The 71,244-nt window shown below is 36.8% G+C and overlaps 2 protein-coding genes and 12 non-coding genes across 14 annotated transcripts; 6 read left to right on the top strand and 8 right to left on the bottom strand.

Moving 5' to 3' along the window:
- Positions 1-2,204: 2,204 nt before the first annotated feature.
- Positions 2,205-12,136, top strand: LOC116421397 (protein zerknuellt 1-like). Its single transcript, XM_031950672.1, has 4 exons — positions 2,205-2,331; positions 6,436-6,674; positions 7,568-7,648; positions 11,244-12,136. Exons 1-4 carry the CDS (start codon positions 2,301-2,303, stop codon positions 11,655-11,657), a joined length of 765 nt encoding a protein of 254 aa, XP_031806532.1. The 5' UTR covers positions 2,205-2,300; the 3' UTR covers positions 11,658-12,136.
- Positions 12,137-22,556: 10,420 nt separating this feature from the next.
- On the top strand, positions 22,557-33,431 carry LOC111719184. Its single transcript, XM_031947865.1, has 5 exons — positions 22,557-22,681; positions 23,372-23,530; positions 27,857-29,626; positions 32,452-32,559; positions 33,195-33,431. The coding sequence occupies exons 2-5, from the start codon at positions 23,380-23,382 to the stop codon at positions 33,251-33,253; spliced, it is 2,088 nt and encodes a 695-aa protein (XP_031803725.1). The 5' UTR covers positions 22,557-22,681; positions 23,372-23,379; the 3' UTR covers positions 33,254-33,431.
- Positions 33,432-35,514: 2,083 nt separating this feature from the next.
- On the top strand, positions 35,515-35,586 carry TRNAM-CAU. The gene has a single exon. It is a non-coding gene; the product is annotated as a tRNA-Met (tRNA).
- A 2,110-nt stretch (positions 35,587-37,696) lies between these two features.
- Positions 37,697-37,769, bottom strand: TRNAF-GAA. Its single transcript has one exon. It is a non-coding gene; the product is annotated as a tRNA-Phe (tRNA).
- Positions 37,770-39,752: 1,983 nt separating this feature from the next.
- On the bottom strand, positions 39,753-39,825 carry TRNAF-GAA. The gene has a single exon. It is a non-coding gene; the product is annotated as a tRNA-Phe (tRNA).
- Positions 39,826-40,414: 589 nt separating this feature from the next.
- On the bottom strand, positions 40,415-40,488 carry TRNAN-GUU. Its single transcript has one exon. It is a non-coding gene; the product is annotated as a tRNA-Asn (tRNA).
- Positions 40,489-41,324: 836 nt separating this feature from the next.
- Positions 41,325-41,397, bottom strand: TRNAM-CAU. The gene has a single exon. It is a non-coding gene; the product is annotated as a tRNA-Met (tRNA).
- A 1,941-nt stretch (positions 41,398-43,338) lies between these two features.
- On the top strand, positions 43,339-43,411 carry TRNAM-CAU. The gene has a single exon. It is a non-coding gene; the product is annotated as a tRNA-Met (tRNA).
- Positions 43,412-44,490: 1,079 nt separating this feature from the next.
- On the top strand, positions 44,491-44,564 carry TRNAN-GUU. Its single transcript has one exon. It is a non-coding gene; the product is annotated as a tRNA-Asn (tRNA).
- A 2,688-nt stretch (positions 44,565-47,252) lies between these two features.
- Positions 47,253-47,325, top strand: TRNAF-GAA. The gene has a single exon. It is a non-coding gene; the product is annotated as a tRNA-Phe (tRNA).
- Positions 47,326-49,859: 2,534 nt separating this feature from the next.
- TRNAM-CAU lies at positions 49,860-49,932 on the bottom strand. Its single transcript has one exon. It is a non-coding gene; the product is annotated as a tRNA-Met (tRNA).
- A 6,763-nt stretch (positions 49,933-56,695) lies between these two features.
- Positions 56,696-56,767, bottom strand: TRNAM-CAU. The gene has a single exon. It is a non-coding gene; the product is annotated as a tRNA-Met (tRNA).
- Positions 56,768-58,282: 1,515 nt separating this feature from the next.
- Positions 58,283-58,354, bottom strand: TRNAM-CAU. The gene has a single exon. It is a non-coding gene; the product is annotated as a tRNA-Met (tRNA).
- A 626-nt stretch (positions 58,355-58,980) lies between these two features.
- On the bottom strand, positions 58,981-59,118 carry LOC111719185. Its single transcript, XR_002769436.1, has one exon. It is a non-coding gene; the product is annotated as a U8 small nucleolar RNA (small nucleolar RNA).
- Positions 59,119-71,244: the final 12,126 nt, after the last annotated feature.

Below are 71,244 nucleotides of genomic sequence, written 5' to 3'. Positions count from 1 at the left end.
TCTAACATTTCAACTGTGAAGCCCCTAAGGGAGTGTGGATCATGGATATGTCCTCTCTTATTAGAGACTAAAGACAATGATTGTCCTCATTGGCCCAGGATTGAAACAGTCCTTACTTCTGAAATTCCTCTCTGATCCCTTCTTTACACAACTGTTTTCCCTTTGTTTAGAAATAAAAAGGCCTGAGTTCACACATTTCATTGGGGATTGAATGTCCCCATGTCCAAATTAGGGTGGATGTAATATTATCTATAACTCAATCCCCAAGGATATATCAAAGCCTAGGATGATTGAATCTTACTCCATCTCTGCAAGAGCCCATTACACTATTAGAGGGTGATTTATTAGACTATCCTCAAAATAGCTAGAATCTTCCAATGGGTCAGAAGCTGAAAACAGACCCAACTCTGAGGAAAGGTCATTTTGAGTCAGGTGATGACAAAAGGTAAGGAGCTACAATTGGGGGATTTGAAAGCAAAACATCCTGTAAAGATTTGTATTTCAAAAAGTCTTTCTTAACATTGGGCAACTCTGAACAACATAGTGATGGGAGATTGTCATGAAAACTACTAATGACACCTGAGGGAAACTTGGATCTTCTCCATAATTCTAGAAATAAAATTTTTAGGTCCATAGTAGAAAATTTTGTTGTTACATAGCCAGAAGTCTATAGTCCCACTGTACTAGGCTTGGCTCTTATTACATAGTACTGTTACAATTAAGGTATAATTAACCTCAATTATTTCTAATTAGAATTAATTGCTGAAACTCCCCTTTGAGTTGTAGTACTGTTATAACTCCATCTTTCTCATCATGAAAAGGTTTTTTCTGTTAATTAATCTTTAAAGAACTCACTTTTGTTACTGGTTCATATTCTTTGGTTCCCACATTCTGTAGAAGTTCCACCTTCTGTAGAAGTCCCACCTTCTGTAGAAACCCATTCCTAACCCCTCTTAATTTTAGTGCCTTCCCGCCTTTATTTCACATTTCTCCTTCACAGAACTTGATTAAACATATTTGCTTGCTTGTTATCTCCCTGTTAGATTGTGAATTCTTTGAGGGCAGGCACTATATTCTGCCTCATTTTATAATTGCCAACTCTCAAAACAAATGACCAATGTGTCACAGAGGTAAATCAATCACTATTAACCCTCAAAATACCAAAGAACTCAGGTAATCACAAGCACAGTTAATTCTGGCAAATAAAACGAAATAAAACTTAAAAGCTAACAGTTATCATAATTTAAAATTTTTATTTTGTTGGAAAAGGGAAACTAGATTATGGGGCAGGACTCCCTCTGATATTAGGGAGATCACTTCAGTGTGGACAAATCTCAATTCATATACTAATGGGGACACAGTGATCTGTAATAGCAATTATGAGATAAATTTGATTCATAGCGAGGTTTCATGCCCTGAATATGGCCTCTGCAAGTACTTGTCTGAGCTCAGGAACCATGGAACATGGACTAATTCTGAGATTTTGCTATGGCTGAATTTATCCAGAGGGTGACTACAAAGGATAATGTTTATACCAAGCTCAGGGCACAGCCGGCTTTCTGGGTCTTGCTCTGGAAAAAAAGAAAAATAATTTTTAAAAAAAGAAGAAGAAGAAGAAAAGAAAGAAAAGAAAAGAGGATTTGGTCTTGTTATGGGGATTCTGACATACTTTTAGGATTTACTATAGTGCCTGGCACATAGTAGATATGTATGTTTGAAATTTCTATTTTGTATGTAATTTCAATTTATAAGCTGTCCTTCAATAAGAATAAGAACTTGCTGTAGCTAACTCCTGGTTCAGTTTGACATCTTCTCTACAAATTTCAGTTTTAGAGAGGGTTTCCCTAAGGGATTAAGTAGCTGGTCCAGGTTCACATAGCTTGATTATTTAGGGCAGGATTTTATACACGTTCCTCCCCATTCCAGAATTTTTTATTGTTTTTCCAATTTCTATCCACTACTTCAGAAGATCTCATTTAAAAAAAAAAAAAAAAAAAAAAGGTTAAAAATAAACAGTCTGCTATTACCTGCGGACATTTAAGAGGGAAAGAAGATACAAGTTCACACTTAATTTGTGGTCAGGAGTTCACACTTAATGTCTGTGCTTTGTTTTGGTTTTTTGCCCCACCTATTCTGACTTAATCACCTCCTTTCTCCTACCTTGATTAAAAAAGTGAGAATGGGTATTTAAGAAGGGATTCCAGCTGATTTCTCTTCATTTGGCGTGGCTCTTCTGAGTCCGTTCCATCTCCTGGATCAACCTCAGAGCAAGTTAAAAATTCTAATTCTTTGTGGAAATCATGGACTGCCCCGAGATCTTTTCAGACTCAGGTAAGTGTCTCTTGATTTTTCAGTTAGTAAAGACCCAAGCCTGGGATCTTAGATCAACATGCCAAGACCACCTTTCTATTTTTACTTCTCTTTTTACTGTGAGGCACCTTGTTTTCCAGAACTGAGGTTCAGCAAGCAAGCTGTGAGCTTGGTATAACAACAATCCTTTGCACTCACCCTCTAGATAAACTCTGCTGGAGCTAAAACACAGAATTGGCTCATGTGCAAGTCATGAAATCCTGTTAAGGAATAGATTTTTTTTTTCCCCTCACCTGTTGGGCAAACTTGCCTGGTTTTTGTTAACGTTCTTCTTCTTTCCCCCACTCAAAACCCCCCATTGCTGCACTTTGTTGCCTCACTCTTTGGCTAACCACTATTATATATATTAAGGTTTAGAGAGATGGTCAGTTGGTTGTTCAAGGAAACAAGGCCTTTTGGGGAAGGAATTATATTTCCTACACATACAGAACCTACCTCTTCTTCCCACATCCTTATTTTCCAACCTAAACTGTAGTGTGGAATGTAAGCAGTAGGGGCTGAAGGAAGTAACTGCTCTGATTGCTTGTCCAAGTGGTCCAAAGATTTCTTAAGGAACTTTGCAGTTTATAAAATACTCCTGAATTAGAGGATGAAAGTGATCATGATGTTGAGTGGGAGACCTGAGTATATTATGTGGAAAAAATCACAACAATGGTCTTGTAGCCAGAATATACCTTTTATTCATGTGAATAATTATGGACAAAATACCAAAATAATTTTGGCAAGGTGATTTTGGGTTCTTGGACAGCATATAAGCTTTATTCAGAAATTTTTTTGTAAATGAAAGCCACAACATTTGGATCCCTGAGTTTCCTTTCAGATGATTATGCACAATCCTATTAAATTACAGAAAGAATTACATATTACTTAAGGGACATTTCCTAAATTGTATAAGGCATTCACCTTTGGGCCTAGGAAAGGAATGAAGGAGATAAGTGGAATCCTCTGGCAAATTTAATTTGTTTAGTCTTTAAAACTGCCTGCCATTTAGGGGAGGGGGTGGAAAAGAGGGAAGGGAAAAAATCAGAACAGAAGTGAGTTCAAGGGAGAATGTTATAAAAAATTACCCATGCATATGTTCTGTCAATAAAAAAGTTATAATAAAAAATATGATCTTGGGAAATGCCTCACCTGAGATAAGTTAATGGCTAGATTTTAAGTTATAGTTGTAAAATATTCACTCAACACTTATCCTCCTAAATGTCTCCTAAAAATGTCTCCTAAAAACATATCTCTCTGCCAGAATTTAAGGGATAGTCAGTCAATAAACATTTAAGTCCCTATTATGTGCCAGACACTGTGCTAAGTATTTATGATACAAAGAAAAGCCAAACAAAGTTATGTCTCAACAAAATATATACGAGATTATTTGGAAATGATAATCAAGAGAAAAGCATTAGAATTAAAGAAGTTCAGGAAAGGTTTCCTGGAGGATTTTAGATGAGACTTGAAGAAAGCCAGGAAAATCAATATGTAGAGATTCAGAGGGAGAGACTCCTAGATTTGAGAGTCAGACAGTGAAAATACTATCAGAAAAGTGAGAACTATTTTCACTTAGTTTGTTTCTGGCCTACGCTTCCGTTACTTTCCCTGCCTCCTTTTGTTTATTGTCTCCCTGGATTAGATTGTAAACTCCTTGAATGTAGGGATTGTCTTTCTTTTGATTGATAGTATTTAGCAATTACTTAACACTTCCAATGTGCTTAATGTTTATTGGATTGAATTTCCAAGTATTGCAAGACCTTCCAAGACCAGGAAGTTCCCAAGAAATTCCCCCCATTAGAATGTGGAGGTTTAAATCATCAAATTTAAACCCACATATTTTACCACAATTAGCTTTAAGAAACAGTCCTTAGTTTCTATTGCATTAATCTCTTCTTTGAGTTTAAAAATGTCTAATTTGGTATTTAATTGGAAGTTTTTAATTTGTTCTTTTTCCAGCTTTTTTAGTTGTATGCCTAATTCATTAAGCGCCTCTTTCTCTATATTATTTATGTAGCTATTTAAAGATACAAAATTTCCCCTAAAAGAATTGCTTTGGCTGCATTCCATAGGTTTTGGTGTGTTGTCTCGTTATTGTCATTTTCTTGGATGGAATTATGGATTGTTTCTGTGATTTGTTGTTTGATAAACACTCATTCTTTAGAATTTTAGAATCATATTATTTAATTTCCAATTGGTTTTTAGGAGCCATCAGGAAAGCAGGCAAATTGAGTTTCCAAGAGATTCCCGGTAGAATTTGGAGGCTTGAATCATCAAATTTGAGCCCAACAAAGATGAAGGAAAGGCTTAAAGCATAGTTTGTCACAATTAGCTTTAAGAAACAGTCAGTCTCATTTTCTCTTACTCAATGACCACAGGCAGTTTAGTCTCTTTTTCTCTCATGCTTTAGAGTAAGGAGCCATTATTTTTAGAGGCATCTCCAAAAGCATTTTGAAAGCATAAAGACCAAAATCAGCTCATTTTCCTTTTCACTGCCCATTCCCCATTTCAACAAGGAGGCTCTTTAATTCCATATTGGAATAAATTGGGGCACTCCTAAATCATTTGACAATTAACAAAAAGAGATTTACTTAGCCATAGCAGAAGAAGGATATTCAAGACAGACAGTGAATTTAGGTTAATTCAGGTAAGTGAGATTAACTCAGGTTAATTCAGATAAGTGAGATTTTTTTGCTTTTGTTACCCATCATGACTTGCCACCTAAAGTTATAAAACTCTCTTTCCTCCTCCCCCTTCACCAAATTCTTATTTCAGCTCAGTACTCTCTGTAATGAGGAAATGTCAATAGTCCAAATCCTTTGTCCCCAGAGCCAACTAAACCTCAAGTATCTCTTTTCTTTTAAAGGAAAAACGACTCTAGCTTTTTATGGGGGAGAGGATTACTTTATTGTTCCCATCACACAAGGAATAAGGTTCAAATCTAGAAATATGTAAAAAATATTTTATATAGTGCTGTCACTCCCAATTCCCTCTCCTCCAAAAAAAGCAGGGGGAAAAAGGCAATATAGCATAATATGTAGCTTAGGGCAACCTTGAATTGGGTTCAGGTCTTGCTGCTGACATATATTATGTGTGACCAAAATTGGGCAAGTCATTTAATCTCTCAATGCCCCAAACACTTTCTAAAGTTCTGAAGTTATAGATAAGGTGATCATCTTCATCTATGAAGGGGATTTATAAAGCAGGAGTCCTCCCCCACCTCACTACTGATGAAATCACAAATCTAGATCTCCTTTTCTAAGCCTAAACTTCCAAAAAAAAAGCTATCTGAAGCCAAAATTACTGTGTTCTATAACTGGTTAATTTCCCTAATCTGAGAAAAAACAACAATAACATTTAAATAATACTTTAAAGTATTTATAAAGTACTTTATGGATTATCTCATTTACTATCTCAAATACTACAGTTTTTACCATCTTCTTTTTATAGTCAAGAAAAATTATGGGAGTTGACTGGATCATATAGCTAGTAAACCATTTGGGGCATAGGTTGGAAGCCAGAACTCCTTGATTTCAAATTTACTTTGCCTCCTCTCAATACGATCTAGGCAAGCATGATTCCCATGAAATATTTGGACCTAGATACAATAAAGATAGATTCCCATCCCTAATCAGGAGAAAAGTCACATAAGTTTCTTGGAGTATTCTTTCCTTATCTATTCATAGGCTGGGAAATTCAGAGGGTGACTTAACACAGGTTCAGGATATCCTATGTAACTGCTGTAACATTATGCATGTTAGATATGCAAACTAGTACAAGAAAAACAGTAATTGGGTTTACACTTCTTAATCTAGCAATCAAACTTTATTAATCAAATACATGTAAATATTAGTCTGTATTATCTATTAAACTATAGAAACATTACCCCTACCTCATTTCCTAAGTCTTTCCAGTAAATGTGTATCTTGTACCAGCATTCATTGAAAAGGTCTCCTTTCTGTTCAACCAGAGACAGTTTTGATGGTGGATAAGTTTTTCCAGTACAGATATTCAACTAGTTTTTTGAAAGCAGCTGGAAGGCTGACCAGAAAACTTTATATTGTTGCTCTTTTCCTGTTTCAGGCCCATCAACATCAACGGGTAATGATACGGACAGGCTTGCGGAAAACTCAACAGAGGAACCCAAACCAGAATCCATATCCTTGAATGACACTTCCAACAAGGAAAATAGAGTCAGAAAGAGAACGGCCTATAGCAAAACACAACTTGAGGAACTGCATTTTCATTTCAAACAGAATGCATATCTTAATTCCCTACAAATGGACCAGATATCTAAGAAACTGGGTATCTCTCACAGGCAGGTGAGTAGGGAACATTTAAAAGCTCAAGAGTGCAAAGTTTTGCAGGGAATGACAAGAAGATATTTCAGATTTGGTTTGGCTTTGTTTTAAATTGAGAGATGTTAAAGGGTACCTTCTTGGAGGGCTTCAGAGGACAAGATCTGCCAGTATCCCTTTGTAACCCATTCTGGGAGCAGTAATAAGAACACTGGCCTGGATATCCAGAAATACAAGAGTCTAGTCCTATTTCTGTGATTTAGATTTTTCACTTGGTTTTTGCTTTGCTCAATGAAAATAAGAGGACTGCATCTTGTTTCCAAAGAGTATTTCCAATACGAAAATTTGTATACCAGGAAAGAAGCTAAGACTTGGACACAGTCATGGATTCACTAGAATCCATGTGCCTTGTGCCTTTTAAAATTTGTCTTGTTTGCATTTTATCCCTTGGCCCCTGTTTACTTCCTTGCCTCTTGGATTCCTAACCTGAATTATCATCACAAACCCTAAGCTCCCATTTCAGAAGGGATTTCTGCATCTCTGATCTTCATTTGTCTTCTCATCTGTTACCATAGCAAAGGCCATCTCATCTTTTCCATCAACGCAGTTCCCTTTTCTTATTAAAGAATTCTTTTCCTCTTCAAATTTATCTCCTGCTTCTCTCTTTATTAATCAATGCTTTATACAAAAAAGTTTTGCCTCTCAAATATGTAGGTTTTAGTTGTTAGAAATTGTTTGAGGCTCATGACTCCGTATTTTTTCTCTCAGGGATGTCTCAGAAATCCCATTAGAAAATTGTATATTTTGTTTGATTATCATATCTCCATTCTAACCATCCTTTTTGATACCATGACTGTTCACCCTTTTCTGTCACCTTTTATTTTAAAATAAGCAATTCTGCTTTTGCATTTTTGAAGGTAAGAAAATGGTTCCAGAATATGAGAATGAAAAGGAAAAAACAGATGAATGTTCCAGACCAGGAATCTCACTTGGAAAAGGTCAGTATATTCCCCAGACATTACTCAAGAAAAATATAACCTGACGAATTCTTGGAGTCATCCTTGACTCCTTTCTTATTCTTATTTCCCATATCTAATTAGGTACCAAATATCACTTCTATACCTAGTCATAATGTCTCTAGTATCTATCCCCTTTCCCCCTTTCAGGACCTCCTTTTCCTGGACCATTGCAACATCTTCCTCTACCCTTTCCTACCTGTACTCGCTGCTTCAGACTTGTCTATACCATTTTCAACCTTATTAGGAAAACATGTAATGAAACTCAAAAGTTGCAGTTTCTGGAGTGAGGAAGCCAGGCTGGGAAAGAAGCTGGTTCCTAGGAGAAAAGCACATATGAGACCCTGATAGTATCTTCAGTGTCCCCTTCAATTTATGATACATAATCATAGTCGCATGTCATGTCAACAAGTATTCATTAAGCACCTACTATGTTTGGGGCACTGTGTTAAGCCCTTAGGATACAAGGTGATAAAAAATTGGCTAAGCCCTCAAGGAATTTATAATTTTATGTGTATGTAAACAAAAAAGATAGATCAATGAAATTGTAGATCATCTCAGAGAGAAGGCACTAACATTAATCTTGTATTGGGAACACTGGATCTTATAGAAGGTAGGATTTTAGCTGAGACTTGACGAAATCCAGGGAAGCTGAGGCTTGAAGAAATCCAGGGAAGTTGAGGCAAGGATGAAGAGGGAGAGAATTCCAGGCAAGTAGAACAGTATACAAAAATATTTAGTCAGGAGATGTAGTTTCTTGTGCAAGGAATAGAAAAGGAGCTAGTGTCACTGGAGTGCAGAATATAAAGTAGTAGAAATGGAGGTGGTGGGGGTTGGAGGTGGTAAAGTCTAAGAAGACAAAGTTGGAAGGGGTTGAGTTATTAAGGGCTTAAGAAGCCAAACATTGGATTTTGAACTACTTGAACTACTTGAATTTACTGAGTTAGAAGTGAAATGATGAAACCTGCATTTTAGGAAGATAACTTTGACAGCTTAATGAAGAATGGATTCAGGGAGATTGAAGCAGGAAGACCAATAGCCACTAGCTTAATGCATTATTCTAGGTGTGAGCTAGGGATGTTTGTGAGAAATGTTATGAAGGTAGAAGGAGAGGAGGAAATAAGCATTTATAGAATACTTAGTATGTGCTTAGTTTTGTGCAAAGCACAGGAAACAAAAATGAAATTTGTCCTCAAGGAACTTGCCTTCTACTGGGGATAGGAAACGCACAAAAGAAAGCTGAAATATTGAAATCATAGAAAATAGATGAAAATATTCACTCGGGACATGATTTTGAAGTCCAAAATTCAGAACAAGAGCTGGTAGAAGAATGATGGATTTTAAAAAATGGTACTTGATATCAAATTGAATATGGGGGTTGGATATGGGGAAAAAATGAAGAATTGAGGTTGAAGCACCTGACTGAGTTTGCATGACTGGGAGGATAATGGTGCCTTCATATTCAAAGATAGTTAGGAAGAAGGGAAAGCTTGGAAGAGAAGAGGAATTTAGTTTTGGACTTGTGATCTACTAGGAAATTGAGTTTGAGATGCCCAATAAGCAGTAGAATTCAAGAGGCAAACACTTTACAAATATCACATTTAATTATCAAAACTGAAGTAAGTGCTATTTTATAATTGAAGAAACTCAGAAAATCAGAGGTTATGTGTTTTACCAAAGATCACTAGCTAGTATCTCCATGACAAGATTTGACAGCAAATCATTCTAACTCGGATCAAGTGCTCTATCCACAGAGTTCACTCTTTTGGACCCCATAATATCACTTACAGTGTCATATCTTGTTTACAAGATGGATTGTTGTACAAGAGCATCATTTAAGATCATCAAATATTACATATTTTTCTTGAAGTCACTGGGTCAACAATCTTGTTTTACTTAATTCTAGGCATAGCTCATAATCTATCAAACAGACATTCTATTGAACCAATAATGAGTGATATACTCAGTTGCATGTCAGTCTCAGCTATAGGCATTCTGCATTTGTTTTTCTCCTCCTCTATGAATTATAAGGCCCATCTCTTGAGGAATACTAGATCTTTGTGGGAAGGCCCTATAGTCTTATTAACTGTCATCAGTATATCTACATCAAGAACTTTTGGGCAAATACTGTATCTCTAGGAAATCTCTGTTCCACTTGTATTCTGTATGCCAGAATTCTTAAACTTGGCTCTATATGGAGTCATGGAACTGAATATGAGGGTAATGAAATTATAGTTTGTCAGTAAATTTTGATTTGTATACCTACATACTTGGGGATAGGTAAAATTTTCTCAGACAAAAAGGGTCATAAATAGGAAAATTTTAAGAAGCCCTGGTATATAAAGCCTCTTTTATAATACTAGTAAACCCCTGTTGATGTACTTAGTGTGACCTAGATACTTGGCTTATTGGAGTTTGACTAGATTTTTCTTCCATAGCTTCTCATTCCCTACAATGATTTTTTCAGAGGTTTTCCCCCCTAATCTTCCCACATTTAACAGCTTTCATACTTTAGCAGATTCTATAGCTTCTGACCAATGAAGAGTAAAGGCAGCAGATGGATGTTCTCTTCTCTCAATTTATTGACACATCTCTCCTTTCTCTTTGACTTATATTTCTTATACACATATATACTTATATATTTAATATATTAAATTGCTGTCCTTCTCAACCTGCATCCCAAGACCTTGCTCCCCAAATCATGTTATGTCATACAGCTGACTAGATTGAACTTAAACGGTTTATAAAAATCCAGAGTTAGTCCCAGTGAACTGCTATTTAGCTGTATAAACCCCATATTACATTTATCTTTTGATTCAAAATGAGATGCTACATTTATGTCTATTAAATTCTACCTTAATGGAAAGTGCCACATCCAGAGAGAACTATGGAGACTGAATGTGGATCAAAGCATACTATTTTCACCTTTTTTTCTTGTTTTTTTCCTTACTTGTGGTTTTTCCATCTGTTCTGATTTTTTTCTCTTAACATGACTCACAAGAAAATATGTAAAAAATGAATGTATTTGTATAACTTAAAAAATTAAACGAGTGACTTAAACAAAAAAAGACTTCTATGACAATGCCCACTCTTGCTTTTCCTATCTATCTGAACTTATCAACTCTTCCTTTTTGATGTTCTTTACAAATATATAGCCCTTCTTTTCTCCTGTATCATGTGTTTCTCCTCCTATATTCTTTCAATCAGTTGTCAGTCTGGTAAATTTTATCTCCCTAACCTCATGGCTCAGTTCAACTTCTACCTCTTATAAGAGGTCTTTCCTGATTCCTCCTTGTTATTGGTATTTTTTGAGATTGTTTTATTTCTAAATATGTTGTTACCCACTTGTTGGAAGTACCGTTTCCTGGTTCCTTTGCTTCTAAGCACATAGTGTTGAACAAATGCTTATAGAATTAAAACAATGTTTCTGACCTGAGCTTTTTATCTGGAAAATGGGAATGACTGTTCAGTTTTGCTATTTGTAGTCCGTTACCACATCAGTTTTTTCTATTGATTTGGGAGAGCTAGAAACTCTTGTCAAAGTACCAAATAATGATACCTCCTTTTTATTTTTCAGATAGGTGATTCAGCCATAATGCATCCTACTAGGACTCAAGGGGATCTGCAGTCCACTGTTGCCCAGTCCACTGTTACCTCGCAGCAAGACTCTAGGACAAATACCTCTTGCGGAATTAAAATGGAAGGTCAATCCTGTAATTACTTTTCTCACTTTCATAAAGAACAGAAGCCAGTTAACTTGCCAAATTATAATTATCACCAAGCAATGACTACTCCCACTTATTCCAATTCTTATTTGGAGCCTACTACTTTTCAGCCAAGCTATGGAATGAACCAATCCTGGAACATGTTCTCAAAAGACGATTTCCCACAGCAACAATATAATAGAGGAAATCATCATGGTGGGCTACTTTATCACTACTCTGATGTCAACTCAGTATCTGGGAAACCTTCAGTCTTCATGCAACTTTAATGCCATAATAAACTCCCACCACAGAACCTTACTCTCCATGATGTGAATCATGGAGATTGTTCTCAGATTGTTCAAAGAAAAATCATAATTGGATCAATTCTCCAATACTGTCCAGTTCTATAATAATGAGAGGTCAAAACTTTTTTCTTTCAGTCTCTATTGTCTCAGTGATATGCAGCAAAAACTCTTAAATCACCCAACTTCTGAGACTACCTAATTAGCATCTTTAAAAGACAGTCACAACAACTTTTGAAACCTTGATTAGCATATCTTTCTACAATTCTGGGACCTAGTGATTCTGGTGGATTCCACCACTCTCCTTGATTCCTCCCCCTTACTCCATAAATCCTGCCCCGATCCCTTCACTCCCCTGAGACTAAAAGTCCTGAAATGCATTAAGTATAACTGCCTTTTGTGTTTTCTACTCAATCCTGTGAAGCTATTTATGTAAAATAAATAACAAATCTCTGTAACCATGATGGCTATTTTGTCTTGGTTGCTTCCTATCATGAACCAGATCTTTATTATATATTATATTCTTTTATAATTATACCCTCCTGAATCTTATTTCCTATTGATGAGATTAGTGATAGTTGTGATGAGATGTGAGAACTGGGGTGGGAGATCCCCTCTGCTCCAAGGCACAGGTCACGGGTCCTATGCGGAAAAATTTTGCAAACCTGAAATCTTATGGCAAAAAGGGATTTATTGGCACTGAGAAGCCAGCTTGCTAGGAAGACAGACTTCTTAGTGGGCAAGGTCCTGTTACGAAGATGGCAAAGGTTAACACTTAGAAGAATATTTTCACCAGTGGGCAAAAAGTCCTGGCAGGACAGCTTGCTAAGACAGCTTCCTTGGCAAGCATAATCCTGTTTAGGACTTCTGCAAAGATTCAGGGTTCAGTTATCTTTTATTAGCTGTTTGAGGCTTGGACTTCCATTCAAAATTGAATGAGATTCACTCAATTGTGGGCAATACCCTAGGCCTAGATCTCCAATTGAAAAGAGATTACTTATCTTGGGAGTTGGAGCTATTGGGAATGATTTCTGAACTAATTTTCAACTCAATAGAGGGTTTGAACTTGTCCCTGGCCACAATTTCCTCTTTCAGAGGAGAGTTTGGACAGTTTCAAAGTTCATCCCCATCACTATTATCATTCCTAGTGCCTATTTTGCCACTTTATCCCGTCTGCTCTACCACCACATTAATTGCCTTTTCCCTTCAGCATTCCCCTATTTGTATCCTGATTTAAACCAGTTTGATTCTTTTTTTTTTCTTTTGCACACTTGAAATATTTGTTTCTAAGGATTTTTTTTCAAATTATGTCAAATATTTTTGATGCTCATTTTTTTTTAAATTTTGAGTTCTGAATTTTCTCCCTCCCTCTCTCTCCTCTACCCTCTTTGATAAGGAAGAAATTTGATATGGATTATACATATACATTCATGTAAAACATTTCCATATTACTCATAAGTGATGATAGGCTGAACACTTTCATAGTGTTCAACAGACTATCTCTCCAGGACTTATTAATCAGTGTGGCACTATTGGCACTGAGTAGTTAAGATGCACCATAGATCTTTGGCCCATAAATAGCTTTTAGTGCATCATAAAAACTCTTTGGATTGTTGCTATCAGCATAAAACTGAATTTCATCTGCCTTTTTACTGAACCAAGAATCTGGCATCTAAGTTTCAATTGTACTTTACTTTTTTTTATTATTATAGCTTTTTATTGACAGAACATGTGCATGAGTAATTTTTCAACATTGTCCCTTGCGATCACTTCTGTACCAACTTTTCCCTTCCTTCCCTCTACCCCCTCCCCTAGATGGCAGGCAGTCTCAAACATGTTAAACATGTTAAAAGTATATCTTAAATACAATATATGTGTACACATTCTTACCGTTCTTATGTTGCACAAGAAAAAATCGGATTCAGAAAGGTAAAAATAAACTGGGAAGAAAAATAAAAATGCAAGCAGTCCACATTCATTTCCCAGTGTTCTTTCTCTGGGTGTAGCTGGTTCTGTTCATCACTGAACAATTGGAATGGACTTGGATCCTTTCATTGTTGAAAAGAGCCACTTCCATCAGAATTGATCTTCATACAGTATTGTTGTTGAAGTGTATAATCATCTCCTATCATTTCACTTAGCATCAGTTCATGTAAGTCTCTCCAAGCCTCTCTGTATTCATCCTGTTGGTCATTTCTTACAGAACAATAATATTCCATAACATTCATATACCACAATTTATTCAGCCATTCTCCAATTGATGGGCATCCATTCAGTTTCCAGTTTCTAGCCACTACAAAAAGGGCTGCCACAAACATTTTTGCACATACAGCTCCCTTTCCCTCCTTTACTATCTCTTTGGGATATAAGCCCAGTAATTTGTACTTTACTTTTGATGGAATTGAATGATATCTTTTTAGAGATGGATGAATAATCTTGCTGATACACTCTGTGGAGTTCTTGTTTTTTCATTTACCAGCTTCTGAATTTCCACATCATTTTCTTTTCTTTTTTGCTGAGGCAATTGGGGTTAAGTGACTTGCCCAGGGTCACACAGCTAGGAAGTGTTAATGTCTGAAGGCAGATTTGAACTCAAGTCCTCCTGACTTCAGGGCTGGTGCTCTATCCACTGCTCCACCTTGCTGCCCCATTCCCATAATTTTCATCAAACTAATTTTGATATTGAATGTTCTGACCCAGATGAGTAAATGCAGTGTGGTACACCAGATCTTTGAAAAGTGCCTACACCTTTTCTGATCAATTGTTGCCAACTGTGTGTTGGATTAACTTACCCTCCTAGTTGGCAACAAACTGTTCAGCACCACATCATCTATATGTGGAATTTTCAGTTACAGTAAATGGTGAAGTTTTGAATGCTGTGGATAAGTTCACTTACCTTAGCAGTATACTTTCCAGGGATGTCCACATTAATAATGAGATTGACACACATTGCCAGGGCTAGCTCAGTGTTTGGGAGGCTCTGAAGGAAAGTGTAGCAGTGGCAAGGTTATGTGGTTCCAGCATTGTTTTATAGAGCCATTGTGCTGATCTTATTGTTGTATACCTGTGAAACCTGGATGGTATACCAGCAACATGCTAGGACACTTGAATCATTTCTATCTGAATTATCTTAGGAAGATTCTGAAGATCACCTGGCAGGATAAGATATCAATTGCTAAGGTCCTTTCTTGAATTAAACCGACAAGCATTCCAACTCTACTACAGAGAGCACAACTTTGTTGGGCTGGTCACATTGTTGAAACGCCAAATATATGCTTGCCAAAAAAAAATATTTTATGGAGAACTCACACAGGGCAAATATTCGTAAGATGGTGTTATCTCCCATGGGTTTAACTATTACCCTTATGCTTTCGCAGATAACTCCAAAATACATATTAGAATTATCTAGTACACATGCACACACACACACACACACACACACACACACAGGTATCCATCAAGTGCCTATAGGATATTTCCATGTTGTTGAGGTATTCCAAACTAAACATATCCAGAACAGAACCCATTATATTCCCCATAAAGTCATTCCTATTCTTGGCTTGATAATTATTACAAATGACACCATAACCCTTTAAATCACTGAAATTTGCAATCTAGTAGTCATATTTGACTCCTAACTCTTCCTAACTCCACATACTAGATTAGTTGCCAAATGCTGTTGATTTTACCTCCACTATATTTTTAAACAACCATATCCTTTAGTCTATTGATATGGCTATCACACTAGTTCAGATTTTCTCAGTCTGTCATCTGGACTTTTTCAGTAGCTTCCTAATTGATCAGTCTGCTTCAGGTCTCTCCTTTCCCATCCAATTTCCATTTTAAAATGATAGCAATAAAGCACAATAGTGACCATGTCACTCCTTTGTTCAAAAAGGCGTCTTCGATGTCTCCCCTTTGCTTTAGGATAAAATAGAAATTATCTGGCATTTAGCACCTATCATAACCTAGTGCCATTATTTCCCAGTGAGAATAATGATTACAGTAGATATGAGATTCAAATGATATAAAATCTACAAAAGGATTACACATTTAAAGTGATAAATAGCAGGTATCACCATTATCATTATCATCACTATTACTATTGTTGTTTTTGTTGTTATTCTTGAAAGTGATGTGAGGGGAAAGCAAAAAAGAAAAATAATTGTAAGAAAGAAGGGAATATCAGATTGCTTGCTGTCTTGTGGGGAGAGGCAAAAGAGGGAAAGAGAAAAATTAGAAACACAAAGTCTTACAAAAATTAATGTTGAAAACTATCTTTAGAAAAAATGAATACTATTGAGAAAAACAAGAAAAAAGAAAGGAATCCTACTGCTTCGTAGTTTAGAAAATAGAATAATATAACACAAAGGAGATGATCAGTAGTGAATGACTTTGCCATTCTCAATAATACAATGATCCAAGGCTACTCTGAGGGACTTAAGATGAAAAATTCTATCCATACCCAGAGAAAGAACTGAGTGTGTCTGAATACAGATTGAAGCATGCTTTTTTAAAAACTTGATTTTTCCTGAGGGTTTTTTGGGGGGTACAGAGAAGAATCTAAGTTTTCTTTTGCAACATGACTTTTATAGAAATGTTTTACATAACTTCATGTGTCTTCTCAATGAAAGGGGGAAGGGGAAGGAAGAGAGAGAATCTGGAACTCAAAAATGTTAAAAAACAAATGTAAAAAAATGTTTTACATGCAACTGAAAAAATAAAATATTAAAAAGAAAAAAAAAAAAAAGGGTGTGCACAGTTTTTATAACTCTTTCGGCATAGTTCCAAACTGTTCTCCAGAATGGTTGGATCAGATCACAGCTCCACTTATCCAATGATAAGGTCCACAACAATGTAGTAGTTTTCCAGTTTTCCTACATCCCCTCCAACATTCATCATCTTTTCCTGTCATCTTAGCCAATCTGATAGATGTGAGTGGTATCTTAGAGTTGTTTTCATTTGCATTTCTCCAATTAATAATGATTTAGAGAATTTTTTCTTTTTTAAATAGCTTTTTATTTTCCCTAATACAAATTTTCCCTAATTTTCCCTAATGCAAAGATAGCTTTCAACACTCACCTTTGTTTATAAAACCTTCTATTCCAAATTTTTCTCCCTCTCTTCTTTTTTCCCTCTCCCTAGACCACAAGTAATTCAGTATAGGTTAAACGATTGCAATTCTAAATGTATTTTGATATTTGTTATGCTTCACAGGAAAAATTAAATCAAAATGGAAAAAACACAAGAAAGGAAAGAAAGACAAATAACAACAAAAGATAAAAATACTAAGTTTTTAATTAATATTCAGTTTCCATCTTTCTCTCTCTGAATGTGCATGGTTCTTTCTATCACAAGTCTATTGGAATTGCCTTGAATCACCTTATTGTTTTTTTTAATGAAATTTTTCCATTAGTCTTTTTATTTAGAATATAAAATATTTATGTGGTGGTTTAATCATATAAAAGGTACAGACATATGTATATATACATAAATATATATGCACATGCATATCAAAACCAATCAATACACACAATACTATATATATATAAATGCATATATCACATATGCTTCCTGGTTTCATCACTGAGTTCTTCCAGCAGAATAAGTACAACTATACAATAGGTGATAGTCTTTTTGAACTACTATAACCTGGGGGGAAAAAAAAGAAGCATCATTCAGTAACCAGGTTCTGAAGGATTTTGCTTCACTTTTCTTTGTTTTGTTTTTCTTTGTTTCACTGTACTAGCTAGTATAGTCATACAAGTCCCCCAAGGCTTGTGATAGAAACAATAACCCATTTAAGTTCGACTTGTCATTTAGCCGTTTCATTTGAATCCAACTCTTTGAAATCACCTTATTGCCAAGTCCATCACAGTTGATCGTCACATAATCTTGTTGTTGTGTACAATGTTCTTTCTCTTGATTCTACAGGGCATTTTTTCATGTTACTCTAAATGGCTTTAATTTCTTCATCTGGAAATTGTTTGTTTATATCCTTTGACCGTATACCAGTTGGGGAATGGCTTGTATTCTTATAAATTTGACTCAATTCTCTATGTATTTTAGAGATGAGGCCATTATCAGAAACACTGCTTGTAAAAAATATTTCTCAGCTTTCCATTCTAATCTTAGCTATATTGCTTTTGTTTGTGAAAATCCTTTTTAATTTAATGTATTAAAATTATTCATCTTGGGGGAAAAGTGAAAAAAAGAAAAAGGAGAAATGCTTAGTGGGAAGGGAAAAGAAAGGAAGAGCAGAACTAGAAACAATCAGTAGAAATTTAAGGGAGTCCAATAGGTCCAATTTCATAGAAAAGGTCCTAACCAGTAAAACTGTCTGAATGTATGGCAGACTGTTTCCAAAAATCAAGTGCACTCAATTCCATTAGAAGTCTATGAGCAAAGGCTTTGAGACCACTGCTAAGAATATTATAGACTAGATTTCTGCTATAAAATGGGTTTGGTTAATGACTTCTGAGGTCACTTCCAACCCTGACATTCTATAATTCCATAGATATGACTAATAATAAAAGTGTGATAGCTTTCCATAATTGAAGAAAATCAGTAAGAAGGTAGAAGATAGCAAATGAGAAAAAAGAAAACAGAAGAATGAAGGTGTAAAGAGCATCCTGAAATGAAGACATATGGAGAGAAACATAAGGACAAATTTCTTCTTGGCAATGATCAAATTTAACACTGGAAAAGGTACTATATTTCCCTGTGCCATACATGTTACCCAAAGTCACCTGTATAGTCTCACCATTAAAACAATCAAATATTTCTCAGGAGATGTATATATGTTCTTCTTAAACCAAATGTCCCTTTCTGAATTGAACATGGATTGTTTGATATCTACAATTCATATTTTCATAAGTATAGTCCCAGATGTGCCATCCTATACTTTCTCATCAGGGATACCGCTGAACTTAATGATTTTATTCTATATGTATCTTTAACAGAGCACTCAGACTATCAATATGAAGACTGAAAAGGTCTTGAGATAAAAGAAAAAGGTCTTCTGATGCCTTTATGCAGGAAGACACAGCTTCTAGAGAAAAAAAAGTGAAAATTCTCATATTCAGTAAGAACACACAAAGTTCTTAGGATCTCTGAGAAATTACAGATAGTTTAGAAATCCTGTTGGCAAACTCTACTAGCATTCTATTTGGAATTTAGCCTGGATTTAACCTCATCCTCCTACCCTGAGATCCTGACTGTATCAGAGGACAATTTGCCCACAAATTGCAGCTGAATCCAAGAATATGCCAGTCACCATGTACCAGTAGCTGTTTCCCATAATCTGACAGAGAATTCTGAAGGAAACATCCCAAGAAAAGCATAGAAAGTATAAGGGATGTTATTTGTTGAATAAATACCAACGCCCTGAATTTGTGGGGCAGTAAAATTCAGGCAGACTAGTAACACATTCTTTAGTCATATCCCAAAGGGTGTGGTTCCTGCCAATGAAAATATCCACTTGTAGCAATACCCTGGCACCTGAGGAAACAATGAAATATGAGTCAGACTCTCATCCAGGATTATTGCAAGGTTAGAGGAATTAATGGGGCATTATAAAATGTTTAGAAATTCTAATTAGTGCCTTCTCTATTTGGAATGAATATGGGCCTGTTTTCACTCTCCATTTGTGCTTAAGGAACCATTCTGGTTTGAGGTCTGTGTACCTGCTTCTTTATGCCCAAGTGAAAAAAAAAAAAGAGAGAAACATACATTCCAGGATCATCAGTGACCAATCCTGAATTAGAGTAAATTAAAAATGTCATTAACAACAAAGTACTTGTGATGTCCCTAAAGCATCAGGAGGGAGACTTAAGGAAATGATTTAGGAGGAGGAAAGTGTTGTATTAAATCAAATAAAGTAATACCATCTGAAGTGTTAGCCTCCTGAGAGGTTTGTGACTGCTTCTTCTTTAGTATTGACTGTGCCATGGCCTGAGGGGCACAGCTCTCCCAAACTCAGAGTCCAAAATATTCACTCAGTTTTTATCTTTGAATGTGGAAATTACCCAACCCCCCTTTTCCTCCAGACACACATGTTCAAATGTTCTCTTTTTGAAGGATCATGTTAAAAAAACAATATCCTAAATCCCCAAAAAGGGTGCAGTGAATTAACAGACTAAGGATGAGTGAAACAGTTTAAACTTTTAATATGTTCCTTCAGGGAGGAGGTATGAAGCTCCAAATGAGCATACGCACACTTCACAGATACCAGAACCAGCAAGTTCATCTTCTAATTCTTCCCTAACTCATCTTTCTCAGAGTTTCTATTGGAGTAGACTCTTCAGAAGTTTATACTTCATTACACTCCCACTATATATATCCCTTGATGTGTCTCCATGTTCTCCCTCTCCCCTTGCCCCATAATCAGAAATGGTGCAAGGTTCCTCTTCAAGAGAGGAAAAGTTCATGTAGATGAGACTTATTATTAAGTATGCTCAATTGAAAATTTAGTTTGTCTGGGACATGAACCCAGGTCATTTATAGTCAACTAATGCTTGCAGTTATATCAGTTGACTTAAGACATTCTTTTTTTAAATTAAAGCTTCAAGAGAGGTTTTTAATTAAAATACTTTATTTTAAAAATATATACATAGATAATTTTCAGCATTCATCCTTGCAAAACCTTGTGTTCTAAATTTTTTTCCTTCTTTTACCCCCATACCTTCCCCTAGACAGCAAGTAATCCAATATATGCCAAACCATACAATTCTTCTATACATATTTATACAATTATCATATTGCACAAGAAAAATCAGATCAAAATGGAAAAACATGATAAAGAAAACAAAATGCAAGCAAACAACAACAAAAAGTGAAAATACTATGTTGTGATTTTCACACTCAGCCCCGAAGTCTTCTCTCTGGGTATAGATGACTCTCTTCATCACAAGACCATTGGAAGTGGCCTGTATCACCTTGCTGTTGAAGAGAGCCATGTCAGAATTGATCATCATATGGTCTTGCTATTGCTGGTGTGCAATATTCTCCTGATTCTACTCACTTCACTCAGCATCAGTTCATGTAAGTCTCTCGAGGCCTCTCTGAAATTATCCTGCTGATCATTTCTTGTAGAACAATAATATTTCATAACATTTATATAGCATAACTTATTCAGCCATTTTCCAACTGATAGTCACCCACTTAGTTTCCAGTTTCTTGCCACTACAACATGGCTGCTAAAACATTTTTACACATGTGGTTTCTTTTCCCTTTTTTATGATCTCTTTGGGACATAGAGACACTGCTGGATCAAAGGGTATGCAGTTTGATAGCCCTTTGGGCATAGTTCCAAATTGCCTTTCATAATCCAATGATCAGTTCACAATTCCACCAACAATGTATCAGTGTTCCAGTTTTCCCACATCCCCTCAAATGTTCACCATTATCTTTTCCCGTCATTTTAGCCAATCTGAGAGGTATATACTTTAGAGTTGGACTTAAGACATTCTTTAGTTTTCCTTATCCAGGATTCCTGTTGATTTAAGACATTCTTTTCTTATCATGGAACCTAACTAAATTTAGCTCAATGTTGTAACTAGTCCAAATTAATTTAGAGTTTTTCCATTGTGGAAACAAAATTTTACAAATATATTTTATTTTCTACAATCACCAGAGGTGTGACTTATCCTTGCTTGGCTAATCATTGGCCAGCTGCTCTTTAATTCCATTGGTTTTGATGAAACATCTTCAAACCCTGTAAAGGGCTAAATGATCCCTCTTTTCAAAGTGTTTAGAATACTTTTTTTTTGGTAGGTCCACAGATTAGAAAAGGGAGACAAAGAAACATACATCAGAGTCAACTAGATGATCTTTGAGTTCCTGTGATCCCCATTATCACATAAGATACTGGGAATGAAGCTAGAAAAGGAAAAAGGGAGGAGAGAAGAGAGAATAGAAAACTAATAAGGAGAACTAGCCCTCAAGTCAGGAATTCGGCCTCAGATTTTTAATGGCTGTGTTGTGGGAAATCACTTAATCCTGATTTGAAGGAAGGAAGGAGGGAGAAAGTGAGGAAGAGAAAAAAGGAAGGAAGGGAAGGAAAGAAAGAAAAAACAGACAACGATTAAGAATCTTCAAGTTGAATATGAATGGCTTTCATTTTTAGAATGTATCATTGGAAGGATTTGAAACGAGGTCTTTCTGGTTCTGAAATTAACTATCTTTCAGCTAGACCTAGATACTATGGTATAGAAGAAAGATTATTTTTGTAGAAAACTTCAGACAGAAAGCTTTTTTTGAGGGGGATCCTCAAAGGATCATCTAAAAATTGCAGTTGTTTGGAAATAAAATGTTAACATAACATCTCTCTTTGTGTTCATATATATTCATATATGTGTGTTTCTGTCTGTGTACATACGTATGTGTATGGAACGCCAAGAAAGGTTATCAGGGATAATGTAGAGAAAATGCCAGAGCAGGATAGGAAGTTTAACTCAAGAAGCCTAAGATTTCTTCCACTCCACAGACGTTTTGATGCTAGAAGGATTCCCAGAGAATGCCTTCCTCTCCATTCAACCCAGACATAGTCATCGCTTCACTCAGGAAGTCAGGAGAACCTGCCTAAATGTTCCACAGCTGAAACCAGTCAACCTCAAGGTACTCATCTTCCTTTGCACATTACCCCACAACATATCACGAACGCACCCAAAACACTCTAGTTAGATTTCACAACCATTTATTATCCCCCTACTACGTGCGCAGCGCTGTGCCAGACAACGTGAAGACCAGAACCGAAAAAGAAGCCTTCTCTCCCCCAGACCTCAGGGAGCTTGCAAGCCAGGAACTTTCCTCCAGTGATTGCTTCTCTGGGCAGCTGCACCTGAGGCGCGTTGGTCCCGCCCCCAGAGGCACTCAAGAAGAAGGGGCTGAGGACACTTGGATGGCAAGAGGGAGGAGTTAGGGGAGGAGTGGGGCAGCTAGAACAGCTGGCTGAGTGCTGAGCTCAGCTCTACGCTGACCTGCCTTCTCGTTCTCCTCTCCATCCTAAGGTAAGTCGGAAGAAAACTGCCCTCCCTTCAGCCCCCTTTTGGAGGTCTCGGTAACAAGAATTGTGTTTGGAGTGGGGGGTGGAGGGAGTGTCTCGGGACAGTGCCTCTTGAGGGCTTCCCAGATGCAATCTGGACTCAGAGGAGTGGGATAGTATTGGTCAAAGCCTGGGTTGCCTGGATTTTTCCCTTGCTCTCTCCCTTCGGCCAGTTTGAGTGAGGTATATTCTTGGCTTTGACCAGTTTGTTGGAAGGTGAAGGGGTTGGTGCCCTTCCACTCTCCTCACATGTGCTCCTTGAGGCAATCATTGGTAGGGCCAAGAGCAGCAGGCTCTTCCTCAGCCTCTTTAGTGCCCACCTTCAGAGGTCAGTGGGTTGGACACTGTTTCCTTTGACATTGGGAATTATAAAACTCCCTGAAGTGAGTGTAGGGGAAGAAAAAGATGGGGCTGGGGAATGAATGGTAAAGTTAGTATGCTATGACCCCAGGGACTGAAGTCTTAATTATCTTCTGGTTGAAATAAAGCCTAGAGGTTGGAGGGAAACATGTATAGTCCCAATTGGAGATGGTACTGGGGACAGATCAGCAAGTAAAGACAGAAGGAAATTGAGTTCATTCTTGGGGAGGAGATAGCTCCTCAAAGTAATAAACACCAAAATATTGGTCCCAATAATGACATAAATGTGTTTTAGTCCAGAAAATGAATGCTTCACCAGCTTCAGGAACTGGTTCACGTTCTGAAGGCAACAATGCAAGACCTTTTTTCTATGCTCAACCCACAGCACAACCCCCATTGCCAAATCCGTGGTACCTAAATCCTGCCTATAGTCCTTATTGTGTGTCAGCAACAGGTAAGACAAATGATGACTGCAAACCTACAAATCAGCTTTGTGAAGTGCATATTTTTAAAACGTTTCAATGAACAAACAGTTATCTATCATTGCCCCTCCTTTTCCTCCTGCCTCTTCTAAATCAGAAAGACTGTGATGGCTAACTTTGATAACAACCCATCTTAAGAATATTCTGATTTATTCCATCTAGAGTTTCCATCCAATAGAAAGCTAAAGTTCCTGATCTGTGTACCTCTTTTGCTGTTTTGTTTTGCTTACTGATGATGTTAAGAGGAAAATTTCAATAGAGATAGGTCTTCATACAAAGAAAGTAGTTTAGAAGCATTTTTAAAAGAGAAAATTGCATTTAAGGTTTCTTTGGACTTGGAACACCAGATGGCAATGATTCCAGAGAGATAGTGGAGTGAAAGCTAAGGAGTTAAGTAGGATAGTATTGGCCTTTAGACTCTTAGCTAGCCCTTAGGGCACCGCTACAAGAAGGGAGTATCTTTAGCCTTGCCATGGTACTATTTAGGGAAAAAAACTTCATAAAATAAAACCTAGATGTCTGTTTATTTTCCCTGATAGCATTACAGAGAGAGGGCTTTCATACCCAGCTGATCCCATGCTTTTTGAGAGTTCATTAACATTTCTGGCAGCTGTACTTGGTTGTTCCTCCCTTTAAAGTAGAAAAGTTCTTTTTTTTTTTTTTTTTTTTTTTTTTTAATGAGCAAAATGCCTCATTTTAAAGGGAAAAAAAAGCTACACAGAAATCTAAGAAGTTTAAATTTGATACATCCATGGGACGGGTTTCAAACTGATAGATACATCCATGGGACGGGTTTAAATTTTATAAGTACTGAGGTTACATTTTACTATACAAATATACAGAGAGATATCTTATTTAACAATTATATAGAGAGTGTGGCTTGGTTAAGAAGCAGGAAAATTAGAGTGGTCCACTGCCCATAATGTGACATAATGGCCATAACAACTATTATAAACTTTGGTTAAAGAAATAGAAGTATAATACTCAGAGCAATGAGGATGATGGTTCCATTATATTCTATGCTGGCCAAAGCATAGGCAAAATATATTCAGTCATTATTACTATATTATTGGAGAGATCCTGGTAAACTAGAAAGTGACCAGAATGCATGAAGAAATATCTAAGGCTAAGTTGAAGTTGCTGAGAAAATCTTTACTCTGGAAAAGAAAAGATTAAGGACAGAGTAACAAAATTACTAATTAGTAATAATCTTCAAATATTTAAAGTATTATCATGATTGGGGGAAAACCTAATTTTTCTGCATCTTTTTAAAAGGCAGAACCTGAGCCAATGAGCAACAGTCTTAGGGAAGAAACATGTGACCCAATAAGGGTAACTATCAAAAGTATTTTTTTTTTTTTAAGTTCAAAATACCTCAGAGGTGTTAACTTCCTGGTCCCTGCAAACATTCAAGAACATAAATAGGTACCTGTTGGAAAGAGGATTCCTGGATGAGAAATTAAGATAGATGACTTTAAGGTCCCTTCTAGTTCTAATCATCTAATTTGACCCACTCATAGAATTTTAGAACCATCAGGAAGTACCTCTTATAATTTATAATTTTTAAATTTAAGTGCTTATTCATTTCCCACACATTCCTGAATAGCTTTTGCTTAAGAGAGTTTGTTTTAAAAAAAAAAAAAAAGATGTTAGTGTTTCATATGACAATTACAATATAGTATTAATCACTAGAGTGGCAATTGTAATTCTCTTCGACAAAATTGAGTTCGATTTTATGAATAATGATCATATACCTAGTCTACACACTTTGGACCAGAATTTCCTTTCCAGAAAATTATCTACATAATTTGCCTTGTAACTTAATATCATTTCAGTCCTAGTAAGGTCTCCTTTTCTGAAGAGTATTAGAAAATAATTCTTTTAATTTATGAGGAGGAGGAAATGGGGGAGAGATCCATCATAGATCCATCAACCAAATTTTCCTCCAAGTCTAAGAATTCTTAGTTAGGGACCTTTCTCTTGGCTGTTGTATAAGGGACAATCATCTGTTAACATGGTCAACTTTTTTTTTTTTTTTTTTTTTTACCAGAGTCTTTATTCCTTCCACATTATAAATTACAATCCCTCCATATTTTATTTTTTCTAGCAAATAAATAAATAAAATAGAAGAAATTTAAAATAAGAAAAACAACCCTGGAATCTACCTTCTCTGCCAACAATTAGGCAGCAGAGAGCCACATAATGTTTCTTTTTTTTTTTCTTTTTTTTTTTTAAATAACTTTTTATTAACAGAACCCATGCCAGGGTAATTTTTTTTTTTTTAACAACATTATCCCTTGCATTCACTTCTGTTCTGATTTTTTTTTTTCCCCCTTTCTCCCTTCACCCTCTCGCCTAGATGGCAAGCAGTCCTAGGCATGTTAAATATGTCACAGTATATCCTAGATACAATATATGTGTGCAGAACCGAACTGTTCTCTTGTTGCACAGAGAGTATTGGATTCAGAAAGTAGGAATAACCCGGGAAGAAAAATAAGAATGCAAACAGTTTACATTCATTTCCCAGTGTTCTTTCTTTGGGTGTAGCTGCTTCTGTCCACCATTGATCAATTGAAACTGAGTTAGATCTCTTTGTCAAAGAAATCCACTTCCATCAGAATACATTGTCATACAGTATCGTTGTTGAGGTATATAATGATCTCCTGGTTCGGCTCATTTCACTCGGCATCAGTTCATGTAATTCTCTCCATGCCTCTCTGTTTTCATCCTGCTGGTCATTTCTTATAGAACAATAATATTCCATAACATTCATATACCACAATTTACCCAACCATCCTCCAATTGATGGGCATCCATTCACTTTCCAGTTTCTAGTCACTACAAACAGGGCTGCCACAAACATTTTGGCACATACAGGTCCCTTTCCCTTCTTTAGTATCTCTTTGGGGTATAAACCCACTAGTAGCACTGCTGGATCAAAGGGTATGCATAGTTTGATAACTTTTTGGGCATAATTCCAGACTGCTCTCCAGAATGGTTGGATTCATTCACAACTCCACCAACAATGGATCAGTGCCGCAGTTTTCCCCCATCCCCTCCAACATTCATCATTATTTTTTCCTGTCATCTTAGCCAATCTGACAGGTGTGTAGTGGTATCTCAGTTGTCTTAATTTGCATTTCTCTGATCAACAGTGATTTGGAACACTCTTTCATATGATTGGAAATAGTTTCAATTTCGTCATCTGAAAATTGTCTGTTTATATCCTTTGACCATTTATCAATTGGATAATGGCTTGATTTCTTGTGAATTAGAGTCAATTCGCTATATATTTTGGAAATGAGGCCATTGTCAGAACCTTTAACTGTGAAGATGTTTTCCCAGTTTGTTGCTTCCCTTCTAATCTTGTTTGCATTAGTTTTGTTTGTACAAAGGCTTTTTAATTTGATATAATCAAAATTTTCTATTTTGTGATCAATAATGGTCTCTAGTTCATCTTTGGTGACAAATTTCTTCCTCTTCCACAAGTCTGAGAAACTATCCTATGTTCCTCTAATTTATTTATAATCTCGTTCTTTATGCCTAAATCATGGATCCATTTTGATCTTATCTTGGTATACGGTTTTATGTGTGGGTCCATGTATGGTCAACTTTTCATTACAACTTCTTTTGATTCTCTGTTGAGCCTGGATGTGGAAAAGGGAGGTGTTCAGAACTTGAATCATTTAGATCTAAACCAGTCCCTAACTCTAAAGGACATTCACCCTCCTTTTCTCTTACTAAATTATTGCTAATTATAATCTTACAGTCATTTTTAAACAGATAATAATAATTCTAAGTTAAGTATTCTTATAAGTATTATTACTTATAATAATAATAAGTATTAGGTATAGTCCAAATATGGATAGAGTGCCAGGCTTGACCTCGGGAAGACACATTTACCTGAATTCAAATCTAGCCTCAGACACTTATTGGCTATGTGATCTTAGGCAAGTACTTAACCTGGTTTGTCTCAGTTTCCTCCTCCGTAAAATGAATTAGAGAAGGAAGTGGCAAACAACTTCAGTATTTTTGCTAGGAAAACCTCAAATGAGGTCGCAGACTTGAATGTGATGAGAACAACTTGACAACAATGACATAGGCCATGTGTTCCTAGTCAATGAGTAGATTTACTGTGATAAAATTAAAAAACCCAGAGAAAATATATCCCTTTCCTTTAATCTACCAAGTCTATAAATCTGATCAGATGTAAGAGAACCATGGTTATCATCAGATTTAATTTAGGTTAAGACTAAGAACTCACTGTAGAAATTCACATTCTTTTGTTTCTTCCCTAGGATTCAGAAATGGAAATCCATACATTCCATATTATTCAGTTGCTCTACATGAGTACCCTGGCTTTTTCTTGCCACAAGCTCCTGTACCTACCAGAGTGAACAGAAGACCCTATTTTCATCCTCAGTCTTCATTTCCTATGTTCCAGCATGCTGCACATTTCTATCATTACAGCAACCCTTCAAAAAAAACAGAAACCAAAGAGACCCAGACTGATCTCCCCCAGCTTGAAAACAAATCCAAAAAGCAGCAAGATTCAAAGTCTGATGCTAATGGTTGCAATGTAGGTAGCTTTACAGGTAGAGTGACTAATGTCGCCTCTGGAAAAAAAGCTGCAGTTTTGTCCTCCTTTGTGCAAGAGAGAGAGGTTCATAGTAAAAGCCCTCCTAAAAATACAGCATACAGAAGCATCTCTCCAGGAAGCTATGCCCTTGAAAAGGAAGAGGTAAGAATAGAATATGGAGATGGTTCTCCTGCAATACAGCTCTGGAAATCCTTTAAAGAAACCATCCCTCTTTATGATTTGACACATGGCCAAGCAGTACCACAGAACATAGTACAATGTGATTTATTTTCAGTGAGCTCCTGTGAAAGAGTGGGGGTTCTATATGCCCCTCATAAAGAAGAAAAAATGCCAACTGTAGACTATTCAGAAGATAAACAGTATCTTGAAGCTGTACAGGATAAAGAAGTCAAGATGTCAGGGCCCAAGCTGGAAGGAAATTTAGATAAAAATAAGGAGAGTGTAGCCACTCAAAAATGTTCAGTAGCCCTAGATACAGCAACTCCCTGGCAATCTGATGAGCTTAACAGATCAGGTAAAAAAGTCCCTTCAATGGCAAGTCCAAGTCTGTCAGTGTTGAGGACACCAAATGGGTCTACTCAAGAACTGAACCAGCAAGCAAGATCAGTTTGTTCTAACAGAGAGACCATTAATGGCCTGAGTCAAGAGGCCCCCACCCCAAATAGACACAATGGACAGACCAAGTTAGGAGATGGTTTTTGGAGCAATGAATCAGGCAGGTTTGTGTCCTCTCCCACCTGGCTGGCTCGCTTTGAGAAGATTGATGCCAGTCTCCATTCCTTGCCTCAGAGGAAGAGTTTAAGTGTTAGCTCCACATACCCATCTTCTAGAAATGAAGTGTCTTCCCTGAATAATGTGCCTATAACTGACTTTGTACTTGAGAAGAACACATATCTCAAAAGCAGAGAGGGCACTGAACAGGAGGCTAAGATCCAGGCTGATCATTATAATGAGAAAGAGGGAGCAGTCATGATGGTAGGTGAAACTGATGATGTAGTTGTCCATGATACTGAAGAGAACCCAAGTGGAAAGATTAAAGGACCTATTAAAAGAGGGAGGGAGCAGGAAGTTCTACCTAACTATCCCACCCAGAAAACCTGTTTGCTCAAGAAAAAAGAGTGTCTCTCTGATCCTGATTCTGAAGAATTGTGGGGAATAGAAGATGAAGATGTTGGTTATGACAAAAATTTAAATGAGGTTGAATATATTTTTGAAGCAGTTGACCCACAGGAAGATTTGACCCCTTCTAATAGGGGCTTTTACCAAGAGATTGGTCAAGAGGTAATCTGGAAGCCACCTTGTACTACCACATTGTCCCAGCTAATTGTTTGGCCTGTAAAAAACAAAGTCAGAACAAAAACTGGTGCCTATGAAAATACTGCCTTCCTTCGTAAGCTTAAGGACAAAGACTACTATGAAACTGCTTGTGGCAAGCTTCTGAAAAAACGAATGGTGGTCAAGAGAAAAGGTAAGCCCCATAGAAACTTGGAACTATTTTCAAAATGTTTGATTGGGAATACCTAGAATTACTTTTGAATGATGGTGATGTTAAAGAGTGAGGAATTGAAAGTGAAAATACATAACATCTTAAACTTAAAAAAATTAAAAGTTTTTTTTTTTTTTTTTTTTGAGCCTTTCAACTAGCTTATGGACAGAACTATAACTAGTAGTTTTAAAACTCAGATTAATCTCTGCTTGTAGTAAGTGGTCCTAAGTAGGATTCTCAAAACAATTTTTAATTTATCCTAGGAAGTTTGTGAAGTAATCACAAATACATTTGAGAGAAAAATTGAGAAGTATAGGGAATAGAATGTCAGTTGAAGATACTTAATCAAACCCATGAGATTTGGATTTTAGTTAGTGCAGTAGAAAGAACCTGAACCTGGTGTTCAAATCTCACCTCTTGCTTTTTTTTAATGTGTATTTCTATTATAATTTGTACATATCATTTGCCATTTCTGGACTTCCAGTTTCTCATCTCTAAAAGGAGGGAGCTAGACTAGATGACCTCTCCAAGGTCCTTTTTAGTTTTAATTCTATGATGTTAGGTTTCATTAGAGAAACTTTGGGTTCTTTCCCTTACAACCTCTGGGAAGAAAAGAAGCATCTGGAATTATCATTCTCCTTCCAGGTCTACTCTTATATCTGAACCTTGTTACAGAGAAATTGTTTATGGAAGGAGGGTAGAAAAGAAGTTGGTCTATTTGGAAAGGAAGGGAGGAAAGAAGTCTGGGAACAGGACAAGAGAGGTGAATAATTTGAGGAACTGTGTATAAGCAGAAACTCCTAAACAAGCAAAAAGAAAGATGTGAAAAGTCTGTAGTCTGTTGCCTCTCCCCTTACCTAGTATCTGAATTCCTGTTCCCCTTATCTGTTATTCTGGAATACATATGTTTAATTGTGGTACCCTCTAAATTGTCTCATCCTGAGATGAAATCTTAATGGCCCTGTCCTAGGTATGGCTCTACCTGTCATTTAGGAATGCAACCAACAAGCTTCCTAAGACTTTCTGTCACCATCTAAGAAAGTATATGGCAAGAAGAGAAGATAAGTATCTCTGTCCTCTAGAAGTGTCCAATTCAGTTGGGTAGTAGAATCAGGTTATAAATTCGCCATATACGGGAGAGATTAACATGTTTTGGAGTGGTAAGAGAAGGAGAATTGAGGTAGGTGAGAATTGAAAGATGAGTTAAATTTTGAAAGAATAAGGTAAATTAGAAAACATGCTAGACTAAGAAGAAAATATGATTAGTAGACATATTTAAGACTGTGCATAGAATTTAGGAGTGTGTGTGTATGTATATATATATATATATATATATATACAAATATACACAATCACCCACACACATGTGTGTATGTATATGTTTGTATATGTTTGTGTGTATGTGTTAATATAGACATTATTCTTAGTTCACAACCTATGACAGTTTTTGCCCTCTCCTGGCCTAGTGGAAAGAACCCTGGATTTAAGTTGGGAGAGCTGAATTAAAATTCAGTTTTGCCACTTTCTAGCTTTGTGATTTAGTACAAGCATCTTCCTTTTTAAAATTTTTTTTTATTTTTTATTAAGCCTGGATTTGTTCATCTTAAAAATTGAGGTTGCAATTAAATGATACTTAGGGGTCTTACCAGTTACAAGTTTATGACCCCTTTAGTTCATGTGACAACTGTGTTATTGTGGTGTGGGAATATTTTTGTAGTCTTGTAGTACTGACAGAGTTTTGAGAGTGTTTGAATGTCTGAGGATATTTGAATGATCTTGTTTCTGAATAATCTTGTTAAACACCAGACTCACATAGTACAAATCATCAGAATACTATTTAACTATTTCTTCTGCTTCTCATCTGCAGTTTTTTTTTAAATTAAAGTATGCCTCGTTATCTATTATTATAGCTTTTTATTTTTGTCTTAGAAATTCAAACTGGTTAAAGATGTTAATTTTCAAGAGAAAATATCCATACCAGATATGTAATGACATTGATATAGCATTTGATACTTACAGTGCAATTTAGGTATAATCTCATTCTTTTCTCTGGGATCCATCAGAATTTATTAGAAAAAGTTAACTCCACCTAAAATGTAAAGAAAGTAAAGCTCAGACTTTAAATATTTGTCCAGTGTCACACTTAAGTAGAACTGGGGCTAGCCCTAAGGGCTCACAGTGATTATTTTGGATTTGTTTGGGGTTAAATTGGATTGTTTTCATCATATTCCCTTTGAACAGATAAATCAAAATTCTAGTTGACCTGATTCCATCCATTCCCCCCCACCCTCCATCCTTATAAACCATATAATAAGAGTATTGTGGGGAAAGAATCTAGTACCAAAGGAAAACTTTTCCACTCAACCTAATTTTTATTTTAATGAGAACTGAAAAATAATTTTCTTTTCTTTTTTTTTTTGTACCACTACACCATAAGCTCCTTAGCAGTTTTTGTCTTTCTTTGAATTCTCAGAGTTTAGCATAACGCTTGGCATATAGTCAGGACTGAATAAATGCTGGGTTTGATACAATTATTGTTACCACTTTTTAAAAGTTAGCAAAATGAAAGCTTTGCATTTATCCCCATTTTAGACAACCGAGGCAAATCAAGGATAATTGGATTGTTCAGGGTCACAGAGCTTTTTAAATGTCTTAGGCTAAATGTGAAGTCAGGTTTTCCTAACTTCAGTCCCAATGTTCTATCCACTGGTCCACCTAACTACCTAATAGCTTAGAAATGTATTGATGTTCTATTTTCATAGTTAGCCAAATGACACAGAGGTTTAATATGTGACTCCTTCCTTCAGTTAAATTGGACAGGCTAAAAAGAAAGATACTTCGTAAATGCAAGGATATAAGACCGGAAGCAGAAACTGTAGAAGTATGGACAGTACCAAGATATAGCATACACAGAGGTGGGTATGTAATTTGTGTAGATAACAAATCTGGTGGGATGTAAGAGGTTGGTCTTTGAATTAGTTCTGAGCCCCCATCTAAATACAATTTCTATAAAAAGCTGAGGATTAAAACTGTGTGAGGAATTGTCAGTGGGAAGGTGTTTAATGGAATGAGCAAGTGTAAAAATAGAACTCGTCTTATGTTTCTTAAGATAAAATTGGCACTTACATGTTTTTTGCCTGTATATAATTTTAAAAATGTAGGCTACTGTATGTTATAAGCAGACCTAGGAACCTGATGCATCTTTCTCCATATGGAAGACATGTTCAAAGATCCAACTTAAAAGTGGATTGTTGGGAATATCTTATCTTCTACTATGATCCCCAATTACCTGAGGAAGCTTCCTGTTAACAAATGTTCATACTAATATAGGGAATAAAATCCCTGATTGGGAATGGGAGTAGGAGGAAAGAAAATAAGTATGCAAGAAAAAAAATCTGGGCATGTAGAGCCATAAAACCAATTTTTAAAAGTTTTAAAATTATATGATAGGTGATAGCTAAGTAACAATTTAACATTGGTCTGACATTAATAAATTTTTTTCTTTTCTACCACATAAATAAAGACTTTTAATTTGTTTGATTCTTTATAGGATATGGATCAAAGAAATCTAGCTACAGAAAATATGTTCCTGCTAGGGACAACTGGTGACAAGTGCATGGAACCTGCCTACTTTTACTTTGATTTAAGTTAGAGATAGCTGTTTATGTACAATCATAATAGGGAAAAGATACTCTTATATAATGCTGTACAATTTACTGAACAAAATCTGGCTCTCTGAGAAACCTTCAGAATGTGAATTTACAAATAAACAGAAATTGCATAAATGTGTGGCTCTCACTTTTTCTTTGGGTGGGTGGGGAAATGGGGAAGGATGCTACTGAATAAATATTTGAAAATAAGAATGAAGTTGGTTATTTATCAGCTCCTGTATTTCTCTTTTAATTTTTTGTGTCTTCCATCTGAGGATCCTATTCATCTCTTTTGGATGGGGAGGAGTAAATGGAATTCTTTTTTTTTTTTTTTTTTTTTTTTCAGTAGGAGGGGTAAAGGAAGCTGATAATATATTTTAAATGCTTTTTCTCACTATTTATTTGTGTTTTTTCCTTTGTTCTTATTCTATAACCAGTAAATGGTCATTTTAACTAGACACTACTTGCATATTATATCAGAACACTGGCTATCAAGCTGTTGCTATTTTTTTTTTTTTTTAAGACACTGGAGGCATCTGATTCCTGGGTTGGGATGCTATGGCATTCATTATTGGTCAATTTGTGTTTTAGGTGAGCTGTAATGGAACATGACTTTAATACTATTATAATTTTCTATTTTTTTTTTTAAGGTCCACTACCCATCTCCTGAGAGATGGGTAATTATCATTACATAAGCAGGCAGGCATTGAAAGGCTACCCTTAGGTAAAGACCAGCAAAATTCATATAAAATATAACATTTTGACCTTATGACAAAGTTCTTTTATTTTTGTTGGATTGCCTGGCAACATTGTCCTAGGTTTCTAAGACTAGTAATAAAAGAAACCTGACATCTAGCCCATCCTCCTTATTTTACAAACAAGGGAATAAGGCCCAGAAAAGTAAAATGACTTGCTTAAGATCATGGGAAGTAAATGGCAAAACCAGGATGTAAAATTGTGTTCTGACTCCAAATTCAAATTCAATTCTTGTTCTGCTATTATGTCTGTCAAGCATGGACCAAGTGTTGCTGTGGTTTGAAGACAGAAAACAGAAACCATTTGTATAGTTGGTGGGTTTTTTTTTTTTTTTTTTTTTTTTTTTTTTTAGAAATTGCCTTATACCTGTCTAAACTGGCTGAGAATGTTGGTGCAGACATATACTCCATGTTACTAGAAATTGAGACTGGTGGATTTCATGATGAACTCATGAAATATTGAATGGTGGGTTTGGATGTCCAAAGAATCCTCTCATATGGAAACAGAATTAGGGAGTTATTTATACCAGCTGTTTTTGTTAGTCCTCAATTCCTTGAGAGCAGGGGTGTTTTCCTCTTCTTTTCTGTTTATCTACAATGTATGAATCATTCATGATAGTTTACCTAACAAAACTGGATGCTACTTTTAGTATAATAGACAAAACTAAAAGCCTCTGGAACCAAAGAAAGGTCCATTTACACTCGCTTCACCCTTGACTAACACCTCAGGAAAGACTGACAGGGAAAGGAGGAATAAGCGCCCTCAAGTGAAGAGAAATGGGTTAGGAGAAGTATCTGGTATCTGGCATCGAATCTGGTTATGTCTGCAAAATGAGCTCTCCAAAGAGCTTCGCTTTGAAGAATGGTCCCTAAGAATTCCTTCCCAATAAGCCTAACTCACTCTGAGTTTCAGAACCACGGTCAGTTCTCAAAGCTACATTTTCCACTTGCCGGTATTTTTCACTGCCTTTTCATCCCTTTCATATTTTTTGGATAGATTTTTTAAAAAAAAAGCAACCATAGGAACGGCTGTGATTTTTTGTATGTGGACGATACGTGAGAGAGAAAAGAATTTGTGGACAAATCAGAGCGAAAATAATTCAAGATCCTTCAGAGTTTTCATGGTTTCCCCAATTCTCCCTCCCCCCCTCCAGTTTGCTAATCTTCAGTATGCTACTGTCATAGAACTTTCAAAAAACGGAAAGAAGAAACTTTAATTGTAAAGACGCTTATTTTTAAAAAATAATAATAATAATGAATCCCAAGGAAAAGGCCGTGGCTTTCTTTTTTTTTCCCCTTGCTTTTGCACTCTTTCACCCCCAAAGCATTTTTTTTACGGGGGAGGGGAAAAAAAAAGTGAGTCTAATAGAAAATTCTGAAGGTGAAGACACTTAAAGTCCATATAAAGAAAACTTGGAAGGAATGTACAAGAGATTAAAAGTGACTTTGAAGGATATTAATGTGTAGCAGAGTGGCGCAGCGGAAGCGTGCTGGGCCCATAACCCAGAGGTCGATGGATCGAAACCATCCTCTGCTAGAAGTTTTTTTCTACTGTAAAAATGTCCAAGGCGATATAATTTCTCTTTCTGAAATCTGTACTATCTAGTTGGTAAACTTGAATTGTTGCACTGGGTACGGTAAAACTCTCCTAGGTGTATTTTCTGTGTTTTTCTGAACACTTTCCATAGGAGTAGCAAAAAGCAGTAAGTTCTCAAGACTGCATTCCTCACTTTGAGAATAATTCATTGTTGCTTGATCTTTAAAAACCTTTCTCTAGGTGGGCTTTGTGTGTCTCCAGCTATTTACAGTTTAGAGACCAATACAGTAAAAACCTGTTAAGACTTCTAATTTATGTAGAAGAGGTATATAAACGTCTTCATAAATATATATATATTTTTAAATCCATCATCTCTTTATCTACAAATAGGCAGCATTTTTCAACATAAGTCCTTTGGAATTGTGGTTGGTCATTTTGTTGATCAGAATTTCCAACTCTTTCTAATTTGTTTGTCTTTACAATATTATTGTTGTTTCAATTATTTTTCTGTTCGTGCTCACTTCACTCTGCTCCAATTCATATAAATCTTCCTGGGTTTAACTGAAACTATCCTCTTATTGTTTTTAACATGAATGTTCCATCACAGATTGAGTTGGTCAATTGCATTTCTGATATTCATTTGCCTATGAATGTGGAAATAAACCCAGACAAAAGAGACAGTGGCACCATGGGCTGATTGTTGTCCTTTGTACTGGAAGGTACAAAATGACAGCATTATGTTAAAGTTAAGGTCCAGTGTGTCCAACTGGTTGATCAGGCAAATGCTAGCATGGAAGGCCATACCATTAATCAGGCATAAATAGTGCATATAAAAATTTGAATTCGAGATACTTCTAAATTTGCACATCTCGTGTTTCTTTTGAGCTACTACAATTGTGCTTCTCTCAGAACACAGCACCTTCTTTGATGCAAGCTGCCATGCTGGGCAGTTCTTTGCAGTGTCTCATGTCATACGGTCTATATTCCAAAGTTATTCAACCAGTCCTTACGTACCTTTAAATCATTTTTTCTGACCAGATGGTGAGGACAGAGGCCCTCCCTCACCTGAAGATCCACAAATAGTTCTTAGTTCACTAAGTGAAGAGAGTTCATTTGATCAAGCAGTTTTCATATACACTCAATGCCAGCTAAGCAGACAATTAAAAGGTTTGTTATCACTATGCAAAAAGTTAACAAGAAACAGTCAAAGAATATTTATGTATTCTCCAAAGTACAGAAGGAAAATCCTATCGTATATTTCCAGGATCAGGTTTACTAAGCCTCCACATGTATTAGTAGGGGAGAGAGAATATTGTGTGTTCTAAGGCAAAGCTTAAACTGTGGGTCATGGAATCATATAATTGAATGTGAGGGTTACAAAATTATGATATGTTATCCGAAAGCATTGGATTTGCATACCTATTTTAAATACACACACACACACACACACACACACACACATACACTCAGTCTTGTAAAAATTTCTTGGTGAAAAAGAATCAAGAGTGGAAAAAGTTTAAGAAGCCCTGCTCTAAGAAATACTTCATCATTGGCCACTTTTCATTATGTAAGCATTGTTTTAAATAGTGGAGGAAATATAAATGTTCCTATGTCTTGAAACTATTATTTTGTATAGATCTTCTGTAAAGATGGCCCATATCTTCATATATGTATATATGTCTCAGTTTTGGGGAAACCTTAGACATAAAATATTTCTGTTTTATTTATGAGATTCCCCCCGTTTGGTTCTGGGGTAGAGGCAAAATGACCTAGAGAGTACAGTCCTTTCTAGAAGTCGTCCGAGAATATATATTCCAAGAATACTGAGTTATAACTCAGAATATAGTACTGAGTACAATACTATAATACAACTGCTCCAACCGATCAGACAGACTTATTTAAGGCGAGACTTCAACGAAGGTCTTACTGATTGCAGTTCAGCTTTGAAGAGGACGTAGTACGAAGTCAAAGGATCAGGTTCCAACCAAAATGGAGCAAGAGTCAAAGAGAAAGTCTGAATAGAGTAGTAGTTGAAGTAGTCGGGGCTGAAGGGAAAAGAAAATAGCAGAGGGAGCAGATGCAATTTGTCACAGACAAAAAAAGCAAAGAATGCCGAAACCCGGGATTGAACCAGGGACCTTTAGATCTTCAGTCTAACGCTCTCCCAACTGAGCTATTTCGGCTTATTTGCGAGCATTTTTGGGTATACTATTCTGCTCTACAGTAAACAGTTTTTAATTGTTTCAGTTCTAAGAGTTTCTACAGGGAAAATTGTCGATTCGAATAATTGATTGCGAATCAGTTCTGGTTACACTGAATTTGTCAAGTCTTCACTCTAATTCTGTTTCAGCGTGAATGAAGTAGCATTTCAGTGGGACAACTTCTGCTATGTGAAAGAAGCACCAGGAAATTTCACTGATTGTGTTGAACTAGACCTGTTATTTCATCGATATACAGAATACTACTGAAGTAAATTACACTTGCAACGCAGTCAAGTGAAGATCTCACCTTCTCTTCAAGTTAGAGCTTTTGAGAATTCTTGAGAAACTAAGTACTATGTTCATCCTAGCCTATAGGAGAATAAGGGAGAGCAGCATAAAGAATCCAAAAAGAAAAGTATTCCAAAATGAAATGGAAGACAGGGATCTCTAGTGTCAAATGCTGCGAAAGGATGATATATTCGCTATAAAACCTCCTTCCAACAGTCCGTGATAAACTATCCCATCTCATATATATGGAATTGAGGAGAAAATGAGGTCAAGCTTGGAAAGCCTATGTAAGAAATACTGTTCTTGAAAGTCTCTTAATAGAGTACTCCAGATGTTCCCTTGGGGATGATGTAGCTTAGTTAACATTCTGTGTGACAATCCAAATCTAGAAATACCTCAAAAAGCTAGAACTAAAGGCCAAAGCTTATTTCCTTAGATACGTAAGTATTATCTCTTATAGTGTACATCACAACCAACCATGACATTCTCATACTGTGCGATGTTTCCCCGTGTCTTCCCAGAAATTCTCCAGAGGAGCTCTACTGAACAAGTGGAAAGTCTTTCTTTGAAAGATTTAAGAACACTGATTAACACAACGATTAACCACGACACCAAAGGAGCAATGATCAAGAATATTTCCCACCTTCTGGTAAAGATAGGGAAAAACTCAAAATAGAGAATGACATTTTTAAATATATGGGCTCAATATGGGAATTTATTTTTCTTGGCTATTCACATCTGGTGTAAAAGTTCTGCAGGGAGGTGGTCAGGAGAAAAAATAGATTGTTAAATAAAAAAATTAATTTTTAAAAAGAAAAAAATAATGGATATATGTATCTGTTTACGTGCTGTATTTCCCACTCCTCCAATAGAATGGATGAGTCTTGAGGGATTGTTTTTGGTTTGGGCATTGTATTCCTACAATCCTGAATTACGTGATCTAGATAAATCGTTATTGGGTAGGATTGGGATGGATTGGTTGGATTGGATAGGATTGAATGGAACTGATCTGCAGGGTGACCTCCATAAATAACACCTGGGTCAATCACTTGAGCAAGGGATGAACTGAAACCAGAATGGGGATGTCTATGAGGACCAATTGGAAGGGAATCTGTAATTGCCTTTTTTGGCCCAAGGGAAATTGAAAAAGGAAGGTCCAGAGTGACGATTTCAGAAAGCCTTGCTTTCTTCTCCCTGAAGACTTGAAGTACCTCCGGTGTGACTTTTTCCACATATCAATCTATCCCTTTCCCCCCCGGCCAAATCTCCCTCCAGCTACGGATTTCCTTGAGAAAAGGACGTTTTCACTCTACACAAGGGGTGTTACAAGGAAAACGTGGCCCTGTGACAGTTCTCTGGAAAATGGAATAGGGAACTCGCCTTCTATGGAAATCCTATTTAAAGAACACTCTGACACAAAAAAAGCCACCAAGTAATTCGTTTGGAAAATCTGCGGAATAGAAAGATTCGACTGCGATAACAAAGCAGGACATACTCTAGCAGGACATACTATAGAGTACTAAATTCGACTGCGATAACGAAGCAGGACATACTATAGAGTGATAACAAAGCAGGACATACTCTAGCAGGACATACTATAGAGTACTAAATTCGACTGCGATAACGAAGCAGGACATACTATAGAGTACCTACGAAGTTTTCAAAAATCTCCTCTCTTGCCGAAACCCGGGATCGAACCAGGGACCTTTAGATCTTCAGTCTAACGCTCTCCCAACTGAGCTATTTCGGCCCAACTGAAAAGTTATATCCCTGGTTTTCCTTCCTATAAGTTAAAGTTTCACAATTTCAAGATTATAAAAAATGTTGGTAGGAAAAAAATGGAACCTAATAGCCAAATACACTATTTTGCTCTAATTTTGAAAGAAAAGAAAAATGTTCCATCTTCGTGTCAAAAGGAGAATTTTATGCATTTGACTGAACAGAAAGAATGAAACATCTGGGATCTTCTGAGACCCCATCTGTCTACCTCGTTTATACTAGTTGTGAGACAGGTAGTTCACTAACTTGGTCCATTTGTGGTGGGAACTCTGATAGCTCTGGAAAAGGAACGTAAAGATAAAGGAATACGGGGGCATCAGAGGGGAACCAAGAGATGGAGGAAAAACTTGGAGGGATAGATAAAACATATACTTATAGATATAAGCAAGTGTGTTAACTGACGAATTAAGTAATTAACCAGGACTGCTCACATAAACCTTCGTTTAAACAAACCACTTGATAGATTGGGTCGACATTGGCCCGACGTTGGCCCGACGTTGGCCGTATACAGTAGTAAAAGATTCTTTTTTTGAAAAATCACATGTTGTAAAATTAGCTACCGTCCCTGGGTGGGCTCGAACCACCAACCTTTCGGTTAACAGCCGAACGCGCTAACCGATTGCGCCACAGAGACTAGCTTGCTCGGGATTCGAATAGGGTTCCCTACAGATGTAAAGGAAAGAAACTTTGTTCCTCTAAGATGTATTGATTAGACAAATTCGTTAACCCAGAAGTTGTTTTTCAATTCTTCCAAAGCTTTGCACAAGACTAATCAAGAGGGACAGAAGAAAAGTCGTTGAATCAGTGTGCCCGGCAGAACCCAGAGTTCCCCAATGGGTACTCTTCTTCTTTTTTTCTCCTATTTTTACGCTCCTCTTTAAACTAGATAAAACTTGTTAACATGGGCTCTAAAACAACTGTACTATGTTAGAACTTTCCTCCTTCATAGGGTAGTATGATAATGGAGTTACACAATAACCAGTCAATCAGAAAGGCTTCCGAAGCCCCAAACAGCTTGACCTAGCAGTGATCCTTTGCGAATGAACTCTAGCCGAATTTGGAAATCCTGTAGCTACCAGAAACAACAGAACCAGTTTTTTTTATCAGCTTAAGAGCAATCTTAAGGAGAAGCTTAACTCAAGATTTTGCTTAGGATTTTCTAAACATCTTTCTTTGGAAACTGAGGTTTTAATCGTTTATTTAAGCGTTCACACATACTTCTCCCTCTGAAGTGCTACAGTAAATTTTCATGTGCAGGTCTGTAGAAAATTATTCTCTCCAGATTCCAACTTCCAGAAAAGATAGGAAGGGATATCTACGAGTGTCTGTTGTTTCTTCCTCACACAGAAAAACAACTTAGTTTACGCGTACTTTGTTTTTTTTTCTTTTGTTGTTGTTGTTTTACCGTTTTGTTTTTTGTTTTTTGTTTTCTTGAGGGGGGAGAGGTTCGAGAAATTTCAAAAAGTCGCCTGCCCTCTCTGAGGTTCGAACTCAGGACCTTCAGATTATGAGACTGACGCGCTGCCTACTGCGCTAAGAAGGCGGCTATACCCAAGCCACTTGTTCTTGAGAGAAAACAATTTATCAGCCAAGTATTTTGAACATGATAAGTCTTTAATTAAAAAACAAAAACAAAAAACCCTCCTAAATGAAATGATTTCAGCAAAAAAAAAAATAATAATAACAAGAGTGCCTCCCTTCTCTTCATTATTTCCCATGTAATATATACACATATATGTTTATATTACATACACACATATATTTGTTTGCTTTTTTTCTCAATTATTAGATTGTAAGGTCCTTGAAGGCAAGCATGATATTTTGCTTCTTTTGTATCCCTTGTGGAGTGCTTGGCATATGGTAGGATCTTGATAATTAATTCCTTTAATTAAAACCTTCCTTGATTGACTGATAGCATAACAAACAATTTGAGATGATTCCAAAGCAATCCTTACAGGAAAGTCATCCCAAAATGGTTTTATCCATAAAAATGAGAAAGGATCTGAATTAGGCATTCAGGAAAAAAAAAAAAAAAACCTTAGAAAAGCATCAAATGAAAACAAAGCAGACTAACACACATGTAAAAAAAGTAAATTCTTGTTATCAAGAAAATGAAGGTTAAAAATAAATACATAATGGAGCAAAATTAGTTCTTTCAAAAACAAGTTTAGGGGTAGAGTCAAGATGTTGAAGAAAAGGAAACATTTTTGCCTGCTTCCCTCATCACTTCTCCACAAGGACCTAGAAAATGCACTAGACCAAATTCTGATCAGGAATGCCAAGAAAAAGTAACAGTGAGTCTTCTTTTCAGCTCAGGGCAGCTTAGAAAGACAAAGAGGTCTGGGAATCCTGGGCTCAGAGCAGATATAAAGAACAAAAGAAAGGGGAAAAAAAGAAAAAGACTATTTCTGAGAGTTAAGTGTACCACAAATCTCCTCCCTCTGCATCCGAGGCCATCTCCAGACCTCTTACTCTATATCTTGTCATTGGACCCTCTGATGACTTTGGAGGAGAGAGTGAGGCTAGTGACTTTACACAGCCCCACTTAAATCCCAATTCACTTCCAGGTCTTTGTTCTCTCGAGAACGAAGATCAAACAACCACCAAAACCAACGACAAACCTGAGGAGAAGAACTTTCTTGCTGATTTAGTTTCTCTTCAGTTCCTTCGTTCTCCAAGAGGACCATGACATCAGGGAGGTGATGCCATGACATGCAAGTGAATTGACATTTAAGTGTAGGAGGGCTGTGCAAGATCCCCTGCCTCACTTCCCCTTCCAGAGCCATTTGGGTCCAGGGGCAAGATATAGATCAAGACGACTGGAGATGGCACTGGATGAAAGGGGAGACCTCAGTGTGGAAACGGAAGAAGAGAAGAAACGATTGTCCCTGTCTGCTCTCAACAACTTCTACGGACAGTTAAGGCACGTAAATGATAAGTATAATGCAAATTTGTTTCGATGAAAAGATAATAAACTGGAAGAGATCGGAAAGAATTAGCCGTGTCTAGGGAGGGGAACTTTGAAACCTGGAAAAAGTAAATAGGTGGACACTTAAGAACTGTGTAGAGAATGCTTTGTAAGGCTGGAAGATAGTGGGTTTGAGTGGGTAGGCTGCTGTAAGAAATGCGTGGGTGAATCTGATTCAGCCGGAAGGGAGGTTGTGAAAAAAGTTTGGAGAAGTGGGTTGGAGCCACAGTGCAAAGCCTATTTGCTTTCAGATGGTTCTAACTAGAATGATCCAAAGGTCCAGAGATTTTGAGAGAAGGCCTCTCAGATACGTTTGATCTTTACTGGATGTAAACGAGAATAATTAGAGCAATGGAGTATTAACTCAAAGTCCTTTTCCGTAGTAAGAAAGACAGATAACAAGTTCAAAGCAGGTTGTAAAACACTTGAGAATGATTTTTTTTTAAAAGTCTGATAGCAGAAAAGAACTAGTTAGTTTTGTCCTCCAAAGTTAAGTGAAGAAGCTTTTATTCGTGTGCCTTCTTAGCGCAGTAGGCAGCGCGTCAGTCTCATAATCTGAAGGTCCTGAGTTCGAGCCTCAGAGAGGGCAGTACGTTTTTGTGAACCCATAAAAAGATTAGTATGATAAACTCTAAATGCCGAAGAAAGTTCAACCCACTACAGCGATGACCAAGCGCACTCGGTACTGAATTTTATTAGACATCAGAATATAGAGACATTAATTTCCCAAGATCCCCCTCCCCCTTTAATTCTTCAGAAAAACTTAAGTGTGGACCTTTAGACACAGAAACCCTGAGTCACAGTTTGGGACCACAGTTAGGGCCTCTTCTCTCTCTTTCCCTCCTCTTTTCCACCTGTACTTGAGATTTAGACAGGAAAGTCGCGAAAACGAGAATGGCAAGCCCTCATATTTCTGGATCCCTAAATCCAGATTTCATTTCCCAGGAGATAGAAAAAGTTACGACTCAAATTCAAGGAGGAAGCAGCGCCATCTGGTGGGCGCTTTCTCAGAGAGGATTGTACACTAAGCGTAGTGAACCGTCTGCGGGCTGTATCTAAGAGCCACGGTCAAAAATATTTCTTCAGCTGCTCCTTTTGTAGAAGGCTGAAGAGAAACTGAAGAACGTAAAATCCCTGGGACTCAGAAAACCGCTTTCTGCTTGAATTTTTAAGGAGCAACATAAAGGAAAAAAGCTTGGGAGCAGAGGTGGGAAAGTTGGAAGTCTCCCAAAGCTGTCCCGGTTGGCAAGGAAATATCTGATACTGATTCAGAATAATTTGTAAAATCACTTGCTAGGGACGGAGAAGATTCCTTCAACAGGAAGGAAAATGGAGTTGACCCTCAACTCTTTTTCTTCTGTGCCACTTCACTTGGTGGGGGATCTCATCACCTCTCATAGATCTAATTTTACTCTCTCCCAGCTGAAGATTTTCAGATCTGCTGATCCTGTTCTGACCTTTATGCTGACTTCCAATCTGGCTCTCAAACTGTCTTTTAGACAATTAAATTCAACACCTCTACAACTCAATATATTTCCCCCAAGTCCCTACTTCGCCTCCCAGGCTTCTCGGAATTTACCTGAACACTTGTTTTGAAATCTGACAGGTATAGCATGTATCCCTTTCGGTATACAGGGAAAAAGTGATCTTGGAAAAGCAAGAGAAAAGGTCTCTGTGGCGCAATCGGTTAGCGCGTTCGGCTGTTAACCGAAAGGTTGGTGGTTCGAGCCCACCCAGGGACGTTTTTCCTTTGGGGGGGCAGATGATGGGTTTCTGAAAACTGAGACATTCCTAGCCACACAAACTCCCCCGCCGTTCACTGAGCAGGCAAAGCGTCACCGCAGAGGACTTTGGTAAAGAGGTTGTTTTATTCCATCTAAGCACAGTACCCAACATATTCTGGGAATTTTGTCATTACATTTCGATTGATACCAGTTGTATTTTATCTTCCTCACTCTGGCCTTCTTGTGCTTTTTGCATAGGTTTTCCTCTGATAAGCCTTTTTTTCCCAGGGATAAGAGACCAAAATTTACACCACAGGTGACCAAGCTAAGAAAACACCCTGCTTCTCTCCTTCTTCTCCTACATATGCCTTTTGATTTACACTCTGAACTTGGGGTTTTAATTTACCTGGGTTCAAATCTCATTTCATACACTGAACTGGAGGACCAGGGCTGACAGCTTCCTCATCTGCAAAATAAAAGGATTGAATTAGAGTCCAGCTAATTCCTTTCACTTAAAAATCTAAGGTATACAATCTGTTCAGTGGATATAATTCATACCTACATTCCATATCTGCAGGCAGTGTTATGAGGGACATGCTTTACAAAACTTTAATAACTGCAAAAAATGTGAACTGTTCACACCATCAAAAAGTATGAATAGAGCACAGATCCTAAAGTCAGGAGACCCAACCTCAAATACTTACTGATCCTGGGCAAGTTAATTAATCCAGATTGCTTTCTCCCTTCTTAGCAATATAAAAATATTAGGAGGGACTCTTTTTTTCCAGAACTAAGGCCCCGGCAAGCAAACTGACCTGGAACTTGTCATAACAATAATCCTTTGCAATCACCTCTGAAACTGATGGTCCCCGAGCTCAGGCAAGTCCCAACAGATCCAAACACAAAGATCTGCTATGACTTTTTATCATTAGACAATCTTACCTGGACTGTACCTCACCACTGTTGCTACACTACAATATGTGATTCTTTTGTTTAGCAACAGTTAATGAAGACACAGCTCTACTAATTCAGGAAACCTCATGAGGGAAGAGCCCTGACACTTGTGTCTAGATCCCCTCTTAGCTTTCAAGCTGTTTCCCTCACTTCTGTTTGAATCCCAGCTCTCCAAGGAAAGGACTTTCTGCTAGTGAATCAGCCTTGTCAATCTCCAAAAGGACAAGTTATGGAAAAAGAAGGAAGCTCTGAAGGGAGAATTGTTACTTGAGAAAAGGAACCCTAGAATCCTCTTCTGAAGTTAGGAGGAGAGGGGGAGAAATGAAAGGGAAGGATCAGGACATTTCTCTCTCCTGGAGGTGAAAACATTACCTTGCATGTAACCAAGTGACCCATAGAGTTGAGTTTTGGATGCATGTACCAAATGCTTTTCTGTTATGGGCCAGAACTTGAAACAAGGTGCTAAGTCAGTGGAATTGATGGAGACAATCGTTATCTAATTTTGCATGATGCTTAACGGTTCTCTAGTTCAGTACTTATACTTAGTACTTACTATAGTTCCACAAGATTCACACCTTTAAGAGAGCATATATAAACTAGGAGCCTCAACTAGGATTCATTCGGGGAGATTCAGAAGCCAGAGCTCAAGCTCTTGGAACCAAGACTACAGAAGGCCTCTAAGAAATCTAACCGGGCCGCAGGAAAGGAGACAAGACTTGGAAAGAGACAATAAAGGATTTGGACTTTAACACTTGACTGAACTGAAACTAAAGCTACCTCCAGAGACCCCAAGAAAACCCCAACACGAGAAGATTCCATTTTAGAGAGAATATTACACTTTTCAATAATAGCAATCAAACATTATTAATCAAATGCATTCCAAAACTTCATGAGTAATACAAGCTTTAATCCCACTAGGAACAAATTACCAATCATTTCCTAGGACTTGACAATAAACAAGTCTTATTCTAATCACCAGCTGATCTCTCTCTGCATAAAGACCACGTGTTTCTCTTTGAGGTTGCCTGATAAATCAGCAAATCTTTGTCAATCAGCACTGCATCTGTGGAAGTCAGCTGATGGAGAAGCTGTCATGAATTCAACTCAATTTAATAAACGTTTATCAAGCACTTACAATAGTAGGTGCTAAGTGCTGAGCTAAGCATTGGGAATACAATTAAGAAAAAAAGAGTCAGATTCTGCCCTCATGGAGTTTACTAATTATGGAGATGACATAAAAAAAGAAGAAAAAGCTAAAGAGTTAAGAAGAGGGGGCTATACCCAGCAAGGGGATCCGATGTTCTCTATAGTGGAAACCAAGCAGAGCTTCAGATAGAAAATGAAATTTGGAGAATAATAAATAGAATGTTGGGTTCTAGCTAAGTTTCTCATGATTAGTATTGCCTTTTTTTTTTTAGAATGTCTTCGAGAGCTCTGGAGGCATGCAGTGTAACAAGCTAGAACGCGTCATTGCAGGATTCTATCAACCACAAGGTTCCAGATCTTGTATTTTTCCCGATTAGATCTAAACATTTTATTATTGAAACCACCTATCGTCTCCTCTGGGACAAGAGTGAAGTGTTTCTTCTTCTTTCTTTCACATTAATGTAGATTAGGATCTAGGACTTGGCTGCTCAGCCCCCAGCTTCTGATTTCTCCCTTTCTCCCACCTGAAATTATTTAGAAAAAGTGAAAGTGTGAGTCTGTGACAACGCTTAGAGAGGAAATGGAGCGAAGGAAGTAAGTGGTTAGGCCGAAATAGCTCAGTTGGGAGAGCGTTAGACTGAAGATCTAAAGGTCCCTGGTTCGATCCCGGGTTTCGGCAAGAGAATAGTCTTTTACAAATTTCGGTGTCCGGTGTACTCTCCAGCTATTCATACGCAAACTTCGTAGACTAACCCCTAAATGGCGTTGCAAATGCGCGAGATTGAGAAAGTAAGGTAGTTTTTGTGTTTTAAAGTCAAGGAATAGTTGTTTATTTTTTATTGTTGGAAAGATCTTTCTTAACACAAACTCCCAAAAGGTGACACTCTCTCTTCCTCCCTTCCCCCTTCCTAAGGAATTTCCCTTACAATCCCAGAAGATTCCCAATCCCTGGTGTAGAGGGAAAACCTGAATTTTCCCCAGGCAATTCATAGATAGGAGAAGGATGGCACCAGGTTCACCGCCTCTCCCACCTCCCCATTCTGGTATCAGTTCGTGTCAGCTCTCACTCACCGACCGTATTTGATGCACCTTTTCAATTCAATCCATTTGCATATCAAATACCTGCTGTTTTGGACTCTAGGAATATAATGATGCTTTTACTGAGGAGAATACCACATTTAAACATTTAAATATATAAGTAAAAAATTGAAGAAGAGGAGGAAGAAGTAATAAGCAAGGGGATCATGGGAGGTTTTCCTTAAGAGGTGGAACATGATCTAAATCTTAAAGGAAATTACTTTCTGGGTGTAGGATACGATTTGTCCAAGAAAACAGAGCAACTTGTGCAAAATCATAGATATGGAAAGAAGAGGGCCATACTACAGGAACAGCAAGGGAGTTTGTTTAACTGACCCAGAAAGTGCCAGAGAGAGAGAGAGAGAGAGAGAGAGAGAGAGAGTGAGTAATGGACTAGAAACTTAAACCATCAATGAGTTTCAAAGAGCCCTAAATAACAGTTTGTATTTTTATCTTGGAGCTATAAGGAGATTGAAAGTTCTTGGTAGGAGGATGACATGGTCAGATATGTACTAGGAAGATTATTGTGGCAGCTGTGTGAAAGTAGCATTGGTGATCAGAGAAACAGGAAGCTCCAGCCCAGCTAAGAGATCTTTGCAATAGTATAGGCCAAAAACAGTGCAGGTTGGAACCACATTAATTGGAAGGCAGATGGTACCCTCCACAGAAACAAAGCTGTATCCATTGTCACCTAGCTGTCTCTTATTTGCTTACTCTACCAGTCCAATGAGTCTGTGTGGAAAAAAAAAAAAAAAAAAAAAAGGATAAGGAATTAAAACAACTCTGAAGTATCATCCCATACCTCTCAGATTGGCTAATATGACAGAAAAGGAAAATGACAAATGTTGGAGGAGGTGTAGAAAAAAATGGGACACTAAGGCACTATTGATGGAGTTGTAAACTAATCCAACACTTTTGGAGAGCAATTCTGAACTACACCCAAAGAGCTATAAAATTGTGCGTACTTTTTGACCCAACAATACCATCCCTAGGTCTATATCCCAAAGAGATTTTTAATAAAAGAAAGGGACATGTATTTGTGTATGGGTACTCTGTGGTGGTAAAGAATTGGAAACTGAGAGAATTCTCATCAATTAGGAAATGCCTCAGCAAGTTGTGATATAATGGTATAGTGTTATAAGAAATGATAAGAAAAGATTAAAACTTACTCTTTTTTTAAACTTCATTTTTCTTGGTGAATTTTTTTCCTGTGTGTTCACAATATGGCCAATATAGAAATATTATTTGCATGGCTATACATGTATAATCTATATCAAATTGCTTGATAGGAGAGAGAATTTAGGACTCAAAACATTTTTTAAATGTTAAAAGTTGTTATTTCATGTAACTGGAAAATATTTTTTTTAAATCTCATTTTTAAAAAATAGATACAAAAGTTCATCGTGTATGTTAACATTCCAGATAAATCTTAAAGACTAGACTACTGTCTAGTCTTTTGGCTCTCTGAAATCTTGGATTGGAATGGCACAAGATTAAGTTCTTTTTGGATATTACTTTTGATCCCTTTCACCCTTAGTACCAAAAAAGCTATAAAAATTATGTTATATTACAGTTCACCCTTCAATATTAAATGAAATTGTTGGGATTTGAAGAAAGAATATCATGTAATAAGAAAATAAATGAAAAAGACATCTTTTTAAATTTTTACTTAGACCTTTTTGGAATCTAATTACACGAGTTAAGTTTTTTTTTTCCCCCCCAACTTGTGGAGAAAAATAATCCAGTGTTAATTGCTAAATTGGAGAGCTCAACCTGAAGATTATGTTTAATCCCTATAGTCACAGAAGGGTCAAGAATTTGGTTGTGTAACATACCTCAGAATTATGGCCTTCCTCATTATGAAGGAAATCATTCAAGGAAGCAATATTGGAGCAAGAGTTCAAGAATTAGATAATATCTATTAATAGTAATAGTTGACATTGCCCATAGATGTCCAGGATGTTTGTATACGCAGAGATTGAAAATCTAGGATCTTAGTGGACATTGTTAATTAGATTCTTTTTTCATCTTTGCAAGCATCTCTGCGTCCACACATTTTGACGGTTTACCTGAAAGCTGAAAATCTAGTAGTTTTAATGCAGGAAATGTTCGGGGATTGAAAGCAAAAACACTTTTTGCCTTCTCTGAGGCTCGAACTCAGGACCTTCAGATTATGAGACTGACGCGCTGCCTACTGCGCTAAGAAGGCTCACGTGCACAATCTTACAAGCTAAGAATCTGAGTGATAATTCTCTATTTTCAACTATCAGAATTTCTAGGTTGTGGCATGTCATGTTTCTTCTTAATTTTTCCTTTTCTTCCCTGAGATCTCTGTATTCTCTCCCACATTCTAAAGATTTTGCTGTAGGATGAAATTTTGGGAAAGAATCAAGTTTAGCGTCTGAATGACAAATAATGATTTCTTCAATTTCTCTATTCACTGGAAATCCAAAAGTCATCTTTTGGGGAACAAAGAGAAGATAGATTCCACACCAATGTGTTTGCTTGACTCTTCATATTTGTTAGAAGGGTTTTGTTTTACTTTCAATTGGGGGGAGGAGAAAGGAAGGAAAAGAGAAAGAAAATAAATTCTTATTAATTAACAAAAATTAAGTTCAAAAAATAAAAAGTATATAATTTACGATCTAGGTTCCATCTACCTTTCCAACCTTCACAACCTTGAATCTGTAGACTTCCTTTTCTTGTATTTGAAAGTACCCACTCTAAATTTTCCTAATTCCATCTGACTATTTATTCTGTATAGCTGTTGCCTCCATTGATTCTTCCTATTACTCATTTTAAAAGCATACTTCTCTTTCTTAGGAATTCAAACTTCACATTTGTAGATATATTTTCAGTCCTATTTCAAATAGAGGAGAATCATTCTTCTCTGTTGGCCTCTCCTATTATTTGAATTATATTAATACTTCTGGTTTGCTTATGGTCATTTCTAATCTCCTTTCTAGATTTTAAAATGTCTTTTCTTTTGGTTGTTATGTCAAAATAAAACTCTAAATCTTGCTCCTTTGCTGTGACCCACTGAAGTAAAATGATTCTTTCACAGAGAATGAGATCTTCAGCTATATGATACTACAAGCCTCTTTGGTCTTTGGTGTAATCAATAATTAGGCTTAGTTCCTTCACCAAACTCTACCTCCTTATTCAATCAGAAGTCTAGAATCTCCCCACAGTTTCCAGGTTCATGGAGATAGTCACTTGTCTGAACCTGATTTGATGCCATGATGCTATTCAGAGAGGAACATTAGACACCCCTCACTCCCCTTCTCCTTTTCAACTAACTTCTGATAGAGATTTCAAGTAGACAAAGGCCTTACATTACCTTAAAGTTTTCCATTTGAGTGGACATTGAATCATTTCCAAAACAATGGATGCTTGAACATTTGACCAGTAGTAAGCAGGTCTTCTAGAGCTCTAGCTGTAGACCATCTATGCTTAGGGGTCTCTTGTGTGCTGGTTAACTCTCCTTTCTCCCCGACCCCCCCTTTATCTTTTATTTCCTTTCTTCTCATGCCCAATTAAGGTAATGCAGTGTGAAACAATTGACAAGAAAAAAAATGTGTGCTTTCTATTTCTAGAGTTAAGGACTATATATTTATTATAGCATGCCATATCGATAATTTTCTGTGTTCTTACATAATGAACCAGGATCCACATATATTGTTAAGGGACAGGTCAATTTTCTAAGAGCCTCCACAGCTGTGGGTCATAACATCTGAAGGAGTTTCAGGGTAGCCTTTTCTGACACAGGTGATTCGGATTGGGAATGAGATAAATTAGAGGCAGAAGGAAGAGGAAAGAGGTCAGACATCGCAACGGCCTCTCAGTGGAAAGGTCAGAGAACAGCAACTGCCTCTCATTCTCCTTGTATCATCCTCTCACAAGAGGAGATCCATTCTGAGTTGGATCTCCAGCAGCCATTGACAGGTAGCTCCCATGTATTCTAACAATATAGGGCATTTCAATTTATGTTAGGTTATTAGCATATTCATTCTTGAGCTAAGAATTCCCCTGTACTCTATATTTTGAGAGTTCCTATTAAGTACCACTCTCATTAAAGTAGATTCTTAACCTTTTTTTATATTGCAGTCAGTTTGGTAAAGCCTACAGCTTTTTTCTTAGAAAAAATGCTTTTAAATACATAGAATCAAAATACTTATAACAAATCAATTATATTGAATTGTGGCTATAAAAGCATTTTCAAAAATACATTCATAAAAGTAATTTTAAAACTTGTTCTAAAGCATTTTGAGGAACTTGCTTTGCTTGTAGTTAAGACCAAAGTGAGCAAAGTCCTTGGTTTGAACAGAAGGATTTTTTTTTTTTAAACAAGTGTTTCTTTTTATGCACATGGATCTCCATTTTTTTGGTCTGGAGTCACATGGTCCAGGCCTGAGACTTTGGGATTTCACTGTCATGAACAGCAAAAGGGGAAATTCCATTCAGATAGATTAGTGCAAGGGACCTAAATGACTGTCTAGAACTGCTTAGGCTGCTTCTAACATTTAGGCAAAGAATTTGGACTCAGATCCAAAATGGAGCCTTGAATTGAAACTGTACAGGGAATATGGACACTGAATACAGATAGAAGTATCCTGGGCTTCTTGACCAATCACCAAGTCTCCTTCTCCTACCCTTACTACTAACAGGGAGTTTAGTCTCTTAGATGCCTATCTATTCTGTGACTACAAAGACTAGTTCTGACATTCCCTTTAAGATCAGTCAACCAACAGGCATTTATTAAGACCCTACTGGTACCAAGTAGGGGCAGATAGATGGAATAATGGATAAAGTGCAAGACCTAGACTCAAGAAGATTTATTTGGATAGGTCAAATTTGGTCTCAGATATGTTGTGTGACCCTAGGTAAGTCACTTAACCCTCTTTACTTCAGTAAAGCTCATTTGTAAAATGAGCTGGAGAAGGAAATGGTAAACTACTGCAGTATTTTTTCCAAGAAAATATTGAATGGGGTCATGAAGAGTCAGAGATGACTAAAAAGACTGAAAATGTTGCCGGAGAGTGGATTGGATTCTAAGAACACTAAAACAAAAATAAGTCTTTGCCCTCGGAATCTTACTTCCCAAATGGCTGCATTCCTTTGGCTTCACCATGCACATAGCGGTGTGGGAGAGCTAGTACCTCTGTCCAGGGCTGCTTTTCCCCCCTTTAATGTCTACCTGATCCATCTAACTCACTAATGAGTTATGTCTAAATAATGAGATTACCAATGAGACCATGCCTTAAATCCAAATTACTCTGGCTCTCATTGACTGTGAGAAATAACTCGATTGGACTTGAAAGAGTGAAGTTGAAAGTCATTAATTACTCTACTGAAGAGGTAGGTATCCTATAGAATAGAAACAATTAAAATCAATAGACAAACCTTTTTTGATATCCTGAATCACAACCCTACCGAGGTTACAACCTATTAGGAGTGCCTAATCTCCCTCACATGAGTGTGAATCCCCACCTCTAATTCAAGTCTTCCCTCCCATTTGGTGTAAATCTCCTCCTCTGATTACATTAATGTATCTGCCTCACCTCCATGTGTAAGTGTAACCTCTAATTAAACAGTAACTGTGCTTTTTATTCTAAACACTTTTGATTACATTTTATAATGTTTCTTATTCTAAGTCACCACCTCACATTACAACTGTTTGCAAATCTGAGTCCCCCCCCACCTCTGATCACATTTTCCTTTTATTAGTTTTTTGTTCTTCTGAGTCTTGGCTTCTATTTTTTTGTTTCAGTTTTATTTTTTTAATTTGTTTCATTTCTCTAATTTAATTTTCATAACTCTTGGCAACTAAGCCCCCTCCAATTCTTACACTGACTGGCCAATAACAGGGCCCAGACAAATCCCAATTGGTCATTGTTTGGACCTTGATTGATTCAGAAGAATGAAAATAACGATTATTTCTGTTTCAGTCAGAAATTCCCCTACCAGATCGTTTTTTTTTTTTTTTTTTTTTTTGACTTGGTGATCCTTTGCTTCAATTTTTACCTAATCTTAATCTCTGAATGGGGTTTATTACCTCAGACTGAGACCTGTTAAAGACTTTAGCTTTTAAAAGGAAAAGGTCTTTTACTGCATTTAGAGTCATCTCTAGTTCTTCAGTTCTATACTTATACCCGAACCCAGATGGCTCTGAAACAAAGTAAGGCTGGTGTTGCTTAGCTATCCCTCATCTAAATCCGATTCACTTGAATGTCATGATATCAGCTCCCTGAAATCATAGTACTCTCTGAAAATGAAGGACAAACAACAATAACATTGATAAAGAATTGAAGTATGCATTGCCATAGGTAGTTTAGTGTTTGGGAGGTTTAAGGGTGTCTGTTATCTTATCCTACCAGGTGAGAATCAGAATCTCCCTAAGATAATTCAAATGAAAATCAGTCAGCTTCCTGGCCTGGCGCTGGTATACTGTCCAGGTTCCACAGCACACAACAATGAGGTCAGTAAGATGGATTGTAGACCTTCAGTCAGATACTCTAATGCCTTTTTTGGAGGTCAAAGCAATGAACTCCAAAATCACCATCTAAGGAGAGAATGCAGGACAGCCATCACTTCATTTCCCACTCAGATGCTCTCCTTGACTTCTCCATCATATTCTCCCTTCCTCTTCATCCCATTTTTAGCTTTCTATTGTATATTCTTCCACCATTCGATTGTAATTGATTTAAAATATTCCTTTTGTTTGTTTTCTTCCTGTATCTCCAGGCCTCAGGAAAGTACGTAGTACAGAAGTAGGATTTTGATAATTATTTTTTAGATAGTGACAATTGAAAGCGTTTATATTTGACTGGAGGGAGAGGAAGCTCTATTTTATTCATTATACATTTGTATACATTTGGGATGTATATAAAATAAATACACAATTATGGGATGGCACTCACAACAGAGATAATGAAGAAAGACCCTTTGAAGCAAATAGCATTTTAGCTTAGTCTTGAGAGCTAAGAATTCCAGGAGGCAAAGATGAAGAGGGAGTTTATTCCAAACAACAGGGACAGCCTGTACAAAAGCACATTGGTGGGATATAGGGTGTTGCTTTAAATAAATCGGCAGTTTGGATCACCCATTTTCAAGAATGTAGATTGTGTGATATATGATATGATCTATGTAATTCAAAAAAAAAAAAAAAAAAAGCTGAAGTCAAGCTGTACAGTGTTTGGAATACCACATAGGAGTTTGTATTTTGTTCTGAGTCCAGGGGTAGGGGATAGGAGGTTGGGAGAGGATTCCCTGAGAGATTGAAGCTTCTTGAGGAAAAGGAATGAGAAAATCAAAAGGTCAGACTTTTGATTTAGGCCTGTTACCCAGACAAGTGTGAATCAGAAAGGAGAAAATGACTGCAGGAATACTAAAAGCAAATGAGATAATATTTGTAAAATGTATTATAACATAGCACTTCCTTATAAGGCTAACTTTAGTTAGACCAATCCTTTAAGTGCTAACTAGTCTTATCATGACTATTAACATTAAATAGGAAGTATTTGCAATAGTCGAGGTGAAAGATGATAAAGGCCTGACCATGTGCACATGTATAGACAGAAAGGGACATAGCACACACAAACACAGAGGGAAGGATAGGAGGTGAGAGTTGTTGAAGTGAAATAGATAAGATTTGACAACTGATTGGATATGGAAGAAATGAAGGAATGAAGAGTCAAGGATAAATTTGTAATTTAATTTTAAAATATCAAATGTGGCTTTTAGGTTGTAAATTGGGAAAATTGTAAAAAGTGTAGGGCTCTGAGAAGAAATATAGACCTTGGTAAAAAGGGATGTGTTTAAGGGCTGAGATAATGAGCTCTGTATTAAACAAATTGAGTCTGGGATGCTTACAGTACATCTAGGTAGAGCCAAGTAGGCAGTTGGAGATGAAAGATTTGAGTTGGGAGGAGAGAGAAGACTGTAATATGTGGTTTTGAGAATCATTCCCATTGAGATAGTTAAAATATATGAAAATTGATAAGGACTCCAAGAGCAGAGATTCAGAGAGGGAAGGATTTAATATGAATGATCAACCTTTCAAAGTGACTGTTTGACAAGAAGAAATCAGAGCAATGTCATCATAAAAATCTAAAGAGGAAAAAGTATCAAGGAGGAAATTCTGCAGAGAAGGATAAGGACTGAGAAAAGGCATTTAGCCATAGAATCTAGATGTTCTGAGCTCAGTCAGCTTCAATACAATGGTGGGATTGTATGAGAAGAGGCTGAAAAGATAGTTTTGGTGACTTCTCTTCAGACTATTTATTCTTTAAAACCAGTCAGTTCCTTTTGGAGAGAATCATTTGGTTCCTTCCACTATGACCCATGATGATATATTTTCAGATTCTGAAGCTCATCTTTATCTGAAACTTTGTCTCAGGTTGATTAACAGGAGTGAACATACCTCTTTTGACATGGAATGGACATAATCTGTTTAACTTTTCTATCTTACAGAGGTATAGATTATGGTATTAGTAACAGACATTTTTTTCTTCAAAACTGTTCTGTCTTTGGCCTACCAAAGGATGTGAAATGGGAGCCCACTGTCTAGCGCCTATGCCTTGCAAAATGCAGGAGGCTCAAAAACATTTCTTTAAGTGAAATGAGGGTCCATGTACTTCTTCAGCGTTTTCCTGCTTGTCCCTATTTCTCAGCTTAAGAGGAAAACGACATGTAAAGCTTACTGTTTAGAGTAAGTCTTCCTATCTATGCCTGAGAAAGGGAGTTAAGAAATTTCAGCCCTTGAGACTGCAGCCCAAACTTTGCTCCACTCCATCCCTTTATTTTTGTTTTGTTTTTTGGGTGGGGGAGGGGACAGGGTGAAGGTAGCATCAGAAGTCCGTCGACTTCTGTTTTTCTTAGACCAGAGAACACCTTCTATGTTAATTATTCTTTAGGAAAGCCAGACATCATCTGCATTATCTGCATTTAACAACTTATAAAATACTCGCTCCTAGCAGAGGATGGTTTCGATCCATCGACCTCTGGGTTATGGGCCCAGCACGCTTCCGCTGCGCCACTCTGCTGGATGTTAGCACGGCTTCAGATGGGCCTTTAATAAGTATTTGTTTTATCTTACATGTCATACTTTTCTTTTTTTAAAGATTGTAGGAAGGGGGAGTCAGTATAAAGAGTAAAGAAAGTTATGGTAGTGTTTGTTTTAAGAAAAAAACTTTGGAAAATTTTGAAAGTTGCAGCCTTTAGTCTTTCTGAGTTTAAAAAAAAAAAAGTTTTCCCACCCTCTAAACCAAGATAAAGTCAAAATAGGTACATGATTTAGATGTAAAGGATGATGCTGTAAACAATAGACATCATTATACAATATTAAATGGGTAATTCTGAATACACTAAATTTAAGGTTTTTTGCACAAACAAAACCAATACAATGAAAGTTAGAAGGAAAGCAGAAAGTTGAGAATTTTTATAGCTAGTGTTTCTGATAGAGGCCTTATTTCTCAAATATCTAGTGAACCAAATCAAATATTTTAAAAATATTAGTCTTTTATTTTTCAAAATACATGTAAAGATAGTTTTCAACATTCATCCTTGCAAAACCTTGTGTTCTAAATTTTTCTCCCTCTTTCCTCTTCCCCCTCTCCTAGACAGCAAGTAATTCAATAGGTTAAACTTATACAATTCTTTTAAATTTATATGTAATACATTTATTACATATAAATATTTGTTTATATTATATATATATAAATTTTTATATACAGTTCTTTAAAATTTATAAAAATACAAGTCATTTTCCAATTGATAAATGATCAAAGAAAAAGAACAGGGAGTTTTTAGATGAAGAAATCAAAACTATCTATAAGTCATATAAAGAAGAGCTCAAAATCACTTTTGATTAGAGAAATGCAAATTAAAGCAATTCTGAGGTACCGCTTCATACTTATCAGACTGACTAGTAGGACAGATAAAATGTTGGCGAAGAAGATGTGGGGAAAATTGGAACACTGATGCCCTGTTGGTGGAGTTGTGAACTGATCCAACCATTCTGGAGAGCAATTTGAAACTATTCCCAAAAGGCAACCAAACTGCGTGTGCCCTTTGATCCAGCACTACCACACTAGGTCTGTATCCTAAATAGATCATAAAAAAAGGAAAAGTTTTGATTTGACTTCTTTAATTTAGAAACCATAGTTCTATTTAGGAGATGATACTGGATTTAATGTTAAGCAGAACACAAATGGACATAAACTATTTCTGAAAACTTCCATTTTAAATATAATTTTTTCTTATAATTATTGTGTTTAGTGGCTGTTTTAAATAAAGAGATTTCCATTAAAAAAAAAGTTTTATTGGTTTGGGATCTCTTCCTCCCTCGTTAAAGCCAGCTACCTTATTTTCCAGTAGCACTTTTGTTAACAGTAACCTTCACTATGTAGATGCAGAAAAAATTCAAGAAATTGACAAATCAATACGGAGATCACACTCAACACGAAACTCCTCTTTCTTTGTGCTTCGGGGTTATTCTTTTTGCGTCCCATCTATATCCTGTGGTTAAAAAAGCGAAAAAACTGAGAAAGAAAAGCTACTAGCAGAGGATGGTTTCGATCCATCGACCTCTGGGTTATGGGCCCAGCACGCTTCCGCTGCGCCACTCTGCTACCTCGAGAAGAAGCTTGACTGGTGCCTTAATACGTCTCACTTTCGATTTGATTTCGTTTCTTTCAGTGCTTTATTTTTATTTATTTTTTAATCTTAATACAAGAATTCCATCTCACATGGAGTGCCAAGTTTTTTTTTGGTTTTTTTTTTTTTTTTGCGTTAAAGGAATGAGGGCAAAGGGGAGGCAAGGGCGTGGAAGAAGAATAAGAGAAAGAAGGCAAAGCGGGGGAGGAAAAAAAAAAATACCCAGGAATAGAAGGAGACGGTAACTCCTTTTTTTTTTTCCCCTCTGGATGACAGTGTCTTGAACATAATACGGTTTAAAAAAAAAAAAAAAAAAAAGAAAAGAAAAAACCCTCAACTGCCTCGGAACTCGGCTTCCTACAAATCCCTTCTACGTGTTAACGTGAAAACCTTGATACATCGTAACTCAGGTTACACATTACATAGCCCGCTCTCTTTCCGGTTTGTAATTCGTCTTCTTTACCGCAATAAAAATAAAATTTACACATACAGAATAGACGCTACTTACATTCGGAAGTAGCTGAAAAACTTTCCTAGCGTTCATAATATTCTGACTTTTTTTACAAGATTATAAAAGGAGGTATAGGTATCATCAGTGCGAATCAGAAAGGAGCAACAAGGAGTTAAGTCGCCATCTCCAAGCTGCTGCAGAGACACTAATCACGTGTCATGCAAGCTCCAATCATCATTTACTGCTCTCCAAGAAGGAGGAACAGGTAAGGATGTACCGCACTGACGATACCGAGAAATTCGTGGTAGCCGGAGCCAGGAAATTTCGACTCTTATTTAGCTTATGACGAATTACCTTTTCCTAACTTTTTTTCTCTTAGTCCAAGTATTATTGAAAAAAAATAGTGCTCTTCGGTTTTTCTCTTCTTAAAGAATTGAAATAAGACAAATTTTACTTTATTCATATGTGTAAATAGTACTCTCCCAACAAGCCTCACGGTTCATTTGCATATTCTAGGAACTTGTGACGCATAATGCATTACAGTATCTGGCGGGGCGGAGCATTTAGGAACCGTAATCACTGGAAGAGGGGGATACTTTCTCAATTTTAGGATCCGGTAGTAGATGGGAAATCCCATTTCCCGGGTTTTTTTCTTTCTCTAGCAGTATGATCATCGTCCAGCTGCCTTTGTGCCTAGATTTAGAAGCTTCTTTGCCCTTTTCCCCCAGGATATAAAAACCGAGTTGTATTAAAACTAGTAACAGACACACATACATATAACACGTTTCAGAATGCTGTTCTGGATCAGAGGTCTAGAAATGTAGCGATCTTACTTAAGTAAGATTAATCTTGGGGGCCATGAACTTATTTTTAAAAAATATTTTGATAAATTTTTAAATATAATTAGCTTCCTTTGCAAATTCTATATATTTTATTTTGTGCATTTACAAAGGTGATTCCATGAAGGGTTCACAAAGTGTCCAGAACCCACCCCTAACCCACCTCAACCCCCCTCCAAAAATTAAGCATCTTTGCTCTAGGGCTACTGGTTTTTAAAATCTCCTTCCCTACCCTTCCCTACAATTTTTAGAAAATTCCCAACCCGTAACAACAAAGTTTTTAAGAATGATTGGGCCAGTAAGACCTGGGTCCAGAACCCACTGTCCAAGCATCCTAGGGGATGAACCTCTCAATGCCTTAGCTCAGAGAATAAGAAACAAAAGGAAACTTGGATGCCATAGGAGGCCTTTAGGAAACTAATCGATGGATCAATATTTATTTATTACATGCTGTCTCTATGCTGTTATAGGAATACAAAGAAAGTCACAAACACCAAAATTAGGGGTTCTACCAAATTTAATAAACATCCCTCCAAATGTCCACAAAGTATATAGAAAAATGTTACATATGAAACTATGAATCTCCATTGTATATATCTTTTAAAAAGCTAAATGTTTACAATAAATTCAGAAATGTCCTAATGATGCGGGAAAGATTCCTTTCTTTGTTTATCCCCCTAGTTAATGTAATTACTCTTTAACTCACAAATCCTGGTCCCTCACTACTAGTTGGGGTTTCTTTTTAAACTTCCTTCTTTTCTTTTCTATGCATTAAAAAATGCTTCAGTGACACTTTTTTATTCTTTTTTGCCATCATTATTGCTAGCTTCCCCCTTTACTTCCTGTGCTTCCTCTAATAAAAAAGCTTAAAAAAAAAAAAAAAGAGAGAGAGAGAAAAGCATAATTGAAATACATATAGGTGACAGTTCTTTTCTTATTTTAATAAAGGTGTGACATGTAGTAAGAATAAAAGATTATTGTTAGATTAAATGAATAAATAAATTTATAATAAAGACAAATCCAAACATTTGCTATGTACAATGGTGCATTTTCATTTTGCACCCTGAGTTCATCACATCACCCCTCTACGGGGAAGTTCCAATCACACTTCATCATTAATCCTCTGAAGTCATGGTTAGCCATTGCATTGATCAGAGTTCTCAAATCTTTCAAAGTGTTGGGATTTTTTGGGGTTTTTTTTGGTTTTGTTTTTTTGTTTTTTTAAATAATGTTGTTGCTGTATAAATTGCTTTCTTGATTCTCCACTGGAATCCCAGGATGTGCTATTTAAGGTAGTTCTTAAAGATGATCTTGCAGATTCATCAAAATAAGACATGGGAATAGCCTCTACCCTCAAAGATGTTACATTCTAAGCACATGAACACAAAACAAAAAACAGATACAAGGTAGTTTGGGATTAGGAAAGTGTAGTAATTTCAGGGACCACCAAGAAAGGTCTGGTGCAAAAGGCAATAAACTCAACCTGTGTCTTAGAGAACACCAGAATTTCTAAGAGGTGGAAGCAGGGAAGATATGCCTTCCAGGCCTTGGAAAAAAAAACAATTCAAAGGTTTTTGGAGATAGGAAATAGAATATCAACAGTTTGTCTGAATTAGAAAGTATTAATGTATTGTATAGTAGTAATGTATAACCAAGGCTCTAAATGTAGGATATCATCAGGCTGTGAGATTTTTAATTGTCCAACAAGGATATTTTATTTGGTAGGTAGCCACTGAAATCAGACCAACATTTTAGGAAAATTACTTCGGTAGTGTTGAAGGAAGATTTTTTTTTAAGAGATAAAAAAGGTCTATTAAAAGCAGCTGCGAACAGCTACATGGGATTGAAATAAAGAAATCTTTGACATTCAACAGAATGATTTCAGAAAGATGTGGAGACACTTGCATGAGCTGATGCTAAGTGAAGTGAATAGAACCAAGAGAGCATTGTACAGAATAACAAGACTATGTGATAATCAGTTCTGATGAATATGGCTCTTTTCAACAATGAGGTGATTTAGGTCAATTCCAATAAACTTATGATGAGAGAACCATCTGCTATGAGGATCAGGGGACTGAATGTGGATCACAACAATGTTCACCTTTTTTGTTGTTGTTCTTTGCTTTTTTCTTTCTTTCTAATTTTTTCCCTTTCTGATCTGATTTTTCTTGTGCAGCATGATAAATGTGGAAATATGTTAAGAAGAATTGTATTATTTAACCCTCCACTGGATTATTTGCTATCTACAAAAAGGAAGTGGGAAAAAATTTGAACACAAAGTTTTCCAAGGGTGAATATTGAAAACTATTTTTGCATATATTTTGAAAATAATAAGCTTTTTTTTTTTTTTTTTTTTAAAGAAGACATCTTCATGAGTACAAATATGACCTCAGACACTTAGTAATTGTATGATCCTGGGCAAGTCACTTGACCTTATTTGCCTCAGAAGGAATTGACAAATCAGGTCAGTAATTTTCCCAAGAAAACCCCCAAAATGGAGTCATGAAGAATCAGACATTATTGAACAAGAGAACATGTAACTAACTCCATTTGTCCCCTTCTCTTTATTCTAGCTGATAAAGTACAAGTAGGCCCTTAACAAATACTTATTATCTGACTGATTGTTAAAGAAGGTACTGTTTCCTTATATATCACCAAACTGGCACCCAACTGCTTTGTAAAAGTTTATCTTCTTTTTTGTTACTCTCTATGGCACACATGTGCATATGTATGTTCATATTATGTATGTCATCTGCTGAGTTATCAGATATATATGTCCATCCCCTACTGCTGGGGCATGTCACACTATTGAGTGAATAAATGATATGCAGCTTACATGCCTGTTTAATTGATTGATGAGGTCTTAGCTAACTAGATGGGCAATGACCAAGATCCTAAATTACTGTATACAATCTGAAAGCCTAGCTTCTGAGACAAAGGGGAAGGAATACTGATAGAATTATCTTGGTCTTAAGTTGGGCTTTTGTTCTTAAGAAGGCCTTTTGTTCAACAAAAGGCTTTTGATTTTTACAAAACTTTTGAGTACAGCCCTTCCTCAGATGGAGAGCTATGGAAATCACACCTTTACTTATCCAATCAGACAGCCAAGTTATGATGCCAAACCCCAGAGCTTATAATTCCCCTATAAAAGATCTGCTTATACTGTAGATCCTTGCTAACTTCTCTATGAATCTATCCCACCAGTCAACGCATACTCTTATTTTTGTGGAGTTTTCCTTTTAATGTGTCTTCCTTCTGGTTACTGCTAGGGAACTTGTTATCCCCTTGTTAGTTGCTAAAATCCCTTTTCATAGCTAAAGACTGTTATGCATTTATATACCATTTAGCAGTATAGTAAAATCTTTGACCCTTGGTTTGGAAAAGATTTATGCTTATGAATTCTTTTGAGACAATTTCCAACACTATAGAACCCCAATATACTTTTGGGGTAGCACCCCATCATTATGGTGACCCGGTGCAAGGAGAATTTGTACCCCATAACTTCAACTCCATGATACTTTATTTGGGCAGTTACTAGAAAGGATACTGAAAATTTTCTCTATAGTAGTGAATGAGATAGAGTGAGATCTCTCAAGACAGTTGTGAAAATCGAGTAAGGTTTCATCTACCCCCGAGTTGGAGTAGGCCTGAGGGTCCTTGAGCATTGACTCAAGGACATAACTAAGTCCCCTTCCTGCTATTTTCCCATGACATTTTCTTCCTACTGATGCTGTTTGAGTGGTCTAGATTAGTGGCTATAAGAGAGTTATTAAGAATCCCCTTTAAATTGAATTGCAGATTTTAGGAGTGAAATAATTCACTCATTCCCAAATTATTGCAAAATAAAGTTTATTGTTAGATAGAAATCAATTTACCAAGAGACTTACTTCTATAGTGGCAGATTTATAGGAAAATGGAATTTTGCACTGAGATGTCACTATCTCAAAAGATATGGGCAGCCATGTACTTATTGGCCAAAGTTCAATTTCCTGGGTAGTTCTCTAGTTTAGAATGTAAGACCCTCAGCCAATAAGGATGAGGGTCAGTGGTGGGAGGGATATTTGAATTAGGGACTATTTAGTGTCAAACCTGTCCCAAAGGTGTCTCCTCCTTTCCATTGCTTGTTTGACTGGAGGGAAGACTACTTTTCTTGAGAATGTGTAATGAACTTTTGTTTTGCTCCTAGAGATATCTCCAGCCTTTTTTTTTTTTTTTTTTTTTTTTAATTAAATGGTTATCAGTCACCATTCTGAGCCATACAGTAGCTATGTGGAGAATGGATTGATTGGACTGGGGAAAGTTTTATAGGAGAAAGACCAAGTATAAAGTTATTGCAATAGTATAGGAGAGAGGTAGTGATTGCTTGAACTAGGGTTGTTGCTGTATGAGTGGGTTGAATAAAACATATCCCAGAGATAAGAAGTAAGAACATTTGAAAATTACTTGGATATGGGGGGGTAAGAGTGAGGAATTGAATATTATCCCAAAAGTTTGCTATAATAATGGCCAAAAAATTTTAATAAGTGTTTTTTTAATTTATTTTTTATTTAATAGCCTTTTATTTACAGGTTATATGCGTGGGTAACTTTACAGCATTAACAATTGCCAAACCTCTTGTTCCAATTTTTCACCTCTTACCCCCCATCCCCTCTCCCAGATGGCAGGATGGCCAGTAGATGTTAAATACATTAAAATATAAATTAGATACACAATAAGTATACATGACCAAAACGTTATTTTGCTGTACAAAAAGAATCAGACTCTGAAATATTGTATAATTAGCTTGTGAAGGAAATCAAAAATGCAGGTGTGCATAAATATAGGGATTGGGAATTCAATGTAATGGTTTTTAGTCATCACCCAGAGTTCTTTCTCTGGGCGTAGCTGGTTCAGTTCATTACTGCTCCATTGGAAATGATTTGGTTGATCTCATTGCTGAGGATGGCCAGGTCCATCAGAACTGGTCATCATATAGTATTGTTGTTGAAGTATATAATGATCTCCTGGTCCTGCTCATTTCACTCAGCATCAGTTCGTGTAAGTCTCTCCAGGCCTTTCTGAAATCATCCTGTTGGTCATTTCTTACAGAACAGTAATATTCCATAATATTCATATACCACAATTTATTCAGCCATTCTCCAACTGATGGACATCCATTCAGTTTCCAGTTTCTAGCCACTACAAAAAGGGCTGCCACAAACATTCATGCACATACAGGTCCCTTTCCCTTCTTTATAATCTCTTTGGGATATAAGCCCAGTAGTAACACTGCTGGATCACAGGGTATTCTCAGTTTGATAACTTTTTGAGCATAGTTCCAAACTACTCTCCAAAATGGTTGGATTCGTTCACAACTCCACCAACAATGCATCAATGTCCCAGTTTTCCCGCATCCATCATCAACAATCATCATTATTTTTTCCTGTCATTTTAGCCAATCTGAATTTTAATAAGTGTTAAAAGAATTTTACTATTGACCTCTAAATTGTGAATAACTAAAGCCACAAAAAGCAGGTTTAGAGACAGGTTTTAAGAGATCATGTAGCAGTTTAATTAATCACTGTCAGGGTGAAGGACGCAGTTTGCAAACTGGAAGCTCTCTTCAACAAGAAACTTCTGTTGCAGTAAAGACAAATCATAAGTGGAAAGGGAGGAGGATGGTAGATTACAATACAATCATTTTCAGGGCCTCCATAGTTTCCCATTCAGGACAATATGGATGTTCTCTAGTCCTGTGTGAATAGTTCTTTAAAGTGATTGACCCCAGTAAAAGGCCATGACCATGGTAGTAACCCAGTGTCTAGGTGAGCACCAGGAAAGAATACTAATAGCATTTCCTTGTTCCTAAATTCTCCTTTGTGAAATTTCTTGCATTGACAGGATTATCTTGAACTGACCCACAGTTACTGTATACGGTCAGAATGTTAAGCTATTGCTATCAACTCCTGAGATAATTTTGTATCAACATTCCAACACCAGTTGACTTTATGAGGCAACTATAACTTGCTTTGGGTGCTTTCTTATAAAACTACCCTTTTCCCCTTGTAAACAATAAATTTCATTAGGGAACTTTAGGGCATCTGAATAAAGCTTTTGTCCCTTTATTCAAAAATGACCTAAGCCTGTGAATTCTTTCTGGATGACTTTCTTCCTTCATGACTTATATCCCAGCAAAATTCCTCCTTACTTTGTGGGGGATGTTTGGGGCAATTGCACCTACCCATACTGACTACTCGAGTGACTCCAAATGATGTACAGAAAGAATTTATTAGAATCTTGAGAAGCGGATCGTCCTGACCTGTGGGGCCGGAGGACAGCAAAGATACCCACAGGAGGAGTCATTCACTTGAAGATGCTTATAACTTTTATACATTTCAGACAAGGAACCCCCCAAACCCCACCCTCTATAGGTTGTGATTGGTTACATAAACCTTTATCTCCCTATTTGGTCAGTGGAATGCAGTGAAAAAGGTGATATACAGCTTTGGCCACTTAATTTCTTCTTTGGACAATGGAATACAGTCCAGGTTGTTGAGGTGTAGACCACATGTTGAGGTCTACATTTGGGGTACCTAAATGAAATTAGGGTTTAGTTAAGGTCTAGTGGCAGGTTTGGGGTACAGGGAGTCAAACAGAGTTCCCCTGCAACCCCCTTAGATTCGGCGCAAGGATACGGTGGTATATGAGGTCTAGAAGCGGCAAGAATTCCCAATAAAAGCATTTATTAGCCCAGAGAGCTAGACTAATAAAAGAGGTTTATTATTGAGTCTAGAAGTAGGAGATAGGTGAAGGTAGAGATAAAGAGGGCACTGGACAGAGGGTCCAGTGGACAGAGGATCCTCACATGGCAACCATGTTTGGAATCTCTGCAAAGAGGGGTTCCCAGTGTGGTCCTTTTAAGTCGGAGACTTAGCTCGATGGGCTTTGGGGTGTAGCCCCAAAGTTGGCTCAGATCCGGGTGGGGCTGGGATAGGTCCGGACCTTCTATTGGAATTCAAAGGGACCAGGATTTGTGAGTCAAAAGGTAATTTACATTAGCTAGGGGGGTTGGGAATCAAAGATTGGAATCTTTCCTGCATCAAGGTCTCATCTAAAATCATGTGACTGGGCCTATAGGCCTGATCTACTTTAGTTAACAGTGTCTGATCAATATGTGCTTAATCTGTAAATTCTTCACCTTTCCACACAGGGACATGACTAGAGTTTTGCAACAGGAACAGGTTCTGAAACTTTGATTCAATTTATTTAACATACATAGGAAAGTGTTGTCAAGCATTAATGGATCATTTCAAGCTGCATTGTGAGATTTTGACCCCCCCAAGTCAGAATCTGCTGGAAAAATGGTAACTCTGAAAAATATTATTTGTATATTCATTACACATGTCATATGAATAATTATGAAAATCATAATTTTCTTCACAGTACTGAACGAGATGAGGTGAGATCTTTCAAGTCAGTTGTGAAAATCGAGTAAGGCTTCATCTACTTCAAAGTTTGAGTAGGCCTGAAGCACTCTGAAAATTGAGTCAAGGGCATACTTAAATCCCTTTCTTGCTATCCTCCTATGACATCAGTGTCTCCCTATTTCAGTCAAATATGGGCAACTCTGTACTTATTGGTCAAGTTCAATTTCTTGGGTAGTTCCCAAACTTAGAATGTAAGATCCTCAGCCAATGAAGATGAGGGTCAGTGGTAGGAGGGGGTATTTGCGTTAGGGATTAAAAGTGTTAATTCTGCCCCAGAAGGTACTTCCTCCCTTGATGTCTGTTGGATGGCTGGGATACCCTTCTCGAGAGAATGTATAATAAACTTTGCTTTGCTTCTAGAGATCTCTCCAGTTTTTTTTTTATTAAATGGTGACCCCTCACTATTTCTGAATCACACAGTACCAAAATGCATTATTGTATCCTAAATCCTTTAATTTTTCCCTTCCAAATGCTAGCAATGTCAGATTTTCAATAATGTTCTTACATTCCTACTTTTATGATATTTGTTCTTGATTAGGTTGAGCACCTAAGTCTCACCCAGTGATCTTATCCTGTAAACAAAGCTATTTTGAGCTAAATCAGTTTCCAAATTAGTCCTTAATGTCCTTGCCCCCTTCTATTGGAATTCATGGTGATGAGGGTTGTGGTCCCTTTAAGAACTGACTTATTCTTTTCTTTCTCATTCCCAACCCCTCCTAGTTGATGGATTATCAATCCAGGAAGCTAGGACCTTTGATTCACAAATCCTGGTCCCTTTGAATTCCTCTCCCATCCCTGACAAAGATCTGAGCCAATTTGGGTTCTCCCAGCCCCCATGGGATCTGAGCCAACTTTGGCTATCCCCAGCCCCCATTCGAATGATCTGCTCAGGTTTCCCAACCCCCACCAAGCAAACTCTAGCCTCCACTCTTATCTAGAGAGGAGCCAACTTGGGATCCCACCCACAGGCTCCTTTAGCTAAATCTCATTATAAAAGAGTTAAGCTGGAGCCCTCTCTTTGCAGAGATTCCAAACAGCCAGCCTTATACCTGGCATGCCAGGGATCTCTATCCACTGGAATCCTGTTTCCAGTGCCCTCCTCTCTTTACCTTCACCTGTTTCCTTAACTAGACTTTAACTGTACTTCCAAATCACATAATAACCCTCTTTTGTCAATCTAGCTTTTCAGGCCTGTAATTCCTTACAGGGGACTTTTTGTGCCACTTCTAGACCTCATTTAACTCCATTGCGCCGAATCCAAAGGGGTTGCAGGGGAGCTCTATTTGACTCCTTGTACCCCAAACCCGCCACTAGACCTCAATTTAACCCTAATTTCAAAACCTAAATATGAGTACCCCATATTTAGACCTCATCAATGGTACCAAGGGCAAAAGAGCCAGAATGAAGTGACTTTTTTTCCTCCTGGGATTGCTAAAAGTAGGTAGCCTCAAAAAACTAGATCTCAATACCTAAGGGACACCCACCCCCTTTTTTCCTAAAATTATAAGAACCTTTTCTTGTGAGTCTACTTTGGGACATCCCCTGGGATGGGAGAATTGTTACCCTGTTATCTCCGTTAAAGATCTTCGCCATGTACCCAAGTTTTTTTCCATATGACATGTGATTAAATCCACCAGAATAGAGAAATCATTAGACAAGTATAAGAAAAGAAGAAAGAGAGAAAGAAAAAACAGAGAAAGGAAGAAAGAGAGAAGGAAAGAAAGAAAGAATAGTATCATGAAAAACCAAGAGGAAAGTATATCTAGAAGAAGGTAGTCAACAGTGTAAAGATAATGCAGAGGGCAAGAACCAGGACTGAAAAGAGGCCATTCACTCTAACAATTAAAAGATTATCTTATCTTAACTCAATTGATTTTGATCTTACAAAGTTTCATAGCAAATGACAGATTAAGATAATGTGGCCAACTACCCTCAGACCAGTACTGCTTCTCTCTTTGCTGGGAAAGAACTGTAAGATTCAAGTGGTTTACTCATTCATGAATCCCTGAAGCACCATTTCCTTTGGCTCAGAGATTTTTTCAACATCCCCCACCCACAAAGGCCAGAAGTAAGTCTCCCCATTCATGTAGGGATTGGAACCAGGCAGGAAAAGTTTTAAGAGATGACCCATATAGGTCATTCCACCTATGAAACATAATAAAAAGTTTGGTTTAGTATTTTGCTGTCCTCTATTTTTTGGGAGCAATATTAAAATATTCCTAAGAAAAAACGTCACTATGTTGAAGAGCTACAATCATTAATCTGCCTAACTTGCAGATTTGTAAATGATCAAACCCAGGGTCCTAACTTGTGATCAAACTTCCATTGAACATTTCCAGCAACAAGAAATTACTACTTCAAAGCTAGTCCATTTTACTGTTTTGAGATCTCATTTCTGTACCACTGGTACTATAGTTATTTTGCAATCAATCAAAAAACTTTATTAAGCACTTACTATTTGTTAGAAGTGTGCTAGTTGCTATTCATACAAAGACAAGAGAAGATAGTCTCTTGTCAAAAGTTTACTTCTAAATGAAGTTTTCCATTTTCATTTTCATTGAACTTTGATGAAATCAAGCAGAAAGAATCTGTTTTGCAGTCTTACGACCCTTGTTATTATATGTTTTTTCAGCTATTTTCAGTGGTGCAGATTGTAAAGTCTTATTGTACTGATGGTGATTATTGGCATTCTATTACAGTCTACAGAGAATATTCTTTTAGAAACATGTGGATTTCCACCAAATCGTAAATTTAAAAATATTTTTTGGACATTTTCCCTTAGACTTCCCAGCACTGCTAGACAAGAAATTGTTAAGATGTATACTTAGATTAAATTTGTTTCGATCAGATTCAAGCTTGTGAGTGTTCTTTGATTAGCATTCATTTTTTTTTCTTTTAAAATTTTCCCTAGTTAATGTAAAACAACTTTTTTTTTTTTTTTTTTGCTATACATGTACATTTTTTAAAACATATTTCCATATGAATCAGGTTGTGAGAGAAAAATCCAAACAAAAGAGAAAAATCATGAGGAAAAAATAGAAGGAAAAAAAGTAAACATAGCATGTATTGATTTTCAGTCGGTATCCATAGTTCTGTTTTTGGATATGGATGGTGTTTTCATTCAAAGTTTATTGGGATTGCCTTAGACCACTGAGTCACTGAGAAGAACCATATCTATCATAGTTGATGATCATTGCACAATCCTGATGCTGCAGGGTACAATGTTTTACAATTCTGCTTGTTTTGCCCAGCATCAGGTCAGGTCCATTTTTCCAGGTCTTTCTAAAATCTGCCTGTTGATCTTTTTCTTTCTTTGTAGAACAATAATATTCCATTTTACTTTCACATAGCATAACTTATTCAGTCATTTCTCAGCTAATGGGCATCTATTTATTTTTCAATTCTTTGCCACTACAAAAGGAACTACTATAAACATTTTTGTACATGTGAGTTCTTTTTCCTCTTTTATGATTTCTTTGGAATACAGACCCAGTAGTAGCACTGCTAGATCAGAGGGCATACACAGTTTTATAGCCCTTTGGGCATAGTTCCAAATTATTCTCCAGAACGATTGGATCAGTGCACAACTCCACCAAAAATGCATTAATGTTAGCAATCCTTTTGTGTGTAGGAAATAAATATTTGCCCTTAACCAAATTCATAGTTTATCTTGGCATTGGCAGTAATAGGCAATAATAGACATAAACTTATACCTAACTTTTAATTATTTGTTGATGGAATATGATGTTTAATTAAGTCAAATTAAGTTGGGTTTTTTTTTTTTTTGGGGGGGGGAAGGAATTCTAATTCCCTATCTCATTAAAGACTAGTCTTATCTTGGAGTGATTGGAGTCAGATTGAATTTCCCCAGTTAAAGCAATCTCTTAGGAAGACGGAATGGGCATAGCATCTTAGTTTTTATGGAGTCATTAATGGAATTCTTCATTTTTAAGAAAAGGATGAAATATAACATTTTAAAAAATGGTCTGGGAGTAATTTATTTAAAAAAGATTTTAGAAAGGATTTTCTTGCAGCACAATGCCTATGATCAGTAAACCAGTAAATGATCTAGCTTTACCATCAACTCTGGCTGTTCTAAACAAAAGAAT

The sequence above is a fragment of the Sarcophilus harrisii genome, chromosome 1 (genome assembly GCF_902635505.1).
Source record: "Sarcophilus harrisii chromosome 1, mSarHar1.11, whole genome shotgun sequence".
Lineage (NCBI taxonomy): Eukaryota > Metazoa > Chordata > Mammalia > Dasyuromorphia > Dasyuridae > Sarcophilus > Sarcophilus harrisii.
This window is presented reverse-complemented; position numbering and strand designations above follow the sequence as displayed.

What these genes read in the sequence shown, in the direction of transcription:
- LOC116421397 (XM_031950672.1), top strand. Translation starts at nt 2,301, where the DNA reads ATGGACTGCCCCGAGATCTTTTCAGACTCAG. An exon ending in CGAGATCTTTTCAGACTCAG is followed by an intron (nt 2,332 to 6,435) that starts GTAAGTGTCTCT and finishes TTCCTGTTTCAG; the next exon opens with GCCCATCAACATCAACGGGT. An exon ending in AGGAATCTCACTTGGAAAAG is followed by an intron (nt 7,649 to 11,243) that starts GTCAGTATATTC and finishes TTTATTTTTCAG; the next exon opens with ATAGGTGATTCAGCCATAAT.
- LOC111719184 (XM_031947865.1), top strand. Translation starts at nt 23,380, where the DNA reads ATGAATGCTTCACCAGCTTCAGGAACTGGTTCACGTTCTGAAGGCAAC. An exon ending in AATGGTGGTCAAGAGAAAAG is followed by an intron (nt 29,627 to 32,451) that starts GTAAGCCCCATA and finishes TCCTTCCTTCAG; the next exon opens with TTAAATTGGACAGGCTAAAA. An exon ending in AAGATATAGCATACACAGAG is followed by an intron (nt 32,560 to 33,194) that starts GTGGGTATGTAA and finishes GATTCTTTATAG; the next exon opens with GATATGGATCAAAGAAATCT.